Here is a 72,089-nt window from a genome sequence, read left to right as displayed (position 1 = left end):
GAATATACGAAACAGGGAATTTGTACCACGCTTATATGGCACTGGCGAGATACCATACTAAGAGGAAGAATTGGGATCAGGTCATTTTGGCTGCTAAAGTGTGCATGGAGTATCCCGTCACGCGTTCGGAGGCTCAGCATATGTTGGCAATGGCTGATCAGGCTGAAATTCGATTTCCTTAGTTATGCTTATTTTTCATTTTTGTTTATCAAACTTAAATTGGCTTTGCGGTTTTATTAGTCTTAATTGTAATTAAAATGTGGTATTTTAATACACTCGTGGGGCCTTGATTATGTCTTTTTCAGGGCACCAGAAGCAAAAAATATATTTGGAGTCATTCTCGTTTTTTCTTTAAACCAATGGTGTCAAATGTACAGACTCGTTTCTTTTTAATTCCGATATTTAAATCTGAGTCATAAAAGATATTCGGTAATTATTTATTAAATGAGCTCCAGAAAGACAGGCACTATTTATCATACGCATGTTTATCGCATTCTTATCTGAAAAACTACCAAAATATCTGGGGTGCCGTCCGTCCTCGAACCTGTCGGTTTGGACAGAGGTGACGGAAAACGCCCTGACGGCTTAACTACATTCCCCTTTGAGCAGGAAAAATCCCTTATATGGGATTCTACCTGCTGTGACAAATCTGGTAGAGATATTTGGACAAACAGATAAGTTGGTTATCAATCAGTGATAGGGAGCTTAATGGTGGGCTAAGAGTTGTAGTTTTATTTGATAGTGGCATCAGTTCAGTCGATTTATAGCATCTGTGCTTTCTATTATTAAATCAAATATTTTTAGAATTAGTGTTGATTACTCGTTTGTTTAAGTCGATAAATATTTTCGGATTGATTGAGATTCAAACAAGTGAGTTTGGTTATAGGCTTCCTTTTTCAAGTGAATGATTAAAGAATAATTTGTTTTATAAGACGTGTCTTTTTTTCAATTTGAGCATTAAAGAGAATCGCGTTGTAGTTACAGATTTTTGGAATGCTGTATTTTGCAGTTAACCACCACTACTACACCAATTCAGTAAGATGTTGGATGTTTAATATCCGATTGTCTTTTTAGTTCCGAGTCTGTTTATTTGGTGTGACACATATCATAACCCTCACCAATAAAGTACCTTTTTAATTACTAAAAATATATCTTGTTACTTTATATGGACGTCATTGAAGATCAGTCAGATTTTCCATTTCTTTTTAGAGTAATGTAATTGTCTCCTTTTGTATCAATGCGCCCCATTTTAACAAATTTTGAAAGTAGGCTTTGAATTCTGTTAAAAGTTTCATTAAAAGTTGTCACTTTACACATCACTGGAATGGCTCTAAATCTTAAAAAACAAGCAGGTGGTCTAAAAAACGCACATTTTTACAAAAATGTCCCCATTTATGACTTTGGACTATTAAAGTTTAAGGCAGGATCCCCCAAACTTTTTAGAGCTGACACCTCTAAATATTTTTCACAAACTTCCGCTCCTAAAGAACATTTTCTATTTATATTATTACTTAACCAAAAGTTTGTTAATCGAAAAAAATAAAAAATCTAAAAATAAACACAATAAAGTTTAAATTTATAAAAGTATACAGTAACACGAGAATGAAAATATGGATATTGCAGAGTTGGACTGCTTGCTCAGCGACTAACATCTCTGTGTTTATTATTATTTGTCTTATCACAAGAGCCATAGTACTTTATAGCCCTTCATAGCCAGAAAACACATTTTATTTAAGTAAAGACCACTTAATGTTAATTAATCGAGGACAGAGGAAATGATCTTTGCTCTTTTTTCTTGCGTGTGAGTCCCTTCTAGATAAATCCGGTTTCGCAGTGGGTATTTATTCTGTGTTTATGTAATGAGTAATTTTTGATTAATGTTTACCGAGAAACTGGGACAGAATAAAGATCATAGAGAGTATCCGATTGGCTTTAGTGACTAATTAAACACGCTTCCACAGTCAAGTATTTTACTGTTATTAACTGTTATATTTACTCTAAGTAGATCATTAGTTTTATTAACGACTTTGTCGGTCATCTGTTCTTTCTATTGCATCTTCATTCTCCTGAATTATCAAACTGGAGTTTCAAGTGGAAAAAAATTAATCTTATAAAAGGCCCGGTCTTTATAATGAAAACGACATTTTCGCGGAGATTCACATAAAAGCTTCGATAAGAATGAAGTTATAAAAATTTCTAAAAAATCATCTCCATGGTAGGAAAAATGATTTGGCTCTTCAAATGTTTCGATCGGATATTCCCCGCAGGATTTTCCCATCTTGATTTTCTTTTCTGCAGCCAAAAGATAGCTATCCAGAATTTAGATCCAAATTTAATGATTTCCGCCGCATTTGATTTAAGTGATCTGTCTATCGACATATTGAATTCATTTTTAACAGGAACTGCTTTTTGAGACGGCTATTCTAGATAGTCCTTTTGACTTCTTCAACGCCTCTCCATCGCCGTAATTCACGGAAACTGCTTCGCAATCCGTGAGGCTGGGAAGGCGCCCTAAACTGCGTAGTCTTCAACAATCTTTCTCCGTTTTCTAACTGTCCATAAATTAACTTATTTCTTAAAAAATTTGAAAAATATAAATTTACTTGTGTCATTTTGTTATTATTAGGTGGGGGCACGGCCATATGTAGCCGAACAGATAATTTATGGCAGGTTTTTATGATTTACAAAAGTAATAAAAAAACCTCCAAAGAGGTACAAAAATAAAATAACCAGATAACCCCTACACACGGAAATCTTTAGTAAAAGGCGAAAGATTTATGCGCTTTGCATAGGAATCAGATTATCCCGATGTGTAACTCGCTATTGTGTAATTATCATTTTAAAGTAGATTTATAATATATATAATATTGCTTTAAATTGTTGAAATTAACATTATAAAATTGATTATAAATTATTTTCTTATTAATTGAGCTTTATTAATATAAATAAATAATAGAATATTAATGGACGATTATTAAAATGATAGAAGATTAAAAAACAGACGGATTTTGAAAACATTACTAAATCGGGTAATAATCTACAAAGTTTTTAAAGCAAAGGATTTGGATAGAACTGATATCGCTCTTTATGTGTCCTACAGAATTAATGGACTAACACTTTCAAGCAGAAAATTATGGAAGAAGTTGGCAAAGAATACATATTGCTGATATATAGTTCTCGTTTTCAGAACTTGTCTCAGAACGACTCTTCTACACACAAATACACCCAAACCACATTCCCATTTAATCGTTCAACTGTGGGGTATAGTCCGATCTGTATTCAGTCCGAGCTGGTTGTGAATCAACTTTCCCAACAACTTAATTACTCTAAGGTGTTTAAGACTACTCCTTGAACTGTTTTTGCAGTGTCGTAGATTGAGACAGTCATTTGATGAATGTAGTTTGTTTAGGGTATCTATCCTTTTCATCTTATCATATATTCACGACAATCCAAAACTCTCGGAACAGCACACTACCAATACTCGTCAAATATATTGACTAGAAGTTCATACATTTCATCCCAAATTTTAATAGGTAATAATAATTGGACAGCAAATATAAATCTCATTCGTTGTTGTAATTAATGAACTCATTCGAAAATTAAATTACAAAACAGTAAATCAAAAAGTACAAATTAATACAGACTGATAGGAGAAAGAGTCATTTGAGTGTAAGAAAACAACAAAGAAGTGACGACGTGGTAACACGTTTCAGCCACTCCAAAGCAGTCAAGATTAGTCAAAACCACGTGCCAAAATAGATTCCAAACTTTATTAAGTATAAATCCGCGGGAACAAATGACCAAATGAGTCCCTTCTTCCGCATTAACTAGACCACGCCCTAGGATGGAAAAATAGTACATGCGTGAGATGGAATAATCCGTAAGTCAAAGTACACTGAAGTTTGTTCTTGGTTCCCGAGAGTGAAATCCCCAAATGAGTAATTATAAATTGAATTCACTATTTTCAATGTTAAATTCATATTTTAAACGATTCACTCCCATCTTTTTATTCAACTTTTTATTTTATGATAATTCAGGTCTATCCGAGAAAGATTAAATTTGTAATCACCTTTTTTAAAATAAAGTTTACTATATTTCGGGAATGTTTTTACAGTCTAACTCTGTTGATTCAGCAATTTTATGCACACCATCCCGGTTTTCTTCATCGTATGTCTCCGCTACAGTATTTTTTCAATATTTTTGTAGCCCTAAATTCCTCGTTTCGAGATCGTATGAAATCTGTGAGATCGTATGATTGAATCTTTCAACAATCCCTTGACTCTGTGGATTGTACTTCTGACAGAGTTTTTGATATGGTATTCTTGAACTCTGGAGAATTTGTTTTATTTCTTTGTCAGACAAAGTTATTATGTATCCCATAGCTCCAATTGACGTGTTCAAACAACATTCCTGTTCTATAAGTTGGTCGGTAGCAGAGGAGTATTCTTCATCAGAAACCTCCATTTCATGCTTATGTTCAATTAACATACTTTCGAGAATTTGTTTCAGCACAACATATTGGATATAAGCTCTTGTTGCTTTTCAATGGCTATTTAATTTTTAAAGCATTTTGAAACAACTCCATCCCACATCAAAACCACCGGAATAGTTTCCATCTGTGCTTCATAGAGTATCGAAAGTTCATTTGCTAGTAGATCATATTTGTGGAATTTTTTGACTTTGACTTGTCTGAGGCGGTCTTATGATTTAAGCTCACCTCGTCAGCACCTGCGTGTATCAAATTACGATTGGAATCAACTTAATTTGTTCTTACAAAAAAAGTGTTTGGTATTTTGAAGTACTTCTCGATTTTTTTAGAAATTCTCAGACACGGAATATCATTTTCAATACCAAGATGAGTTGTCCAAAAAAAAGATGATTTAAAAATCCCCGCACGAAGTGAATTGACACCTCGGGCTAGAATTAGATAAAGGAAAATGCAAACTTTTAAATATCAACGATCCTCAGGCAAATTTTTTTGATTTGAGAAAATCAATAACCGATCTCATCCCTGGACTTTCATACCGCCTTCTTCCTCATGAAAAGCAGTATGCATATGCCGAAACTGCTATATACGCTCCGCTGCCTGCTATGCTACTCTCATCCTGACATGTTATCCTCCATGGAAACTTCCCTGAAATCGTACATGGAAGCAGTTCTGAACATCGCTTTCGGCGAAATCGCTTGGACCCAAGGAAAACTTTCCATCAAGTTCGGAGGGATCCGAAAGACCTGGCGCCGCATGCCCATTTTTCAGTTTCCAGAAGCCGTCAGTTTGTCGGAGAGGTTCTACCTCCCTTCATTGAATTCTGTCTGGATTTACCGGCTAATGACCTGCAAACATTTTGGACGCCTTTAAAATTTGGAAAAAATGAATTTAAATCATGTTGTGGGCGGCTAGAGAAGTTCAAATTACGAAATCGTCTCGAGCTAAGAACTGGAAATTGGAAATTATGACACTAGAAATTATTTTACCTACACCCATTTTGATAATGCATGGATGAAACGTGAAATGTTTAATAAATAATTTTGAACTTGTGAAGAAAAATCAAAAATTCTACTTACAATAAACAAACATTAATGACAAAACTAATGGCTAATGGCCATTTCATCTAATTATTGTCACGTTAAAATTTATTGAATTTCTCTTTTTGCCTCATATAAACTTTTTCGGTCTTGGAATTAATAGATCATGGAATTAAATGCTTTAAAAGCGAATTTATCAATTTGAAAATAAATGATAGTATCGAAAAGGTTGAGGCAGGGGAAAATTGTCAGAATGCAATTAATCCAATCACCCTTAAAACTGCGGGGAGATTTACAGTATTTGTTTGGAATAAATTAACTCATACGACCATTGAAAATTGTTTTCGTCATGCTTAATGGATAAAATGTGAAGCAATCAGAATCAAAAGTAAATCTAAGTATTACGGAAATAAGTAAGAAAATTCAAATTGATGATTAAATGTCTTATAGTAAATTTGTTGATTATGGATATCATGAATTTTTAGAAAAATCTAAACAAACACGTACATTATAATCAAACAAAGTTTAATGGTGATGCAATTCCAGCCATCTTTAGGTATTCTCTCAATATTTTTTTTGTTATAAACAATCTGTGACACCCTTTCACTCTCGAAGACATAATTGACATCCTCAATCATTTTTAGTAATAAATTATTGACATAAAATAAGTGAAATTTCGTGGCAACACGCATGCGGTACTTTCCGCAAGAGGGTGCGTGCTTTAGCCCCCCCGGAGTTTCCCCTCTGCCTATTCCTAACTTAATTTGTTTTCATTTGGTAAAATAAACAAAATAAGTGAAATATAGATCAAACGTCATAAACCTGTTCTACTAGCCAAGATGACACATCAGAAATTACGAAATGGCTTTACTAAAAATATTGACCTCATAGAACATCGAAACTCTCATCCAAGTTTTACACATTTACGACTAGCCCACCAACTTTGTGTACAAACTCATATCCAAGACACTTCTGAAACATTGTATCATTAAAACACCGAAAGTCACTCTTAAATAAAATATCAGTTCTTAAGTGTTGACGAGAAATTTATTAGCAATCCCAAAAAAACATTCAACAAATCGATTCATCACGTGATTGCATTTTTGTTCATTTTTGGAAGAGAGTGCACGATTATGCCTTGTTTTTGACATTAAGAATGAATCTTTGTTTTATTCATGTCAACAACCTGTCAAATTAGTGACCCAACATTCTTATCTTTGGTTTAATAGCCTATTTAAGTAATCGTCGTTGATAGACTAAATGGTGTTCTCTTCAGATAAATTTATTTCATTTCTAAATAAATTTAATAATCAAAAAAATTAGAAAGGACGACGATTTGTAAAAGAACATGTAACACCGGAAGTCACTCTTAGATAAAATAGCAGCTCTGAACTGTTTGTTTGACGAGAATTTTATTAGTAATCAATAAAAAGTCCTTCATAGCTCGAGAGACATTCACAAAACATGTTTCTTCAAGTCAGTCTTATGGAATTTGTATTTTCTTGTGAACTTAACTTAAATTTCGACTTTAGTGATTTTTAATGTGTCTAAATTGGACAAGTGATCGTCTACTAATGTTGACATTCTATCAAATTAAATTATTTTGTTAACTATTTTGCTAAGAACAATTCACAAGGGACTTTAAGTCGGAAAGATACTGAGAAACTTACGCTCGATTAAATTAATTAACTTGAAATGCCAGTTTCACATAAGTGTTAGTAGATGAATCATAATGAGACATGCAAGAAATATTTAGTCAGCTTAAGTTGTTCATTTATAGCAAAGAAAGCTGCATATTTTTTACTAACCACGATGATTTCTTGTATGAAGATTCGTGTATATTTCTATTCGCTGACGCTAAAGAGATAATTTATTTTTGAATGCAGCAACTTTTTTGTAGCATTTGAGTATATTAACATACAGTATGGTCCAAAAATAGTACACCCCTTGTTTTTCTGACGAAAAAATCCATTTTCGGTACTAATAATTAATTATCTGAACTTTTTTTTTTGCAATTTAGTTTTTTTTAAGTCTGAGTTGTTAATTTTTAATTTTTTTAAGACCAAAATTCAATTTATTTAACATTTATTAACAAAAACGTAAAAAACTGCCGGCTCATAAATAGTACACCCTTAACAAATTCAACATCTGTTGTGCTTTAAAATTACCTAATAAAGTTTTATTTAATATACAAAAATATTTTTATTTTTAGTTTATGTTCTTTTATTTTTTTAAAGTAATTATTTAATTAAATAATTATCTTATTATCAGATTTTTTTTATTTATGACGTCAAATGTTTCGATTTTTCTTTTTAAATAGCTCCACATGTTTTCAATTGGATTTAAATCTGGCAAATTTTTTTTTTCTGTCAAAAAACTTTTAGTCTTCTTTGCAGTATGCTTCGGATCGTTATCTTGTTGGAAATTCGGATTTTCTGAATGATCGTTGATAAAGGGCATCATTTTTTTCTCAAGTATATTAATGTACATGTCTGCATTCATGATTCCATTTATGGTATAAAGTTCACCAGGTCCTTGGAAGCTCATAAATCCACATATCTTTATATTTCCGCCGCCATGTTTCATTGTAGATACTATGCATTTTGGATTTAGTGCACCGCCATTTTTGCGCCACATATGCTTAATTCCATTTGATCTGAACAAATTGATTTTGGTCTCATTTGACCACAGAATTCTATTCCAAAAATCCATATTTTTGCCTACATATTTTTTTGCAAATTGTAAACGGTTTCTTTTGTACCTTTTTGACAATAACGGTTTCCTTCGAAGTATCAGCCATATAAATTGCATTCATGTAGTCTCCTTTTTATTGTAGATTTTTATATTTTAATAACAGAATAAGATTCCAATTGTTTTGCAATTGCAGATGAAGAGATTCTTGGATTTTTTTCAGCAGAACGTCTGATTAGACGGATAGATCTGATAGATAACTTCTTCGGTCTCCCTCTTTCTCGATTTAAAATGCCGTTTATTCCGTTTTTCGGTATTTTTGTACAATCTTAGCAACGGTGTTCTTGCTAATCTCAAGTTTTTTGGCAATTTTTTTGTATCCATAGTTGTCCTCGTGTATGGAAATAATACGATTTTTAATATCTGAAGAGAGATCAACATTACGAAAGTTCATGTTAATTATTTTGACAATAAGATAATTATTTAGTTAAATAATTACTTTAAAAAAATAAAAAAACATAAACTAAAAATAAAAATATTTTTGTATATTAAATAAAACTTTATTAGGTAATTTTAAAGCACAACAGATGTTGAATTTGTTAAGGGTGTACTATTTATGGACCATTAAAAATTCATTAATTTTTTAAAATATATGTATAATTAAATTCATTTCGATTTTCTATAAAGTGAAAAATTCATTAAACTCTAAAACAGATATAATTCACAAAAAAATAATTAAATAAATGTATTATTTTAGCAGATATAAGACTTTTTCGACAAAAAAACAAGGGGTGTACTATTTTTGGACCATACTGTATGTACCTTGAATCATATTTCATACAAAAATCTTTAGCAATATTAAAGAAATCTATTCAATTTGTGATCATTTTTAATTCTTCACAAAAAAATCTTCTTTCAATGCACAATCATAAAAATACCTCACTAGTACAATGAGTTGACTACAATTAGAGATATCAGTTGATTCGTTCAACCGAAGAGATTAAGGAAAAGATTTGTTTAGTATATTTAAGTACATTAAATGCAAATCTGACAATATTGATGTGGTTTTTCGTTTTGTTTTGCTAAAAGTAAACATGACTGTTCACAAATATAAGTTGATCCAAAAAGCACTGAGCATCATAGCACCAAAGTAACGCAGTTTTAAGTTTTTCCTCCAACAGGTATTTAAAAGACTTACTTCTGACAGTTTTGGTCTTTAGAATAAAATACTTATTTATTTTTTATAATAATTTATGTCTACTGTTATTTTTAATTAAATTTAAATAAATTATTTTTTCTAAAGCGGCAAAAAAATTAACTTTTCATTATGCAGTCAAAATTGGAAGATTTTTATCAAATAAAAAAACAGCTCCGTTCAGATAGACTAATACCAAAAGACTTAAAATCTGATCAAAAAAGAATTAAACTCTCAGATGATGCTTTTGAATTTGATTCCCTTCCACAGGAAATAAAATTCTCAATGCTGGCCACATTCGACAGTAATTATAAAACGTGACAATTTCAGGCATTATTTTGGGTGAATTTTCACTCACATCCTGCATTAATAACAAAATGGTCACCCATATGCAAAAACACGGTCAAAAATTGTTATTTTCTCCTGAACAGTTTGTTGTGGGGTCATTTAATCGAGGAGAGATTAAAAACAGCGCCATTTTCTACCGAAAACTCACTCTTTTGTGGAAAATGAAAGATAAAATAAAAATAATCCAAGAAATGTTGTGCAAAGTATTCCCATCAACTAAAAATAGAACATTTCCGCCCACATCTCCACAAACGACCGAGATATAGCAAATATCGGACTTTTTCTGCACATATTCTCAATCGGGTGGAGTGAGGAAGCCCTGACTCTGTTGGGGAACTCTCTTCTCTCTGACGGTGTGATATTTCACCACCTACATAAAATACTCGCCAAAATAGAACGTATTTGGCACTCAATTTAATCCCAGTCGACTTTGACCAGTCCTTGGACGAACAAATTAAACTAAGACTTTTACTGTCTTGTTTGTTTTTTGGACAAACCGAGTCAATTATTCGAAAGTCCTTCTGGTTTGGTCTAATCAGTCAAAAACTGAGTACAAGTAAACAAGCTCGTCTTCTTTACCTTATATTTGGACCTGTCTATAAATGTAGGTTTATTTTGATCAGTTTAGCTAATATTTTGTGGTATGAAATGGTCGAAAGTACTGCTGAAAATGTCGGCCAAGCAGGCGAACATTTTTCCCTTCTCGCCCGAGTCCTCAAATGTCTTTCCGAGCACAGAACTGTGCCTCAAATCAACGATCTTGTCCAAGAATTGATAGGTATTGGCACATTCTCCAAATTAGTTTTCCTTTCGAATGGCTTCCAGAAAACGTGGCCTGCCTGCTTAATTTTGCAGGAAATTCCATAACCCGAAACAAGTTGGAGAGTGATTTGCTGGAAGGCCTGGTCATTGAAGTGGCACAGACAGTTGCTGCCTTTTTCTTTGTATGTTTGGGACATTATTTAAGATTTCACGTCGTTTTGGTTATCCAATCACGTGGGTTTTTGAATTTGTCCGCGATTTGGCAGTGGTCGCGGAAAGAGCAGGGCGAATGGATATAAGACAGCACTTCTTTGCGGGAATATGCGATGTTCTAGTACAGACTGCAATCGACGCACGAGAATACAACATGAGTAGTTATATTAGTCTAATTAAGATCGACACTTTGGCCAGGCTGTGGACGGGATAAGGGGGTTCCTCAGGGAGTTGATGGGAATGGCATATCCCGTTGTCGAACGTTCATAACTGTTCATGCAAAGTTCAAAAAAGTTATTTTTTTCAGTTCGACGTGCGTTTTTTAGTCTTTTAAGAGCGATAGCTGCTAGTCATTTTCCCTGTAGTATGTCTTCTATGTGACTGGCAAGTTTTTGTATTCCTTAATTTTTCCTGGTATTATTTTTACATCGCCTTACTCTGTTTTCTTGGCGTTAAAAATTTTATTGCAAATATAAAATCAAATAGCCAATCATCATGTTTTATTTTTTCTAGAAAAGAACATTATTTTTCAATTCAAATTGTTTTATTTGGATAATTTGATTTTGACGCGTTCCGTTAAGAGTTCCGTTCGTAGTTAACTCGAAATGAAGAAATATAATTACAAAAAGCGGAATAAAACTCATTAAAATCTAAATATATTGTCGCGAGCGCAGCGCGCGACCGAGCGCTAGACGCGACTTTGACACCTAACAAGCCTATCATCAACAAATATATTTATTAAATTATTTAAAATTTTAACATGATTTAAAATTAAAATTGAAATAACTTAAGTTTTCCATTGAATCCCATAAAATAATTTATAAGTAGACCTTAATAGAAAAAGTAAAATCAATGAATACTGAACGCTAATTTGGTTTAGGTTGTGAGGGGGGTAATAATTGACAGATCTCATTGCTATTTTTTCGTTTTAATCTCTAAAATTAGGTCTTCTAATCAAAAATGAACTGTGCAGACAGGCTTGCTCCTTCAGAAGATTCTTGTTTTGACATTTTTAAAATTATGAAGCATTTAGATTTTTTCTCATTATTCTAAAATATCAATTATACATTTTAAAATATTATTTTTATTTATGAAATCGGTTTTAAAGCTCATTCTGCTTTGGCATCGATTTTAATTTGTTATCGAATATATTTAATCCCAAATACAAGCCTGGGTATTTGTCAATTTATAGATTTTTTGATTGATCGGATCTAGAAATTGAGTGGTCGTTCGCTGCGCTCGCGACATATATAATTAAAAAAATTTATTATCGAAAGCTTTTACGAATTTATAACAAAAAGAGTTGGAACCCTAAAATTACCCATTGCAACGTAAAATAATCCACGTTAACGAATTTTTTACGAACGCAGTCAAACCTCTATTGCTTGCCACATTTTTTCAAAAAATTGAAAATTTCTAAAAAAATACTTGATAGTGATCTTCTTTTCGCACGCAAAAAGCGCCTATTCAATTTAATATATTCAACTATTGGTACAAAAGTTATGACATGGCTGGAACTTCATGGCGGATTTATGGACAAAAATTCTTTTTAAAAGCAAAAAACGTCGCCATTCTACATGGAATTACCGATTTCAAGGCTAGCAAAAACTTTAAATTTGAGTACTTAGTGTAAAATCTCTCGAATCGGTCATTTTTTGAATAAAATACACATTTCCTACAGAAATTATCGAATCTGGCACATTAACAAAAAATTAAATTTTTCAGTTTTATAAGAAAATAGTTTAAAAAGTCGATTAAAAAACCCTCTCGAATTCGCCACATTTACAAAAAAATAATTTTGTATGTTTTCATAAGAAAAAACTATGAATTTTTACCCATACTAACATTAAAATATATTAAACACCCAAATTACAAGGAAATAATAATCAAAAGTATTTTTTAAAAATTATTTTAGTTAAAAAATTCAGATTGGGATCAGATAGTCGAAAAAATTATAATGAGGATAAAGAACTGTCGACAAAAAACCATTGATTTGAACTTAAATAAACTTATGGGAATGAAAACTGTTAATGTTTTGTATCTATTTTTAAAACTAACTCCAACATTAATACGAATAAGTGATTTTTACAATTTTTGACTATTAATTTGAGTTTGATAAATTCATTGTTGCTGGTTTCTCAATTAAATTCACGAAATATTATGATATGGGCAACCATGTCGTTATGGGCAGCCTGTCTATTTACGTGTATTTGTGGCAACTGTATAAAAAATATTGAATGTTGTATATAGCAATTGATATATGGAAGAACGTAGATAAATCAATAATTTTAATTAAAAATTGCAATTGAATTATCTCTTTAAAAATGGTCTAACCAAAAGTGTATTAATTTCAACACCGTGTTTTCCGACACTTGATTATGTCTGGGTTTAAACGTTACGTCATAAATATTACAGAATACAATCAAATTAACGAAGAGTTAATCTGGGTATTCCCGAAGGTTATGAATGCCCGAGGTCGACGACTGTTAGCCTAAAAATCTTCCCATTTTTGTCAAAAATGATAAGTAAAGACTTTTTTGAATGGGAAAATTGAAATCATAGTAATTCATCCGGACGTCTGGCAGAGATGTAGGCTTGTTCACTACATTTGATGTCTCACAGAGGCGTCAACAAAATTGAATTTCTCTGTCACCGACATTACTTTGTCGTGAAAAGTGAGGTCATAAGAAAATTCATTTCAGAGTGCGATGTATATGAGTTTTTGTTTCACCTAAAGTTAATCTGTTTTATTACTGAATTAGAACTTGAATGAAACTAATTACTTTATCGTTTCTGGTCCGAATGTGTTAGATAAAATTGACCTTATTGATCTGAAAAGTTTTAAAAACTTTAATTAAAAGTAAAAAATGTCCTTGGACGAACAAATTAAACTAAGACTTTTACTGTCTTGTTTGTTTTTTGGACAAACCGAGTCAATTATTCGAAAGTCCTTCTGGTTTGGTCTAATCAGTCAAAAACTGAGTACAAGTAAACAAGCTCGTCTTCTTTACCTTATATTTGGACCTGTCTATAAATGTAGGTTTATTTTGATCAGTTTAGCTAATATTTTGTGGTATGAAATGGTCGAAAGTACTGCTGAAAATGTCGGCCAAGCAGGCGAACATTTTTCCCTTCTCGCCCGAGTCCTCAAATGTCTTTCCGAGCACAGAACTGTGCCTCAAATCAACGATCTTGTCCAAGAATTGATAGGTATTGGCACATTCTCCAAAATTAGTTTTCCCTTTCGAATGGCTTCCAGAAAACGTGGCCTGCCTGCTTAATTTTGCAGGAAATTCCATAACCCGAAACAAGTTGGAGAGTGATTTGCTGGAAGGCCTGGTCATTGAAGTGGCACAGACAGTTGCTGCCTTTTTCTTTGTATGTTTGGGACATTATTTAAGATTTCACGTCGTTTTGGTTATCCAATCACGTGGGTTTTTGAATTTGTCCGCGATTTGGCAGTGGTCGCGGAAAGAGCAGGGCGAATGGATATAAGACAGCACTTCTTTGCGGGAATATGCGATGTTCTAGTACAGACTGCAATCGACGCACGAGAATACAACATGAGTAGTTATATTAGTCTAATTAAGATCGACACTTTGGCCAGGCTGTGGACGGGATAAGGGGGTTCCTCAGGGAGTTGATGGGAATGGCATATCCCGTTGTCGAACGTTCATAACTGTTCATGCAAAGTTCAAAAAAGTTTATTTTTTCAGTTCGACGTGCGTTTTTTAGTCTTTTAAGAGCGATAGCTGCTAGTCATTTTCCCTGTAGTATGTCTTCTATGTGACTGGCAAGTTTTTGTATTCCTTAATTTTTCCTGGTATTATTTTTACATCGCCTTACTCTGTTTTCTTGGCGTTAAAAATTTTTATTGCAAATATAAAATCAAATAGCCAATCATCATGTTTTATTTTTTCTAGAAAAGAACATTATTTTTCAATTCAAATTGTTTTATTTGGATAATTTGATTTTGACGCGTTCCGTTAAGAGTTCCGTTCGTAGTTAACTCGAAATGAAGAAATATAATTACAAAAAGCGGAATAAAACTCATTAAAATCTAAATATATTGTCGCGAGCGCAGCGCGCGACCGAGCGCTAGACGCGACTTTGACACCTAACAAGCCTATCATCAACAAATATATTTATTAAATTATTTAAAATTTTAACATGATTTAAAATTAAAATTGAAATAACTTAAGTTTTCCATTGAATCCATAAAATAATTTATAAGTAGACCTTAATAGAAAAAGTAAAATCAATGAATACTGAACGCTAATTGGTTTAGGTTGTGAGGGGGGTAATAATTTGACAGATCTCATTGCTATTTTTTCGTTTTAATCTCTAAAATTAGGTCTTCTAATCAAAAATGAACTGTGCAGACAGGCTTGCTCCTTCAGAAGATTCTTGTTTTGACATTTTTATAAATTATGAAGCATTTAGATTTTTTCTCATTATTCTAAAATATCAATTATACATTTTAAAATATTATTTTTATTTATGAAATCGGTTTTAAAGCTCATTCTGCTTTGGCATCGATTTTAATTTTTGTTATCGAATATATTTAATCCCAAATACAAGCCTGGGTATTTGTCAATTTATAGATTTTTTGATTGATCGGATCTAGAAATTGAGTGGTCGTTCGCTGCGCTCGCGACATATATAATTAACAAAATTTATTATCGAAAGCTTTTACGAATTTATAAACAAAAAGAGTTGGAACCCTAAAATTACCCATTGCAACGTAAAATAATCCACGCTAACGAATTTTTTACGAACACAAGTCAAACCTCTATTGCTTGCCACATTTTTTCAAAAAATTGAAAATTTCTACAAAAATATTTGATAGTGATCCTCTTTTCGCACGCAAAAAGCGCCTATTCAATCTAACATATTCAACTATTGGTACAAAAGTTATGACATGGCTGGAACTTCGTGGCGGATTTATGGACAACAATTCTTTTTAAAAGCAAAAAACGTCGCCATTCTACATGGAATTACCGATTTCACAGCTAGCAAAAACTTTAAATTTGAGTACGTACTGTAAAATCTCTCGAATCGGTCATTTTTTGAATAAAAATACACATTTCCTACAGAAATTATCGAATCTGGCACATTAACAAAAAATTAAATTTTTCAGTTTTATAAGAAAATAGTTTAAAAAGTCGATTAAAAAATCCTCTCGAATTCGCCACATTTACAAAAAAATAATTTTGTATGTTTTCATAAGAAAATAACTATGAATTTTTTACCCATACTAACATTAAAATATATTAAACACCCAAATTACAAGGAAATAATAATCAAAAGTATTTTTTAAAAATTATTTTAGTTAAAAAATTCAGATTGGGATCAGATAGTCGAAAAAATATTAATGAGGATAAAGAACTGTCGACAAAAAACCATTGATTTGAACTTAAATAAACTTATGGGAATGAAAACTGTTAATGTTTTGTATCTATTTTTAAAACTAACTCCAACATTAATACGAATAAGTGATTTTTACAATTTTTGACTATTAATTTGAGTTTGATAAATTCATTGTTGCTGGTTTCTCAATTAAATTCACGAAATATTATGATATGGGCAACCATGTCGTTATGGGCAGCCTGTCTATTTACGTGTATTTGTGGCAACTGTATAAAAAATATTGAATGTTGTATATAGCAATTGATATATGGAAGAACGTAGATAAATCAATATTTTAATTAAAAATTGCAATTGAATTATCTCTTTAAAAATGGTCTAACCAAAAGTGTATTAATTTCAACACCGTGTTTTCCGACACTTGATTATGTCTGGGTTTAAACGTTACGTCATAAATATTACAGAATACAATCAAATTAACGAAGAGTTAATCTGGGTATTCCCGAAGGTTATGAATGCCCGAGGTCGACGACTGTTAGCCTAAAAATCTTCCCATTTTTGTCAAAAATGATAAGTAAAGACTTTATTTGAATGGGAAAATTGAAATCATAGTAATTCATCCGGACTGTCTGGCAGAGATGTAGGCTTGTTCACTACATTTGATGTCTCACAGAGGCGTCAACAAAATTGAATTTCTCTGTCACCGACATTACTTTGTCGTGAAAAGTGAGGTCATAAGAAAATTCATTTCAGAGTGCGATGTATATGAGTTTTTGTTTCACCTAAAGTTAATCTGTTTTATTACTGAATTAGAACTTGAATGAAACTAATTACTTTATCGTTTCTGGTCCGAATGTGTTAGATAAAATTGACCTTATTGATCTGAAAAGTTTTAAAAACTTTAATTAAAAGTAAAAAATGTATTCTATAAGTTATTGACGTTTATAGTCGATTTTATGATTATAATTATCTCAGTTTTGCTTTTGTAGGCCAAAGTTGAATTTAATATTCGGTTTATTCCTACAATATAACGATGCACTCGTTTTCCAATGTGCGTGCATTGTAATAAATGCAATTATGCCATAGAGTAGGGTCGGCAAAGCGGGCTTGCGAGCCTTTGATGGCTCTTTGAGTCTTAAGTAGGCTCTTCAATTTTATTGTTTTTATAACTGTTTATTTGTTTTTATATATGATTTTTGTAAAAATATTTAAAAGTTTACATATTTACTCTTAAATTTTGCTTATACGATATAGCATGTATTTCAAACTTTGGTTAAAATTGGCTTTTTCATTTTTAATTTTTTTGTTAATTTTTTCTTTATTAATAATTATTTTGTTAATAAAAAAATGTTTACATATTTAACATGAATTTTTGGTGGTACATTATATGTGCCTAGAAATAAAACAAAAAAAATCTATAATGCCCGACATTTTCAATCAAAATGGACTGTATCTTGCATTCACATCTAATTCAGAACAACCTGTGAAGAACTTTTTAACGATTTTTCAAATAAGGCAGAAATCGTGAATAAGATAATGACAGTAAAGTCTCTCGAATCCGCCAATTATAACTAATAAATTCTCTTATCCGCCATTTTTTTATAATGAATCCGCCATGTGTCCTAATTTTAAATAATTTTTGAATTAAATTTATTTATAAATAATCAATTTATTAACACGTTACATCTGTCTTTGTTGTTGTATTAATGAAACGTAACTGTACCAGACCTAAGAACAATCAAAAATTTAGATTTTGAAGTTTATTCAAACAAATGATGAATTATCTTTACTAACAAGATAGAAAAATTTTACTTGTTTAAAATCTCCTGCACATAAGGTGAATTTCATGAAATTTACATTGAATTAAAACATATTGAGATGTTATTTCTACCACCTAATACAACATCTTTTTTACAGCCCATGGATCAGGGTATAATTAAATCGTATAAATGTAACTTCAATTCTCTAAAATTTTTTAATATAATTAAAAAAATTGAAGCTGGGACAAACCCCTATGTTTCATACAAACAACTAAGCATAAAAGATTCAATATTATTCACATATTAATTATGCTTGGAACAAAATAGAAAGTTCCTTAATTTTAAATTGTTTCACTCATGCAAAATTGACTCAAAACAATGAAAATATTAATTATGAAAATCCCTTAATTGAAAATTATGATCATATTCTGGAAAAAATAGATATTATTGATCCATTAGAAGAGAGTCTTTATATTAAGATTGAATATAACGAAAGTGAAGAACTTGAATTAAATAATTCAGAAAAAAATAGAACAAGAAATTAGCGAAGAACCGTGTGAACAAAGTCAGAAAGTTGTTACTATTAACGAGGCTTTTATCGCTTTAAACAAATTAAAAGAGTTTTTATTTATTTTTTTTATTTATTAAAGACCAAAGACGGGTAAGCCAGTTAATTATAATAATCCCCGTGATCGCCGATCCAAACGAGGGAGATCCTACTGAAAGGTTCGATCCTGCCCGCATGATCGGCCTGAGACGACGATGTCCCAGGGTCTGAGATCTAGAAGTCCTTTTTCGGTAGGCATTAAGTGCCTCCTGAGCGTTGCCATATCCGGTTGGAATTTTCCAACTGACATGGTGGACCCCATAACGCCACGCTAAGACCGGAAGGAAGGTAAGAGATCCCCATTTCCAACTGTGTCGTGCCAGAATTACTTGTTGCCTCACGGGCAGGGGAACGATAAGGAGAATTGACCCCAGGATGAAAACTGGCCTCAGTTCTGTAATCAAGAAGAATTTTTTTAACAAAACAAGTTCGAGTGTTAATTAAGTGAATTTATGATGCTAATTCTTTGATTGAGAGGACGCGCGAATAGATAGGCAGTTTCCGCGCAATATCGCGAGCGAAATGCGCTGAAAAACCCAGCTAGACTCACGTCTCTCGTGACTTTTCCTCGAGATCATCAAACCGATTTCTGAAAGGAACTCCAGGGCTTTCGGGCCGATTATCCCACTCGTCTCGAAAGCCAGGGGGACGAAAAGGCAGGTGTTCTCCGATGAGGCGTACTTTGCGATTTTTTTCGCTTCGGCATCTGCGGAAGCTGAGCCAGGGCGGGACGCGGAGTCGATGAGAGATGACGAGTAAAACGAGTCGACACAGGTCACGTCCCAAACGAGAGCGAGTCCCCGCTTGAACGGGAATAGCGTGGATCCATCGGGACGTTTTCCGTCACCACGGTCTAACCCAACCAGCTCCAGGACCGAAGGGAATCCGGCGGCGGTGAGCGCGCGCTCAACAATATCGTTCAAGGTGGCATGTCTGGGTATACGGCCGGCACTGAGGCGACAAGAGAGGGGGTGTAGCCCTCTCCTGTCAATGGCTTTTCCGCATTTGCACTGATGTGACTGGCACATCTCGATCCCAAGGCGTAGACACAAACCAATGAGGACGGATTCGTTGTCCAGGAACATTCCAGCAGAGGAAATCGGCAAAGCGTCAAGCCAATCGGCCGAGTGGGGTTGACAGGCACAATTAATGCTTGCAAAAAAATTATTTTCGTAGAAGAATTTTTTAATATAGAAAATCTTGAGTATATTGAAAACATTGGATCTTCAATCTCGAAAAAGAAAAAGTCGAAACTTACTGATTATTTTGGTTTTAATTAATTTTTTTGGCTTAATAATTTAAATTTTTAATGGATTAAAAAATCCATAAGTCTCTCAAATCCGCCAGATTTTTCCGATCCTCGAAATTTGCGGATTCGAAAGACTTTAGTGTAACTTTATCTGCAAAAATAGTAGCCTACAGGACTTTTAAGGTGTCTTCGAATGTGTCTGTTCAACAAGTTTCTGACATGAAATTGGCTAATTCATTTGCAGTAGATGAATCATGTGATATAAATGACATTGTTAATGTCATACTTAGGTGTTTTTGTTTGTTCGTTATGTGTGTCGAGGTTTCCTGAGGCAATAAGTTTTGGCATTATTGGCTTTAAAGTGTCAAATTCGTGGTGAATATCTTGTTGGCGCAGTCGTAAAATATTTTGAAACGAATTTTATTTCTCTTAATAAAATCGTTGCTGCACGCATACTGGGATCGAGAAAGGGATTTATAACGCTAATTAAAAAGAGAATTGACCACGAAGTGATTACTCTACATTTTATTATCCACCAATAAGCACTATCTGCGCAAACGTTTGACATTTTCAAAATGAACGTTTAAATATTAAAATGTTTAAGGATTTTAGAAAATAAAAGGTAACTCTATCATTCGTTATAAACCCTCTATGTGCTAAGTCAGCACTTTAAATTTATTGCCACTTGAAATTAAAGCAGTTGAGTTCGAAATGCAGCTAATGGACTTGACATGTAAGGAATTATGGGTATCAAAGTTAATTCGCCTTTCAGAAGAACTTGAAACCTTGGAACATAAAATGATTCAGTAAAATTAAAAGTGATATTGATTTTATACTAAAGAAAATTGAAGATTTGATTTTCAAAAAGTGGAATTTTCTTTCAGATTCTTTTTATAAATGTCTGCTAATTAAATATCTGAATTGTAAAAAAATATCTTCAAGAATATTACAAGTTCTAATTAAAAAAATTGACAATATTTGGGTCCACTTATATGTGTGAACAAAGTTTTTCGTACATGAATTATATAAAATCGAAATTAAGAAACAAAATTACAGATTCGAATCTGAAGTTTAACCTCAGGTTAACATTAACGAGTTACGACTCAGAGATTAGAAACTACCAAAGAAATGAGGCTAATTAATTTTATTTTTTAATGAATTCTTAATTATTTTTTAAATGAATGTCTATTTAATTTTATGAGTTTGAATTTTTGATTTGGACAAGTGTAGAAGTAGCCTCTTCAATTTTTCGAAATTTCCAAAATTATTCAAAATTGGCACTTTACCAAAAGTATTTACCGACCCTGCCATAGGGGATAAAGTTGTAAATTAATTTTTTAATCTTATTAAAGTTGGGATTGTAAAGGATTACTGGACGAATCTAGCTTTATGTTGAATAAATTTGAATCCAAGTATTCGGTACTTGCAAAGTTGTCAAAATTTTGTCAAATTTTTATAATTTATACTTTCAATGTTTTAAATTCATTTTGGTGTGTGAAGCATTGAATATTTAGGAACTATTAATGTTCGATGCATAATGTTTGAATAATATTGCATCTTTTAAGTTTAATTTTTTGTATGCAATATACTGACTTATTCCAGCTTCAATATTCTAAATAATATTTAAAAATTTAAGAGAATTAAAATTTCATTTTTACGATTTAATTTTACCCTGATCCAGTGGTTGCAAAAACGACGTTGTATTCCGTGGTAGAAATATTATTTAAATTTGGTTTAATTCAATCAAAACCTAATGTAAATGTTATAAAATTCACCTTGTATGCAAGGCATTTATCTACAACAAGAAAAATTAGAGAAATGGTGGATTCGAGTTCGAAAATTCAATCAAGAATTTGCAAAACTCTAGAAGGATCAAACGAACAACTAAATATTGCCGCTTTTAGGAGATCTTGCGAAAAAATAGGGAGATTAAATACCAAATGACACACCCGCCGCATCTCTAAAGATATTGTGAAGAACGTTAGGGAAAAATGACGACCTTCCTTAGAGAAGCTGGAATCACCTGATTAGTTATTTTGTGTTTTTAGACGGTGGTCTTTGTTGAATAATAATAATTTTAATAAAAAATTAATTCTAATTAGAAATTTTATAACAATGCAATCCAAAATACCGGAAATATTTTAACCAAAAATAACAAAATACTTTTAAAATGGAAAACCGTTAAAACAAGAATTATTAGTAAGAACAAGAGCCATTAGTAAAAATAAGAGCGATTATTTTTAACCGATTCAAAATATAATACAGCGTCCCTTGATCCTTATCGACTGTTCTTCTATAGCTCCCTCAATTTGGGAAATCGGTGAATTTTCAGAAGCACAATCGGCTTCACCAACGATTGCATTGACAGAGTGCAAATTTGTTGGCATATTTCCAGCATCTGTAGGGTCGCAAACAGCTTTTCTAGTGGGTCCGCCCAACCCCAGATCCAATTGTCTCTCGCTTGCATTTAAATCTCCATCAGGAGAGCCCTAGGATTTACTTCTCTTAATTCGACAGAAAAAGACATGCACAATACGACGACAAAAATCGGTCAGGAAATATATAAATGCAAATAATAACGAAGGACGAAATTGAATTTTTTAGAAAATTGAAACAATTCAATAGAAATTTTTTAATTGTAATTTTGATCAATCAAAGTATAAATAGAAGCTATGTCCATTCTATGGACGGTGACAGGGTATAACAAGAAAGACTAAATACAGAAAATTTAGTAGCATTTAAGACCACGAAAATTTCAGGATTGCTTTAACTTTATACCAAACCATTTATATTGGCTGGAAAAAATCCTTAGACCGGTGGTTCTTAACATTAAGGTGTTTGCGGAATCTTTAAAGAAAGAGCGGATTTTGTGGTATACAGCGATACAAATAAAAAACGGAACACTCATTTTCTCGATTTTTTTCTATTGAATGATTGATTTATTTTAATAAAAAATCGAATTTCAAGCTATAATCTTAACTTTTGCCTTTTATAAAAATCCAAACGTCAAAGATTTTAATATGTATTTAAACCAAATTTTTTTCAAACAAAATAAAAAAGAGAACAATGGTAGTTCAAAATTTAGTATGACCCCCCTGAGCATTAATTGCGTCTAAAATTCTGTTCCGCATTGTTCCAACAAGGGATGTCGCATATTCTATTGAAAGATCATTCCAAATATTTTTTAATTCCTCAAATAGGTCACTCTTTTTTTTAATTCAGTCCCTTTTATTTTATGTTTCATGAAGGCCCACACGTGCTCGATTGGATTCAAATCGGGACTTTGAGGAGGCCATTGTAATAACTCAATTCGGTGCTCATTAAAAAAAATCTTTAGCCACCTTGCATGTGTGCTTTGTATCATTATCTTGCTGATAAATTGGAGATCGGATTCCGGTTTTCTCCAAAAAAGGCAACAAATACGAATGTAGTCCGCCAAGATACTTACATATAAGTTCCCATTCATAATTCCCTTTATCCAAACAAGTTCCGAAAAACATTCCGATGTAAATGCGCCCCAAACCATTACGTTCCCTTTTCCAAACTGACTGTTGTAGTAACATTTTCGCTTAAAAGCCTTTGTCCCCTTTTTCTCCAGACAAATTTTCTTCCATCGGGATTAAATAGATTGAATTTCGATTCATCACTAAAGATAACTCGATTCCAGAACACATTCGGCAACATGTTCCACTTAATGCACTGAGAAAGTCTAGTCTTTTTGTGTTTTTTCGACAGATATGGCCTTTTCGTAGGCTGAAACGTCGATATGTTCAGTCTTTTCAAATAGTTCCTCACTGTCTGTGATGTGACAGCAGTTCCCGTTTCAGAACGTAAAATTTCCGAACATTTTACAAAATTGAAATCAACGTCAGTTTTTGTTCACGTTGAATTATTCCGAGATCATCAGAGTTAAGTTTAAATCTTCGTCCTGAGCCTTTTTTTCTCTGGAAGGAATCATTCATGGTGAAGTTTCGAATGACTCTCGAGATGGCACTCAGAGATCTTCCGGTCAAATTTCTTATTTCCCGATATGACTTTCCGACTTTATAATACGTAATAATTTCTGCTTTTTCTTGTAATGTAAGTTGTAAAACCATGTAACAAGAATCAACACGTGTAATAAAATAAAAAATGGTTTAAAAAACTCTTTTGTTCTCTTTTTTATTTTGTTTTGTTCTCTTTTTTATTTTGTTTGGACAAAACTGGATTTAATTACGGTCCGAAATATAAGTTGTTTTTATTTTTTTAAAGGCTAAAGTTATGTTTGTCTTCTAAAAATTCTATTTTTGTTAAAATAAATCAATCATTCAATAGAAAAAAATCGAGAAAATGAGTGTTCCGTTTTTTATTTGTATCGCTGTATTTCTAGCACCCGTAAAGTCACAAACAAGTTTTCAGTGGCTTCCTCGGTCCCAAGCCCAATTTTCCTGCGCCCGATAATTTATTTATATTTAAAAAATACATACTGTGTATTTTGGTAACATAATTTATTGTGTATGTTCTATTTGATATTACTGATACTGTTTTTGACTAATAAAGACTTTTAAAATTGAAAACCGTTAAAACAAGAATTATTAGTAAGAACAAGAGCCATTAGTAAAAATAAGAGCGATTATTTTTAACCGATTTAAATTATAATACAGAGTCCCTTGAATTTTATCAACTGTTCTTCTATAGCTCCCTCAATTCGGGAAACAGGTGAATTTTCAGAAAGAAAATTAGTTTCATTAACGATTGCATTGACAGATTGCGGAGCCGATTGTCCTGCGCTTGCATTTAAATCTTCAACAGGAAAGCCCATAGGATTGACTTCTCTCGATACGATAGGAACAAACATCAGGAAATTTAATATAAATGCAAATAATAACTGAAATTGATTTTTTTAGAAAATTGAAACAATTCAATAGAAATTTTTTATTTTGAATTTTAATCAATTAAACTAAAAATAGAAACTATGAAAGAATATCACATAGATATAAACAAAACAAAAACGCGATATTTAATTAAAGGGTATAACAAGAAAGACTAAATACAGAAAATGTAGTAGCATTAAGACCACGAAAATTTCAGGATTGCTTTAACTTTAAGCCAAACCATTTATATTGGCTGGAAAAAATCTTTAGACCAGTGGTTCTTAACATTAAGGTGTTTGCGGAATCTCTTAAAGAGCGGATTTTGTGGTATATTTCTAGCACCCGTAAAGTCACAAACAAGTTTTCCAGTGTCTTCCTCCGGTCCCAAGCCCAATTTTCCTGCGCCCGATAATTCATTTATATTTAAAAAATACATACTGTGTATTTTGGTAACATAATTTATTGTGTATGTTCTATTTGATATTACTGATACTGTTTTTGACTAATAAAGACTTAATTTGAAAACCGTTAAAACAAAAATTATTAGTAAGAACAAGAGCCATGAGTAAAAATAAAAGCGATTATTTTTAACCGATTCAAATTATAATACAGCGTCCCTTGAGCTGTATGAACTGTTCTTCTATAGCTCCCTCATTCGGGAAACCGGTGAATTTTCAGAAGGAAAATTAGTTTCACCAACGATTGCATTGACAGATTGCGGAGCCAATTGTCCTGAGCTTGCATTTAAATCTCCAACAGGAAAGCCCATAGGATTTACTTCTCTTGATACGATAGAAACAAACGTCAGGAAATATAATATAAATGCCAGTAGTAACGAAGGACAAAATTGATTTTTTAGAAAATTGAAACAATTCAATAGAAATTTTTTATTTTGAATTTTAATCAATTAAACTAAAAATAGAAACTATGAAAGAATATCACATAAATATAAACAAAACAAAAACGCGATATTTAATTAAAGGGTATAACAAGAAAGACTAAATACAGAAAATTTAGTAGCATTTAAGACCACGAAAATTTCAGGATTGCTTTAACTTTAAGGCAAACTATTTATATTGACTGGAAAAAATCCTTAGCCCACTGGTTTTTACATTAAGGTGTTTGCGGAATCTTTTAAAGAGCGGATTTTGTGGTATATTTCTAGCACCCGTAAAGTCACAAACAAGTTTTCCAGTGGCTTCCTCCGGTCCCAAGCCCAATTTTCCTGCGCCCGATAATTCATTTATATTTAAAATACATACTGTGTATTTTGGTAACATAATTTATTGTGTATGTTCTATTTGATATTACTGATACTGTTTTTGACTAATAAAGACTTTTAAAATTGAAAACCGTTAAAACAAGAATTATTAGTAAGAACAAGAGCCATTAGTTAAAAATAAGAGCGATTATTTTTAACCGATTTAAATTATAATACAGTGTCCCTTGGACGTTACCAACTGTTCTTCTATAGCTCTCTCAATTCGGGAAACCGGTGAATTTTCAGAAGGAAAATTAGTTTCACCAACGATTGCATTGACAGATTGCGAAGCCAATTGTCCTGCGCTTGCATTTAAATCTCCAACAGGAAAGCCCATAGGATTTACTTCTCTTGATACGATAGAAACAAACGTCAGGAAATATAATAAATGCCAGTATAACGAAGTACAAAATTGATTTTTTTAGAAAATTGAAACAATTCAATAAAATTTTTTATTTGGAATTTTAATCAATCAAACTAAAAATAGAAGCTCTAAAACAGTGCTTCCCGATTAGTTTTGAGTTCGGAATCCAAAAATTTTAAAGCTAACCTGGCACCCCAGTTTTTAAATCTAACAGAGAATTTTATTAAAAAAATCATTTAAAAAATTATTTAGGTTTCTTGAGATTTTTCTTGTCTTTTAATCTTAATTAATTCTTTTAAACGCGGTTTTTTGTTTGCTAGTGCAATTCTGAGATCGTTTTCAGGACTAAGAGAGTTTCTGTTTTTATTTTTTATATATAGTAGAGATGACAATCCAGATTCACATAGTCAAGTTGTTGCAAATGGTATCAGAACTTACAGTGCTTTCTTTGCAAGTTTCGGTAACCCTGCTTGCAAACCGCACCAAAAAACCTCCAAAGAATTTAGTCGTATTTTCAGTGATTTAGATGTTTGCAATTCAATCAAATCGTCTTTAACCTCGTTTCTATCATCCATCTTTAATTCTATCCCGGATAGAATTATTTGACAAAGGAATCTGCTGCAATTTTCGTGAGGCGTCTCGGAAATAGTCTCGGCAATAGTATGCGGCTTCTTCGATTTTGCAACTTCATATGCTACTTGGAATGATGCTAAAAGTAGCGCATGCTAAAGGAAAATCCATGCTTCGGAAGCGTTCCTTTAATATCATATCTAACCATTTTAGCCCTTCTGACCTTTTATTTTTTCTGCGGAACCCTTCCAATTAAATTATTATAACCAAAAAAAATTTAATGTGAACATTGAGGCAATTTTTATCATACCATAGTTGTGTAATGGTTGAAGTTATTGTTGACAACTGTCAATATTGAAAACCCCATAATTAAGTCGTTGGAAAAGGTAAAAGTGTGCGTATAGGTCTTTTCGAGACATCTGGATATTTTGAGATGTATGTTCTCCAAAAATTAAAAAGGTCATCTTTATAAATCTGTTTTGAATTGTATTCTAATGTCAAATCAATAAGATGTTAATATTCAATTGATGTTAGATTTGCTAGTATTATCTCAACATTGAATGAATTTTGAACTCAACTGTCTTCAAATTTATCTGAAATGTTATTTTTATCAACGGAAGCCAATCAATCAAGTTTTTATTGTAATCATAGAGAGAGAGTGACAGGAATTAAGAACGGATGGCAAGGCAACCGAACTCTTCTGAGCGTGCGTCCCATTCATCTGCCGTGAGCCAGAGTTAAGTCAACAGTGACACTGAATATAGATAGAGGATTCACAGGTTTTGGAGCCCGGTCTTCTAAACGCGGGAGTCCACGAAGTATGACGGGATTGCCCCCACCTCGCAACACAGGTCAGTATCGGGTGTTCGGGTTAGTCAACCATGGGTTCACTGATTAAAGAGGAATATACATAGTTTCGACCGATCAATGCCCGGTATTTTAACGAGGGAGTCCACGGAACATGACGGTGATGGGGCTAACCACCTCCCAACCCAAATCAATATCTGTAGTCCCACTTAGTCAACGACGGAAAGACTGATGGTGATAGATATGATATTGACGTTCGGACTGCTCAAAACCATATGCCAATATTGGGTGCACCACGTCCAATATTGGGTGCTTTATAAGGCAGGGACGCACGATGGTTGCCAATATTGGGTGCTTTATTAATCGTAGGTCAATATCAGGTCCAGGTTGTTATGGCGTGAGTATGCCGTTGATATAAAAACAGTTTGATATTTTCTTTAACGCGATAATGTAAATTTATTAAGTTTCGCGTAAATGGAAACTAAATATTCAATTTTCTGTCAACAAAGATTGTTTTCCAAATTTATGTAAATTGAAAATTTTGATTCTTGAGAAACATAAAACGATGCAATACCCTTTCACGTGACAACCATTGTACTTCAGTACTTCAGTATGAAAAAGTAATGATGTATAATTGCATCCCAATTCATTCCACAATATTTTAAATAAACGAGATTGAGATGTCTTTTTCAACATAATTAATAGTTCAGACTCAGACCCTCCCTATATTCCTCTGTTTTACAAAAGTATAGGGTTAACAAAAGCATTGTATAACTTGATACGTAAGGCTGTTACAAACTTGACTTTCGCCATTTTTCGTCTGTTTTGTTAACCTACTGCTGATTTTGTCACAAGCCCAGAATAAAACCGAGTCGAAGGTAAAACTATGAGAACTGAAATCAATGTCAATTTATTTAAGCACTTTCGCGATACCATGAAAAAGCTTGTGCAACACTGGAATAATAAGAATTATTAGTTTGGTCTATTTTCCTCTATCTTGGGCGACGTTCCGTAATATTTCGAGATCTTTCCCGTGTGGTCATTGAAGGAATGATCGAAGAATCAGTTTTAGATTACGAAGAAATAGACGGTGACCCCCCAATCGAACAAATCGGACTATCTACAATAATAGAAGAGACCGAAGCCGACTTTGAGACTGAATTACCCCCCATGAAAGTACACCAATGAATGACCCCCAAGGAGTACCCCTTCAACCCAGAAGTAGGCGAATACGCAGATATTGCCCGCCACGGAATAATCGAAGTGGCCGGTTGATGTCCGTGAATCACAACTAGGGGATGATCTCTGCGGAAACAAAGTGATCACATTCTCAGCCTGTCGTCTACCCCCAGGAGAGGACCAAAGAGTGCTCAAGTAAGGCAGAACGTATAATATAGCTACCTAATGTTCACTCTGGACAAGTATGTGGGGAATGAAAACTATAATTATTGTGGCCCTACAATAAGTGCGTTAATAATAATAAGTTTCCTCATTTGGAGCACGCACTCTGTACTTTATTTTTTAAGTCATTATTAAAAAGAGTAAATGCCTATAGAAACGATATTCGATTAGTTGTTACTAACATTACGAAAATTCGAGACCACTGTAGATTGCAGACGAGGAAACATCTAAGCCTCAGGTATGCTAGGACCATCACTCTTTGTTTACTCACAGAGAAAGCCTGGTATTTCGGAAGAATTAAAAACGACCCCTGTGAGCCTGCTATTTATTTTTTCAATTAGAGTCTGGTTGTTTAAAAATGATACTGAAATCATAATCATTGAAATCGTAAAATATTTCAAAAAACAAACTATTGATCCACTACGCTTTGAAAAAAAAGATAAATAAAATCAAAAATGCCAAAAATCAATGTTAAACTAATTTTAAAAAGTCCCGGATAGTGAACGTTTACTCCCATGTGGTTGTTGTATTTTCGGAATCATTAAGATGGTTTTTGTACGGATAGCTTTTATGTCCATCATCTATAATGAAACTTGTCTTGGCTAATGTGGGTACCTTAAAAAAAGATGGATGATGATGTCAGCAATTCCGTTTTGCGAACTACCAAGACGCTTTTTCGGATTTTTGACAAACAACTAGAATATAAAATCGACATCACTTTTTTCAGAATATCTATTGTTTTACAATTCATTATTTCGGAAAAGTGGAGTTCGAGTAAAAAATAATCAGGTTCTTTATTAAGTATTGCTTTTATAACAGCATTGTAGTTTTGACCAAGAAATGGAAACTACAAAATAAAAGGTAAAATTAAAAACTCTTCGTTTCTTCTAGCCTCATTCATTGTAATTCGGTGTTTTCCCGCTCTTCTTCCTTGATGGCATATAATTTCCCATCTTTTTTGTATTTATGCAAAGATACCTAAATAAATTATTATTGTATGTATTCCATACATTTCCGAAATTTCCCCGCTCAAGCAATCTGATGTATTTAAAGTTCTCAATATACATATTTCTAAAAGTAGTTAATGTTTTATGCTATAATTTCTACTGATACTGAAATTTGTTTTTGACCAACGTCTTTCAAAAAAAGTTGATTTTTTTTGTATAAGAATATAAAACTGTCTCCCGAAACTGATGAATTCAAACAATTATTTGAGCAATTTCCTTTCCCGCAAATGCCACCCTGTAATTATTAAAATAAGTTTTTAACCATTTGAATATTCCGATTATTTCGGATCGTCCTATTTATACTAAATCTTCAATGTTATCTGACTAATTATTTTGACAAAAATTATTAATTATTCCTTTACAATCAGTACACAATTGCTCCTCTACCATTATGATAGTAAATTTTTTTTTAAAACAATAAGGACGTGAAAAGATAGCTAGTAAATTAATTTTGAAAACAATAAAATAAATTAAACTCAGAAAGTTAATATACAAAAAATGTGAAATTCGGGTTTCTCGTGGCGTGATACACTCATTTACTCTTTTTAATCTTCCCAAAAATACTAGGCGTCCACAGGAGGCTAGAGTACGCCGAAGTTGATCTCTATAGAACTATATTAGTTTAAATTGTCCGTATCAGAAAGTCCCTATGCTTCGGCGTTATAGACGAGATTATGTACTGAGTTCTTTGTGCTTTAAACCATTTTCCTTTAGGCTGCACTGTTTGCAGCTGTTTTTTGCATAATCATGTCTTGTTCGTGAGATCCAAGTTTCTTAACTTTTCTCAAGTCTTGGTCCATCTCAGACTTTTATCTGATTCCGCAAACAGTTTGATCCGCTGAATTGAAAAAGATATTCTCGTCTTAAAAGCATATCAAACAAAGAAATAATCCAACTCTATCCATAATGTGTGAACCATCTCAATACCGTTTTTGTAGCCAATATACAAATCAAAAACACCAACTTTGACCAATTAACAAATAAATACTAATAAGCAAGTTTAATAGAAACGACCATTAGAAATGAAAAAAACAATCAAAAATCTTCGTAATCGTCACTGTCAGGATCACGGTTGAAATTAGTCCGACGGATTCCAGATTTTAGTGTCTTGGCAGGTTTGGAAACGAGAGCGGGAGGACGGGAAGTGTCCCCCTCATAATTAATCACTTCCGCACAGCCCAGTCTCCATTCCAACATCTCCGTTGAAAAGTCATCAGTCCCACCGAGACTGTCAAACCCGAGAATGTGCTCCTTCGCCATTCCGTCAACCACGGGGACCATTGTCGGTAAAATACGAATTTTAAGGCGGGAAACAAGGAAAGGAGACTTTTCGACATCCACCTTGCCAAAGAATGTCTCCACATGTTTGGCTGCCAGAATAGTCAAATGTTTATCCAGAATTTTACACCGGAAAGTGGAATCGCGGAAAAAATGAAAGACAGCTCGTTCACTTTTTTTGAGTACATCAAAAAATTCCTTTTCGGTTGTCAGCTTTAAATATATTCAAAGAGGGACTTGATTTAGAGTTCCGTGTCCGTTTTGTCGCCACTCCTCTTTCTTTTTTTGTAAATCTTTTAGTTGTTGAAGGCGACGTTGACGGATAGCCTGTAAGTCCTGTTCGTTGAGATTGTCGAGATGTTCAATCTCCTCGTCGATCTGGATAGTGAGGACTATCCCTTACTTTACTCTCGATAACTGTCGTAACTGTCTCTAATCTATTTAAAAGCATATCCCGAGAATTCATGTCGAATAAAAAAGTACCACAAGAACTTTATTTCTACTATTTCTATAGTAATAAAATATTTTAAAAATCTATAAAAAATAAATCAAAAACAGAATTTTTTATTTAAAAATAAAATTAAAGAATTAGTTTTTATGTATCTCAAAACTCCGAATTGCCACAGAATTGTCCCATCCGTCGATTATTTCAATTTTAAAAATCCTGACTTCTTTTTGTAGGTCGATCACAATCCTTTCAAGTCCTTCACTTTTGGGGATTTCTACAAAATGTACTCCTGGGTACCCGAATGATAAATTCTGTCCATTTTTCGAATGTCAGTGCCACTGGTTGAGTACACTTGCAGTTCTTTGACTAAAATATATTTGAGGGGACTATACTGCCCCAGCCTTCTAGGATTATACGTGGAATGTAGTCGTTTTTTGGAGTTGATAAAACAATATTTTGGGGGAATAGACCAGAGGATAACCAATATGTGTCCCCTCGTCTAAAATACATTTTCAAGATTCACTTGTCGAGGATATTTCCCGGTCTGTGATTCAAGTCATACGACGTGGATAACACAACTTGCATTGCTAGGAAACAGGCGTTATTTTTATTGTTGTTATGTACCCACAAGAAACTGTTATTTTTTAAATTTAGGAGGGAAAATTGTGATTTTCTTTATAATAAAAAATTTTTTATTTTATTTAGTTTTTTTCAATTAGAAAAATTTTAATTTATGTTTTACTAAATTAAATATTTACCTATTAATTAAATAATAATTTAATTTAATCATTTTTGAATTAGAAAAATATTAATATTATGTTTTATTTAATTAAACATTTAATTATTAATTAAATAAAATAATTAATTAGTAATCCCTTGTGGTGCCTATTTAGTGACTAAATGAGTAACATCTACATAAAGGAGCCACCTACATCCGCCAAAGTAAAAATATAAAAAAAACAACTCAGGTTCGACTGAAAACTACCGTGGGTGACATTGACATTGAATTATGGACTAAAGAAGCCCCAAAGACCACTCGCAACTTTATCCACCTCTGCATGCTCTCCTACTACGACGAGACAATATTCCACCGTGTTGTACCCAACTTTATCGTCCAAGGAGGAGACCCAACAGGAACCGGCTTCGGCGGAGAGTCTTCATACGGAAAACCCTTCCGAGTAGTCCCCTTCGTTTATTTCAGGACGAATTTCACAGCAGATTGCGATTCACTCGTCGGGGACTGGTCGGAATGGCCAACAACGGACCCAACCAGAACGAAAGCCAATTCTTCTTCACATTGGCAGCCACCCCTGAACTAGACAAGAAAAACACCATTTTTGGAACAGTTTTTTATCATATCTACACACAGGTGGCGGGGGATACACTTTTTAATATGATTAAACTCGGAGAGGGACAAGTCAATAAAAAAACAGAAAGACCAGAAATCCTCCACAGAATTAAGTCCACTGAGGTCTGTTTATTCCATCAATGTAGATTGTCCTCAATCCCTTTAAGGATATCGTCATTGATAAGCCAGTCCTTCCGAATATGCCAGTGGAAGAACCGATAAACCAGACAAGGGGAGTCCGGTAGTCAGTTGGGAATATTTTATTAGGAATTACTCGCTTTTGTCCTTTGGAGATGACGCTGTGGAGGACGGAGAGTGTCCTCCGCCGATTTTTATTCCTAAAGTGGTGGAGAGGGTTATTTCCCCTCCGGTTGAGTCACCTGTGGATATTCTGGTGGAAGAACCCGAGGAACCGAAGAGGAAGGCACTGACCACTGTGTATGGCTGTTTGGGGTTATTTTTAGGGATATTTTGCAGGAGGAGATAAATAAGCTGAGGGGAGAACTCATTTTGCTGTCGGAGAAGGAAGCAGGGCGGCAGAAAGTGGAGGTGCCAGTCAAGCCTCCTTCCACGACGATTGCAGATTTGGACGAGGATTTTGCCGTGTTTTCAAAGATGAAGAAACTGCCGGAGGAAATCAAGTTGAGGAGGGCGATGGTGGATAAGATTCGGGAAGAGTTTGGACGTAACTTTGCCAAATTGGATTCTCTGGTGGAGTACTCGGACGATGAGGGGGAGTGTGATGTGCCGTGGTTGAGATGGTGATGGATTGTAGGCTCCACCACCGGCTTTGTTATAATTCGGAGGAAGAGGTTAAAGTGGCTAATCCTGTCGAACAGTTGGAGAAAATGGAGTACCCTATCGATGATCCCCGAAATACAATCAACAAGAGGAGGAGATTGGAGAATTGATTATTTTTTACTTTTTTGTCAGTGCATTGCATTTATTTTTGTTGTCTAAGACTGGGTGTTCGTCTCGTACATCAGTTGTATGTCTAATAATTAAAATCTGTCTATCAATTAGTCTTAAAAAGTTTGTATTGGCCAAGTTGGAGATTAACAATGCTTACCACTCGCCTTTTTCTAATTGTTGGTTTGATAATGGATTATGATAAGGATAAATGTTGTCAACCTTTAAATCATTGTTATCTTTAATATTGGGTCAATATTAGTTTTTTTACATTTTTATCATTAAATCAATATATTGAGAGATTTGTTAATCATATTTACCCTATCATATATTTGAAATGTGGAAACTTGGATTAAATCTTGAATTCTTTATATACAATGACTTGAAATGGAGTTTTTATTTTTTATAATAATTTTTTACTCTTTTATTTGAATTTAATCAAATGTACATTTATAGAGCCTTTCTCCAAAAATTAAACAAGTCATTCACTTATCAGCTTATTTTTGGGAAGGCACCCCATTTCCCGACAGGAGCATTACTTCCAGTTCTCAATCATGTGGTTTAATAAATAAACTTTGATTTTTGTACTTTATTTTATGACGTCACTAGTCTATATTCATTTTACAACCTGTCGGATAAATTCTGGTTGATCTTTTTAAACGAAAATGTACATGACTAAACAAAATGTGTTTTTATTATGGAACAAGAGAAATATCTAACCGCAAGTCTCAATCACTCAGAATTGGACATTTTATCATTTTATGCGGTCTTTTGTAGACGAAAATTGAGACGAATTTTTTTTCTCAGTTTTTGTCATTCACTCATAGACTCGACCAAATATTGTTTTATAATACATTAATAAACGAAATCAAAAACTGAATTTCAATACCTAAATACAATTTACTGTCAAAATGTTGATGAAACTACTGTACTTGTATTTCATATCGACAAAACAAGTCATGAAAAATACTTATCAAAAAATCGACAAAATATTATTTGGACTAAAAAAATGTGTTTGCTAAATCAAAAAAGTGTCGATTACAACACAAATTTATTTGGATAGTTACTAGGAAACTCAAAAATAGCATTAATAATTATAGCCTGACATATAATTATATATAGTAAAGTACACTTTGAGGGAAGTGGTAAACCTCTATATATTCAGATATATAAACAGTTTTATTCAAATTGACTAAATTAAATGTACCATTTAGGTAATACGAGGTCATTTGTTTAAACAATGGTGTACTTTAGTGGACGAGGTACTATTAAAATGATTGAACAGAAAGTATATTTTCCAGTTCAAAGAATTGTCAAATTTATACAAAATAAGAATCAAGTTGTACTATGATTGATGTGCGTAATGCAAGAGGTCATTAAAAGATAAGAGACCACAACCCTTACCCTTCATTTATGGACTTAAGTTGTGAATCGAGTCAAGTTTTGTTATTTGCGATCTAAAAAATCAAAGCGAATTGCGTGACAGTTGCCGGTCGATAGGAGAATAAAGACGCTAAAATTCCGAGATTGAATTTTTATTTTGGTTTGTGTCGGTGAGGTGTGTGTCGTGTTTTTTGTAAGTCAATATATTTAATGGGTTTGTCGATATATTGTCACACAATACTGAATGCTTTTTTGTTCGAAAAATATATATTTCATTAGCAGGAAACTTAAATGGCGCTATCAGCACTTTGTTTAAGACATAGCCTAATTCTATCTTTATCGGTAGACGTCTAATGGTCGCATTTATCACGCGTTTGTCGGTTTTGCATAAATTTGTATTGCATGCTCGTTCTTGTTTTTTGTTCTGTATTTTGCGAACACTCTCTTGGTTATTAAGCGCTAATTGTATATCGATAATTCTCATGCCCACTGGCACTATCTATGTAGGTCGGCTGACAAGTCCTATGAAATGAATTCCAGCCAAATGATAAGAGAAGATACGATCGATTCCTCCGAATTTGAAGTAAGTAAATGCCCCAGTGGTTAGACACTTTGGTTCAGCAGGCGCAAACAATGCTATTAGTTACTTGGCTACAACTCTAGGGAGTCCAACTCGGCGAACACGTCGAACACCATAAACGGAGAAGTAAACCCAAAGGACACCAGTTCCAGTATTTGTGTGCCATATGTGGAGATAAAGCACTCGGCTACAATTTTAATGCAGTCACCTGTGAATCCTGCAAAGCCTTTTTCAGACGCAATGCTCTCAGAAAGAAGGTAGTCCTCCATAATATATCCCTTAGAACACTCGTTGTGCCTTCAACGGGGAGTGTGCCCTCACTCCTTTCACCCGCAAGTTCTGTCCCGCCTGTCGACTCAACAAATGTTTCAGCGTTGGAATGAAAAAGCAGTGGATTCTCAGTAAGCCGTGTTTATAATCCCCCAGCTGATGACCAACTAAAGAAAAGACGTGTAAAAATTGAACATAAAAGAAAAAATTCGCGAGAAGCAAATCAGGAAATTTCCAATTCTGTTTTGATCAGTCCACATAACTACGAATCGACATGTTCGGTGCCATTTCCCTACAACTACTGTCAAATAACCGAACAAATGTACCCGCCTATGCAAAGACATCATTCTTTTCCCGCCGAAATGCATCGAAATATCCGGAAAAACACGTTTGATATGACTTACTTTACTGGAATGGACTACACATATCCACAGGGAAAGGAACACAAGGACAGCGGATTCTACGACTGTGTGTTCAGAGAGGATTTTGAGTACCCCAAGTCATTTGAGGACTTTTCGAATCACCTTGTGGTCAAATTCGCCCCTCAATTACCCGTCATGTCCTCCACAGGGGAAATACTGGAGAATGCTCCCAAAATGTGTCTTTCGGAAGAGGCAGTTCAGATGCTGGAAAATATAAATTACATTTTTTACAGGTTAGTTATGAATCTGATTTGTAGAGTGTTTGCTAACACTGATTCGATGAGTTGTCGAGTCAGACAATTCTTTCAATTTCTGCGACATTTTGACGAATATAGGAATCTGGACATGGAAGACAGACTCAATCTGTTCAAAGTAGTGTTTGTTGGTGATCCCAGTCTTCGATAATTGTACTGCTGACGATTCGTTTGAGCATAATGTCCCAAGCATGTGGTTTATATCACAACGATTCCAATTCGTTTGATTCTGCCATGTCCACAAATTCATTCCAGTTTGAAGGAATCGAGGATATTGTCCAGCACTGTGATGTCTCCAAAGAATTACACGAACACTCAGCTGGGGACCTCAAAGCTCTCCAATTGCTAATTTTAATCGCTGTGTTTTCCCCCGAACGAGTGAGTCTGAACAACATGGTTAGTCGATTGGGTTATATTGCAGACTATCATAACCAAAACACAAGAACACTACGGATATCTCCTCTCTCTTTACCTCCAGTCGACCTATACTCCCTTCCAAGCGCGTGCTATGTTCATAAATCTGATAAACGACCTCCAAGTCATCAGATACCGAGCCTTCCACGGAATCAGTGTCCTCGAGGCGACCAACAATTCCGGGCTTTTCTATTTGTTCCAGGAACTTTCGGAGGCCAATCTTTCGACCAATTAAAGTGAATATATTTTTGAGTCTACAAAATAATTTTTGAATATAACAAAGTCTTATACTAACAAATACAAACATTGATTTTTTATTATACATATCAGTGACAAATAAACAATGACGACTCAATCAACCACATTTTTCCATAAATTTAAAGTCCAGGTGTCAATCCCTACTGATAGTCGTCATCCCTTCTTAGCGGTTTACTAAATTGTCTGAATATTAAGTGTAGATTTTAAACATGGAGAAAAATTTATAAAACATGTTTTTTTTATTGATTTTAAATTATTTATAAAATAATTATTTGATCAATAAAATGTAGGACTATCGTAATTAATGTTGACACCATTTTTGGTCCTGTCTTGCCTTGTGGGGTGTGAAGTGACCAAACTAACATTAAAAACCTTCCAACAATTCATTCAAAAAAACGAAGCAGTTTTAGTCAATTTTTGTAAGCAGTGTCCTCTGAAGAATAGATGTCCCCTGGGGGGAACAATCCAAGCGTTTTTTGCCGATTTATCAAAAAATATCTGAACTTTCTGACCAGCTGGAAGTCAAATTTGCCACCGTGGATTGCTCAAAAGAGGAAAAACTAGCGAATGACAAAAACGTGAGAATGTACCCAACTCTCATCCTTTTCGTCCAGAACGACACATTCAAATTCGAAGGTACCCCAGTCTGAAAACCCAGGAATACGTGACTCTGAGGAAATAATCAAATTCCTCAAAAAGAGGACAGGAAAAGGACTCATTTTCATCACCAGCCACTCCCAGTTGTCAAAATTGACCGACAAATCATTCGTCATTGCCCACGTGCCTGAATAAATCACGTGTTTAGGACACCTCATTGAGCTATCAGAACGCAAGCAGACACAGCGATTTGGTCTTTGCCTATGTTCTAGAATATTCTCTACTGGAGACACTCAATTCTTCCAGGAAAAGTCATCTCTACATTTACAGACATGTACTTTTATAGGAATAACGGACAGACTGACAAAAGGAGTGTGGGCTACCCAGAGGGGGCAGAAAATACAAGCATGGCCATTCTGGACTTTATTGAGTACAACAAAATGGCCAGTGTGGTCGAATTGAGTCCCCAAAACTCTAATAATGTATTAAAAGAGCATTCCGATAGGAAAACTGTGATTGTTTTGATTGAGGAAAGTCCTGGGGAGGATTTGTTGGCAATGCTGAATGAGGCAGTCGAGGATTTTGTGGGGAAGATTCAAATTGCGGTCATGTCGGCCAAGGATACGAGACTGGGACTCATCCTCGACTTTTTCGGGCCAGTGGAACTGCCTACTTTCAGAGGAGTCCACCTTGGAGACAAGACGTTGAAATTCAGGCCGGAAAAGGAGGATCTGACCAAGGAGAATGTCCTCGACTTTTTGATTAGGTTGGACAGTGACCAGCTCGAGGTTGGGGGTTGTGTTGAGTGGACAGCCCACCTACAAAAAGGAGCCTCTCCACAAGGACTGGGACAAATTTCCTACCAAAGTGCTGACTTTGGAAAACTTTGAGGAAATTGTCTTTGATGAAAATAAGAGCGTTTTTGTATTTATTTGTAAGTGTTTTATAAACTGAGTGCAGATGCCCCGTGGTGTGGACACAGCAGGAAACTGAACGTGACTTGGGACAGACTGGGAGCCAAACTCGAGTGGGTGCCCGACCTGGTCATCGCCAAGACGGATGGGACTAAAAATGAATACAAACTGGACATTGAAGCATTCCCGACCACCTTGTTCTATCCGAAAGGACCAAACAAGGGATATGAGTCTTATAAGGCGTATTCAGGAGATAGGTCGTTGCAGGATTTAGTTAGCTTTGTCAGTTCGATGGGCATTCCGGTAAGATAGCCCGATTACCCATAGGTCACCCAATCGGATGAACTTAATACTAATTGGCCTTTAAATAAATACAATAATTATTTATGGAATTAATTGAAGTTTAATATTAATTAAAAAATATATTAATTATATTTGATTTGCACATGATGGTGTGGTGTGTTATATATAGTGTAGTTCGGGACTATTAGAAGGAGTGTGTTGTGGAGGACCAGCACCCGCATGTCCTGTAATGTCCCACTGATTATATTCTCCAGCCAACAGATATGACCTTGTGGTTATCGGATCTGGTCCTGGTGGATATGTGGCTGCTATAAAGGCTGCACAACTTGGTCTAAAAGTAGGAGTATTCCTAATTGTAGACAGCCTGTGTGGAGAAGGAGAAGACATATGGAGGGACGTGTCTCAATGTGGGCTGCATTCCCTCCAAAGCACTCCTCCACTCTTCCCACATCTACAAACAAGCACTGGAAGGACACACTGCCCTGGGGATTGAGTGTTAGCCATGTCTGTGAGACAGTAGTCGACAATGTGAGAGTACAGCTGGACAAGTTGATGGCCTACAAGGACACTGTGGTCAGACAAAACACAGAGGGTGTGGCCTATCTGTTCAGAAAGAACAAGGCAAGTCAGTCAGTAACCGGCAGATCACCCCCATCCAGGGATATGGCCGAATTAAGAATGCTGGCCAGGTGTTGGTGACCCACGCCGACCAGTCTCAGACTGTGTTGGACACCAAGAATATCCTCATTGCCACTGGCTCGACCTCCGTGGATATTCCGGGGGTGGAGGTGGACGAGAGGAGTATAATGTCCTCCACAGGGGCACTCTCCCTCACCACTGTCCCCAGGAATATGCTCGTCGTGGGGGCGGGGGTCATCGGGCTTGAACTGGTAGTGGCACTCAGGCAGTTAAGGGCTCGGTGTGGAGTCGACTGGGCTCGAAAGTGCGGGTGGTCGAATTGGCTGGAAATATTGGAGGGACTGATATTGATTTTCAGGTGGCTTCCAGTCTGCAGTCCTCCCTCAAAAAACAAGGAATTGAGTTTAATTTAAACACACGAGTACTTTCCGTGAAAAAACGGAGTCCTTCCGTGATTGAGGTTGATCACCGGGGTCACTTTCAGGTGACTACTACCACCACGAAGGGTACCCCAAAAACGGAGGAATTCGAGTGTGATGCCCTTCTGGTGTCGGTGGGGAGACGACCGTTCACAGAGGGACTGGGATTGTCGGAGGCGGGGATATCAGTGGGGGAGAGGGGATGTGTGGAGGTGGGGGAGCACTACGAGACGTCATTGGCGGGGGTGTATGCCATTGGGGACTGCATTCGAGGACCAATGTTGGCCCACAAGGCAGAGGACGAGGGGATGGCGTGTGTGGAGTGGATAGCCAACCGAACACACAGCCACATCAATGCCATTCCATCAGTCATCTACACTCATCCTGAGGTGGCCTGGGTAGGCCAGTCTGAACAGTCCCTCAAACAAGTGAGTTACCTGTGTTAATGAGAATGGACGGGAATATAAAGTCGGTTCGTTTCCAATGAAGGCCAACAGTCGGGCCAGGACGTGTGGGGAGTTGGAAGGACTGGTGAAGGTGTTGGCCGACAAGGAGACAGACCAGTTGTTGGGAATGCATATTATGTCACATGTGGCGGGGGAACTGATCAACCAGGCTGCCCTTGCTATTGAATATGGGGCATCTGCAGAGGATGTGGCACGCACATGTCATGCCCACCCGGTAGATTGGCTATATATATGTAGACTGTGGCTGAGGCAGTCAGGGAGGCGTGTCACATGGCTGCATTCGGTCAACCAATTAATATGTAATTTTCCTACTTTATTATTAACATAATATTAATTGGTTGTTTTTTATTTGTTGAATAAAATAATAATTTAAGAAACTGTTCTTGTGGTGTTTTGGATGCCTAAACCTACAAAGCGGGAGAAGAATATTTCTGAGTGTTTGACTGCCTCAATCGACTGTCTTCGCTCAGTGGCGAGTGACAGCAATTTCCCCCAGAAAATATGGCTGGAGGGGGGAAAGCACGCCAAACAATTTCGTGGATTGTACAAGAAAGAGACAGTAACAGACCCCTTCGACTTTGCAAAAAGCGAGACTGTAATCCCCACGACCAGACCCCCTTCTCTGACCCCTTCAACCACCCGAAAGCAGACAAAGGGACAATCCTATATATACCAGAATGCACTAAAAACAGCTGATTTGGGAGACAAGGATGTTTTGTTGGACACAATTCGCACTTTTAATGCCTCTGACCTGTCGAAGGTTGTATTGGCTGTGACACCCAGACTGATGTGTGTGCACTGTCCTACTCCCTCTGGACACTCCCCTCCCCTCCCACACAGGACTGTCTCCCACTCCTCTTCCACTCCCTCTCCCTCATCCTCTCACAACCAGCTTATCAGATGGGGTCCCTTCCTTCTGTTGCCCTCCCAGACTGCCCGACTGTATGTGGGTGGGTTATTCCAGACTGTCGACTTGGCTGTGGAGACATTGAATATGCTGAGTGGACATAACATTGGGGAATACGAGGAGTCCATTGTGTCCTCTCTTATTCGAATTGGTGGGGAATATTGCCAGGACTGTTCTTGTATTGAGGATATACAACGAGTGAGTCGACTGGTGAGTGTTTTGGACAATATTTTGTGTGGAGTGACCCAATTCCCCTCAGATGTGTCCCCTCTGTCCCCCCCTCTCACTCGCCTGCTCACAAATGTGCTGACAATGTTGGTGGAGGGGACTGAAAGGGGGGAGGACTATCGGGTGTGTTATGTGGGGATGCTCAAACTGAGTGTCACCCTCACTTCCCACACCAAAGAAGGGACTGATCTCCTTCCAGTGGGACTGTCCTCTGTTTTGTGTCTTCCACACGTGTTTCCGAAGCACTATGAACTGGATTTGTGTGTTTTGGTGGGGATGTGTTTAGATTGTAGGGATTGTCTCTTGTTTATAATTTATTGGGGGATGATCCTTCCCAGGTGCTTAAAATGAGTTTTCCGGGGTGTTTATCCTCGGATAATTTCCGTGAAATATGTTTGGTAGTGTTGGGTGTTATTTTGAGTTGTTTGAGAGACATGCAGAGCAGGGGACCAGTCATATGGACGAGTCGGTCATTTCGGCCTATGCTGCCTTCTTTATTGGCTGTCTTGTACGGAGAGTGGGGTGGCTGGCCAGTCGGGTTAGGGAAGTATTGGATGAGTCGTGTATGGACAGAATGGCTGCTGTTTTGGCTGAGTTTGTGGATGTGATTAGTCTGACTGTTTGCTCTCTGCTCTTATTGTAGGTGTTCTCTGACGATTCTGTCAATGAGGATATTCGGGCTATCATTTCTGTGCTTCAATCCTGCTAATATTGGCCTGATATAATTTTGATTTTTTATAAAAAAAAGTCGAGTTTATTTGATTAGTTTGTCTTTATTGGATATATTGAGTTAATTAAAAATGGTTTTTATTTTTAATAAATGTTTGGCAATAAAAAATTTTAAATATACTTAGGTTTGTTATCCATGGTAGTTAACTCAGAGTTAATAAAAATAGGAGACCAATTCTAAATTGGACCGTCCTTACACCCTCTACCTTCTGGCCAAGAAACTGGGCCCCAACGATTTATTCAGAGCCACAAAATGCCTTCTGGCTGCATTCTACTTTGAACTGGATTCCACCCTCTACTGCAAAATAAACTCATTTCTCGGCCTAATTTACCACTCCCAGAACATGGGAATTCACTTCCTCGAAAAAGCGGTATTTTCCCGCCCTCATGTCCTAGTCCTTCTCCAAATTCCAAGTAACTATTACGTAATCACTCAGAACGTAACCCCCGACAACACAGTCTACGAAGCCGCCTCACTTTTGGCGGGAATCTACAAAGAAAAGGTAATTTCCCGCCACTAATTTAAGCGCGAATTTGAAAAGGCGGAAGAATTGTTGAGAAATATAATCGACGTGACGACAGACAATTATTGGTATGTCCGCCTGATGCACGAACTGGCTGTATTCCCCCCTCCCCACTCAGTACGTCGATTTCGTGCAGGAGGACTTCCAGTCAGCCTTCCAAATCCTCGAACTCATCACCAAATTCTCAGTAAAACAGAATCTGCCCATAATCAGGAAATGTGTCTTCTTCAACCAGTCAATCGTACTTTGTGGGGTAATTTCAGCTATATTTCTGCATGGGCTGTTTCGACCGGGGGATGAGACTGTTGGAGAGTTGTGCCCCCTTCACTGACCACCCCACTATGCACACAATTTATTTAATTCTCTCCATTTATAGTAGACTGACTGTTGGGAAGGTCATTTCTGGTTGTATTCCGTAGGTTAAGGATGCTGGGTTTTGTGTGGTTGAATTACAGAATATTGTCTTCAGGGGGGTGTTTGTGGATGTGGTGGGGGGATATGGACTGATTGAGGGACACTGGCTTGATCCATCCTCCATTTCCGCATGTGCTGCCATTGTATGTCCCCACATATCACCTTAGGCTATTTCTGCCTATCAAATCCATGTGGAATCAGTTATTTTGACGGATAGTCTGATCAGTTCGAGTTTGGTGTCTTTAGAGAGAGGTATTCCCTCAAATTAGGCAGATTCCTCTCCATTTAGGCGTGTGTTGGAACATCATTTGTATTTTTTGAGAGTTGTCTGCAATCTGATGGTCCCCAACAGAGCTGTGGCCATCCTTCAGGTATTCAGTCCAGTCTGATTGGCAGATTGAGAAAATGGTGGCTCTTTTGGGAGAAAACTGCAATTATAACTCACAGAATTATTTGGATGTGCATTTCCTGTTGGTTTGTCCTTCTGGTGATTGGCAGGGACTGTATGCCCTCTCCACTGACCAGTTGGACAGTGCTATTTCCCAGTTTGTGTTCGTAATGGAGGTAAGGGGGGGGTCTTACCTTCAGTCGTCGATTAACCCTTACTTCAAGTCCATGACGACTGCTAATTTAGTGTTTGTGTATTTGCTGTGTGGGAGACATGGGGAGTTCAATTCTCTAATAATGATGGTCAATAATATGTTGAAGGAATACCGTGAGTGGGGTCACTCATTTGTAGGTCGGACAACACGTGGGTAGTCGTCAGAATAATCAAGACTCTCACGCTTGTCCAAGTCAATCAAATGATGGAGGCCAAGTTTGTTTTTAGACTTGATTGTAGAGAGACAATCAGCGAGACACTGTCGATGGCCACTTTTAATAGTTTTGGACGTCTGTCGAATATTTGTATGGCCATTTTGGGCTATGTTTTGTCGGGGATGGGGGAGTATCAGGTGTGTGGTGGGTCACATTCAGGATGCCATAAACGTGTTGAATCAGGCCAGTTCTACCACTTCTAAGTTCAATGACTCGACTTTGCAGTTGTGGTTGCTTGGAATGCATAAAGGTTTATTTTTTGGCTGATTGTGGGCAGATTTGTTGGAGATGAGTGGAGATATTCGAGGATTGCAGCACGTTGTGGCATTGATGGAGAATGCCCTCTCCAATTCTCATGTGGATATACAGAAGGCTACTCAATCGAGTGCAAATACTCTGATTTACTGGCTGGACGGTGCTCTTCCGTGATTATTTGTTTATATTCTTATACTTTTCTCTCATTAAATTGCTTTATTACGTTATATTTGAGGTATTTGAGAGTGAATTTGGATGTCACTTTTGTGTCCCGAGACGATTTAAAATGCCGAAATGACCGCCTCCAAGTCGATTTTTTGATCGGCGGATTCGAGAGGCAATTTAAATAATATTTTATAGTTGAAACATGAACTTGCAATAAGATTAAACATTTCTTTTTATATACAAATGACTGAATACATAAAATTATTTATATTCATAAAAATCAGAAATTTTATGTTTTTTTAATTAATTTTCTTAACATTTCACCAATTTTCATAATATTTTCGTAAATTAGTTTTAATTATCTAATTAAATTGATTTAAAAAAAAATTATCTGCATTTACTTGAGAAGCATTAGTTTTAATAATCTCTAGAGCTCTGAAAGCTTCTGAAAAATTAACTCTTTTCTCATTTGATTTCTCTTCAATAATTGTTTCCTAAGTATAATTATTAAATAAAATCACTAACTGATTAAACTTTTTTGACTGTAATGTATTAGCTTGTTCAGATTATTTTAAAAATTCCATCAGCTCTTCATTTTCAGTATATCCATAATCAACAAATTCACTATAAGATATTGGATCGTCAATTTGAAATTTCTTAATTATTTCTTCATAATTATTTTCGTAGTTCTTAGATTCACTGTTGATTGTGATTGTTTCACATTTTATCCATTGTGGATGACGGAAACATTTTTTGATGGTCGTAGGAGTAACTTTATTCCAAGCGAAGAATGAAAATTTTTAAATGTTAATTAATGTAACTTACAATTAGATAAAAAAATTTTCATAATACTTGAGGAGCGGATTCGAGAATCATTCATAGGAAATTTCAAATTTTTGATTAAAACAAGCGGATTCGAGAGGTTTCATTGTATATTAATCCATTCATGTCTGGAATACTTAATGGACTTGTATATTGTTTTTTATATAATTAAATTCAGGTTTCTTTACTAAAGCACAGAATGATCAAATAGTCTCTACACATTGTTTCTTATATCGTGAAGTATTGGTTCCGAAAACTTACCCGCCTGCTTTGAAATCAGTTATGAATGATGACATAAAAATGATCAATTATATAAAAACTCGATCCAAAAATTCCAGAATTTTTAATTCTTTATGCGATAAGAATTTATTGGTACATATTGAAATACGATAATCGTCACGAGGAAGGGCACTAGCCAAGAATATGATTAGTGAATTTTTTGCGAGAGAACAATGAATTGATTAGCAATTCGATTTGGAAATTAAAATTAGCATATTTAACGGACATATTTTTAATATTGAATGGTTGTCGTAAAGAGAACGCTAGAGAGTATGCTTATCGAGCACAGACATGGGATGAAGGTAGACAACGAGAAGTACGCCTGTGCCTCCAATCAACTTGCGGAGCTGGCATGTCGTGAGGACACTCAGTTGAATAAAATCATTGACGCAGAAATACAAAATGCAGGAAGTCTATGGAAAACTCTTCTTCCAAGTGAAGAAGAGAAATCACTGAAGATCTGGATTTTTAATTTATTATCGGGAATTATTTTGTTTGAATGATGTGAATGTAACCATGTAAGGAAATAATGAGACAATTTTGAGTTCCAGTTAAGTTCTCTAAAAATGAATATTACATATTAAAGTAGACTAGTATTATGTGGACATTATAGCGTGTTTCCTAACACTAGTGGTTTCGCATTTTAATTTATAAGGCATTATTTAAATATTTTGACGTCCATTATTGAAGAATTCCCAAGGGTGAGAATGAAAGTTTTAAAGATGTGTCTGACAGTGAAATTGTATTTTAAAGAGAATCACATCGAATATGGCCCAATCATTGAATGAGCTGCATATGTCAAAAGTATCAATTTTTGATGAAATCTAAATAATTTGAAGGTTTGATCGAGTTTGTCATTATTTTGCTATATTAGGAGATGAATTAATCAAAGAATGTTCACTTAAAAAACGTCAAGCTATTTCAAATCTGCGGAAAAAGTCTGTTGATTAAATTTTTAAATCTTTTTTAGATGAATCATTAGAGATAAGTAGAGCAAAAAAAAGGAAAGGTGCGCTTCCTAAGAAAGAGATCAATAAGTTGTGAATTTTAGTCGAAATATTTTAGACAACCTAAGCAATCCGAGGAAGATTTCTCGTCAGGTAATCTCACGTTACGTTCTGGAAAATAATAAGAAATTGAGTTTATGACAATTTCTTAACTATTAAAAAATTAGTCTTATTATTTGTATTTGCTTGTGACGGTTAGCGTCCCGACGGGGTGACTATTTTTTAGGGAAGGAAAGTTCCTGTTCTGAGATGCCACTTGTGTCGACTCCTTGTTACCTAAGACTGTCAGAAAATATTACCTCTTGTCTAAAGAGCTGGAATTAATTTATCATGCAAGAGTAAAAATATAGCCAATGTATTAACATGAGATGGACGTAACTTAAACATTCCTACAATATCCACGCTCGATTCCTACAGCGTGTTTCCTAAGACTAGTGGTTTCGCATTCTAATTTATAAGGCTGATTTAGATTCTGACGCTACCATAATACAAAGTCTTATACAGTCAATTCTATAGTGAACAATAAAAATAGAACAAGAAATCAAAATAACAATAAACAATATTAAAGTATAATTACAAAGATTATTTAGAGATTTTAATCATGTAATCGTGATTTTTTAAGAATGATTAGTTTGATAATTTTTTGAAATTTTTTTGTATTATTTTTTTGTATTTCGTATATTTTTCCTCTTTATTCATAATCATTCTCAAGAAACCATAATTCATGCGCTTTTGCATATTCACTAGCTTCATATAGTGTCGGAACATGATTTTTTTATCTTCCTCTTTAATATTGGTTTTGCTGTTTTGGTTTTCTCAAAAAGTTCTGTATAAAGTTTTAGGGAAGTAGTCCCAGCTGTATGTAGGGAAGTAGTCCCAGCTGTAGCTATCATATAAGAGCTATCAATTATTGCACTCTGAAATAGCCAGACCTATAACTCAATGATGATCTAGACTGCGCGGCTAGGAAACCCTCGCCAAACGTAAATAGCCTGTCTGGATCTTACTTTATTGCATACAAAGTTGGGCACGAAACTGAAAATTCTAGTTTACGACAAATATGAGCTCCTTTTCTGAACTCCATTGACAACCTCGATATTTTTCTGTCAATGAACGACTGATGATTACAGAAAAATGCAGTATCTAATGATTTGTTGGAAGTTCTGGTAGATACTACAATAAATACTAAATTGTCAACAAACAATGTTGGAAACACAAATGAGTAAGTATTGAAAAAAGTTATAGGCTGGAAGATGTATACGTGCGATATGTTTTCCACCGAATTATTATTGAATAACCTCACAAATATTCTTATTTACAGATATCTTATGATTCATAAGATAACAAAAACAGTTTAAAAAATATATCAATTAAATGTCTAACCAATGAGTTATTCACAATAAAATATGACCTTTAATTAGAATGGTTCCACTTGTTCTATTTTTTGTCACTTTGTGATCCAAAAGACTGGAAATTAACCAAAAGAGTTTTTAAAAAATTGCTTATTTTAAAAGGAAACAAATTTACAAAACTGTATATTTAATACAGAACATGTTTCGAAACATACAAAAAGACTTTTCATTCTAAATGGCGTTGAATTCCCAATGGAGAATTATTTTCGAATTTACCCTACTTGAGATTATTATAATAACATTTCATTAATACCAGTAACTTTAGAGGAAACTCGTTAAGAGAATACTAAATAACTCATTTGATAGCTTGGATCACTTATCTTGGATGTACATTCAAATATTTAAATCACTAGATTACTTTATTTATGCAGTAATTTTCGTTACATTGATGTATACCATTTTCAAGTCAATTTGGCACTTATGAACCCCCAAATTTACATTACAAATTTCAAATGTCATCTGGATAATTCAATTGGTCAATTATAAATTTCAAATGTCATCTGAAAAAATCAATTTGTCAATTATAAATTTCAAATCGTCATCTGAAAAAATCAATTTGTCAATTATAAATTTCAAATGTCATTGGATAATTCGATTTGTCGATTATAAACTTCAAATGTCATCTGCAAAACTCAAATTTACAATTTTGAAATTCAAGTTTGCATTTTATCAAAATATTGTATATACTAATTGTAATCAATTATGGGAAACAGAACAAATTATAGATGCCTTTGAGAGTCCAGGCAGTTTAACAGATCTTTACAAATCCTATTTTTACATTAAAGTTATATGCTATCAAATTTCATTTCTGTCACCAAAAATCAGTCGTCCATTCAAACTTTTTTATCTTACATTACTGACTGTGTAGATTACTGAGAGAACGAAAATGTGCATATTCACAAATGGGTCCGAAACCCTTATGTATACTTTGTTATTCTCATATAAGGATTACGAAAGTGACTAATAAACCAGTTGGCTGTTCATCTTATTAGCTACAAAAAGTGTAGAAATGACTCAGCATGCAGTTGTAGGAGCAATACTAATCACAGCACAAGCATATGATGTGTTTGTTTACTCACAATAGATTGCAACCTCTGCCGATATCATGATTCCAGAAATCTTCTATGCACAAAAGATTTTGCTTAAATGAAAATTTTTGGTGTTTCTAATTGACTACCCTGATTATTTGTTTCAATTTTTTTTGTTCCACTTTTTAGCTCTAATTAGTGTACATGCTCTAGCCACAAAGATAAATACATAATTTTAGAAAATACATGTCGAGCACTAAGATTCGACCCTCTGTAAAATGACCTTCTCGGTTGTAATCTCCATTGGTATCTTAATCTTGAAATGGACAGCTATTAAAAATTCTCTTAATATGTTTTTATTAACATTAATGTGATTGATTATTTATTCTAATATTTCTTTGTTTTTTGCTGTCAACCAAGTCTTCATGGCTATAATCAGGGATAATTCTCAGACTATCCGCCAATAAACATTTTCATTTTTTGTGAAACTACTTATTTAAAAAATGTCATGATATTGGCAAAAACTGTTCAGAGAACACGACTTACGAATGAAAGTTTGTCGGCTTTAATTAAGTCGGGACTAGTTGAGCTTGACATATTAAAAATTGTATTGAAAAAAAGGTGTCAATCATCCGGAAGTAGGTCTGAGCACAATTAAAGATGGTGATTACATACAGTAAACCAAAATAAAAACGAACACTACATTTTCCTAAAATTTCCAAGAAACGAATCAAAAAAAATATCTAAATAGAATTTTAACATATATAAACAATAACTAATATTTTATTTTTGCAAAAAAAATATATTTACCGCCTTTTTACGGCAAAAGTATAATCTGAACCAAAATAAAAAACGAACAAAATTTTATTTTAGTTAGTATGCCCACACGTGTCGCAATACAGACAATATTCGTTCACTCATAGTTCCTACCAATGATTTTGCATAATCCACTCCTATTACTAAAATATTTCAGACGTAAATGCACCACATATCTCACACTTCCTTTTCCAAATTTTACGGTTTCAGTATATTGCGTGAAACAAACTTTCGGATTGTTGTCTTTATACAAATCTTCGTCGTCGTTGTTTACTAAGTTGAATTTTCATTCGTCGCTGAATATAACGTAATTCCAATAGCATATTCCATCTTTGACAGATTTCCATTCTTCGTTCTTTGTGTTTTTTAGTAAGATGTGGTCTTATAGTCGGCGGAATGCTTTGAAACCTCTTTGTTTTAGTGTATTTCTGATTGTTTCAGGTGTTACATTTTTCCCAGTTTTCTTTTTCAGTGCCTTCGCATATTTTACGCAATTAAATTTTGGATCTTCAATCCTTGCCTTATGATTTTTTAAAATCATGTTCATTAGGAGCCGGGGACGACCAAAACCATATTTCTTGAGCATGGAATATTTTGTTTATATTTCGAATGTTTTCGATATGGTAACAAGTGATCTTTTACACCATCTTTTAGTTATACGTTGTATTTCGCGATACGTCTTTCCGCATTTGTAAATACGATAATTGTTCCCTTTTCTTCAAAACTCAATTGTCTGGCCATAATAAGTTATTATAGCGTCCCAAATATTAATAATTTTCTAAAAAAATCATATATTTAATAACATTTACAAATAAAAAATTTTGTTCGTTTTTTATTTTGGTTCAGATTATACTTTTGTTGTAAAAAGGCGGTAAATATATTTTTTGCAAAAATAAAAAATATTAGTTATTGTTTATATATTGTTAAAATTCTATTTAGATATTTTTTTGATTCGTTTCTGGAAATTTTAGGAAAAATGTAGTGTTCGTTTTTTATTTGGTTTACTGTATTTGTTTCTTATATTTCCTTTATGAAAAATTATTATAAAATGCGGCTCCCGAAACGACATGAGTTTTACACTTTGGCTGTAATATGACTAACATTTCGAAATAAATAGTCCTATAAACATTCTAAACTAAGAAAATTTGTTTATAAAAAAATTTTTATTTGATGGTAATTTATGAGTAAAAACATCTTTATTAGTATTCAGTAGGTTATCTCAAACTTGTATATTAAACTAAGTAAATCAAGTTAATAAGGCAGAAAAAGGCAAACTGACTAAATTTGGTTGAGCAAGTCCACTAAATAAAATATTGATAAACAGTCCTCTCTAAGTGTTCAGCTAGCTTTCTGACACTATTTAAGGTCAATGTTAATAACTCTAGACTAAATACTCGAATAATATTTCTACAAAAATGTTTTATTTGCCCTGCCCATATGTATAGTTCAATCTGACAACGAAAAATCAACTTGTCAAAAACATTAACACAGTTAGCAACGGTTCGCTACAGTATAAATATGATTTATTATATGTAATTTTGAGTATTATTAGCAACTCTTTAATTTAATAGGGAGTCACTCGCATTCACCACATAAGGCTTATTAGTGCCTGAAAATGTAAACATAACTATACTGACTCAGGTATGTAGGGAAGTAGTCCCAGCTGTAACTGTCATAAAAGGTCCCTACAATAAAACAAAATATTCCAACCGGATTGATATTTAGTGGACAGTACCCACCTCCTTCCATAATATTTGAATATAATAATTATAATTAGGAGAACTCCAAATAACATGAGGGATGATATTAAAACTACATTTTTAAGACTTAGCAATGTCTCAGAACATGACCCTATGCAGTCCTCCACCAGTGCCGTTTGCTTTGACTCTACTTTATCACCTCATTGTGGCATACCTGGGGGAGGTGCTATTTCTATGACTGTGCTCTCCACTGTCCCGGCCATGTTGTAGGCATAGCAGGAATAATTGACTCTCTTATTATTTCTCGTGATTAAAATGATGATTGAGTGTTCATCTATTGATATTATTCTTTCGGAAAAGTCTAATTCTATGATAGTTTGATTATTCCTCTTCCATTTTATCTAAAAATATATCACCACAAAAAATGTAAAATTTGGTTCGCCACATAAAAATAATTTTAATTACCGATGGTGTAGGAATCCCGCCAGGAGGGTGGCAACTCAATTTCAAAATCCGTGCCCATTCCGTGACATTAACGACGACGTGGCTTAGAGAAATTTGTTTGTTAATGTCTAAGGTAATCAGATAAAACTAACATGATGGAATAATTTCCGATTTTCTGCCCAAATTGTTTTTCCTTTGTTAATTTGATTTCACAGTGACAGGAAAACCCCCCAAAAATACAAAAAAAACGTCGATAAAGTCAATTTTAGCAGTGCATTTAACCAAGTCACACTTTCCCCACATTTTGACTCCATTTTGGGTTGACAAACAAGACTGAGTTGCCCTGCCAAGGTCGAGTTTGTAGAACATGTGGGACTGACAGGAGTGTAGTGAGAGACATAATAAGTACTCTTCAAATCAGAGACAAACATTCGATCATTTTCTAAAAGGATTGATTTATTTAATGGACTGATCATGTCAAGATAATTAATTAAGGACAGGAAAATTATAATTTAAGGCAAAGGACTTGAAACAGAATATTCACAGAGGGGGGGATAATAAACTAGACATTTAATAATGACTAATTAATACATACAGACAAATAATATACATATAATTTGTATGTATTATTCCTATTATTAAATTACGCTCAATGAAGGCATTGTGGTCAATTAATATAATTTTACTCGAGTGCCACTTGAGATTGCTTAAGTGTTCTTCAAAGTGAGCCGATTAGGATTATATATAATGATATATATGATACTACTAAGCCCATACCGAGAATTGTCTGTTTGATTAGTAATATGAATATTACAGCCATTTTTATGCACATTTCTCGGCAGCGTAAAATTCATTTTTATGCAATTGGAAACACCGTTGATTGATTGTGGGTAAAAAGATTATAATCACCGATAATATCACCCGACTAGAGATCAGTCACGAATTAAATTACTCAGGTCATCACACTGTGACCCCATCTGAGTGCTAGTTTGAATGACAGGTTCTATATTTGTTATAAAACAAAATAAAGTTCAATTTTGACTGACTGTTTTAAGATTTGAGTTTTCTCAGTTTAAATTCAGTTGAAGCCGAAGTCTTTAATTTTTGAAGGAAGGTTATTTAAACAGAAAATTCCAATTTTTTTGGTTAAATCAAAACAAGGTTGGATATTTGAAAATAAAGGTTTTTTGGACTAGATTTTCACTCGATCTGGTTATTGTAAAATAAATACACTGAGAAAATTTGGTTTATAATAAAATTGAGTTTGTATATTAATTATTATCGAAAATATGAAGGGTTTGACCCTAGCACCGGAGAAGAGCACCATTTCATGGTTGCGGAGAGGGAGTCGCTATGCGGAGTCGTGTGCATATGCGATGAGTAGTTATGTGATGGATCTCTCGAAAAGAAAAAATCTTTCTTACCTGGGAGCAACCATTAACTGTCGTGGCTCGTACGTAGAGCATATAGCAAATCAGAGAAAGAGGAGTGTGAGGATCCTCAAAAGCTTAACCAGGTTCCATCTGATCCGGAAACGTACATCTACGTATACAAAAAAACGTGTGTGCAGCCAGTCCTCACATATGGCTACGAGGGCTGGTACGGTACGGAGGAGAGTGACTACCTGATCGAACAGTTGGAAAAGACAAGACGTTTCGCTATGAAATTGGCTTACGGAGTACAACTTGACGGAAAGTTAAAAGACTCACAAGAATCCTCTGTGCCCACGATCCGGATGGTCTTGGAGAATTGTCGTCAAACATGACTAGTATTGGGGATACGCATGGAAAGAGACACTTCGGTGCCTTGTTTTTTTATTTCCCCGCTGATGATTTCTTCCTTGTTTTTCTTTTTCTTTTCGCTCAATAAACACTATTCTACTCTTCTATTCTATCGAAAATATATATTTAAATAAATTATTATGTGTTCACAGCTGAGTGTTGTGGAGATCTCACTTTTAGGTTTGTGTCATTTTTTGATTTATAAGATTGGCTCAGTAAACGTCATTTTATATGCAAGGACTGGCATTCACAGTTCCAAAAAATCAGACCCCAAATTGAAGATTTAAAACAAATCGAAGGCTTCGAAAGCTTAGAGAATATCTCAAGTAGTAAGACTGATCTTAGTAACTCAAAGTACTGGAATATTTCCAAATAAACAAATTGTACAAACCTGCCAATCAGAATCCCGACCAAACCACGTTCTTAAACCATGGAAAGACGTCCTGACCAGTTTAGAGAAGAAAAACCTTTTCCTTGGTGACATTTCCTTCCCTACTCCCAGCCACTCCTCATATGTCTATTCAAACATCCACAAAATCCAAATAAAGAACAAAAAGGCAAATCTCCAAAATCGACCTTCAAATTTTGGTTAATCTCAGCCTATAAATCCAGTCCTCGACCCGCCTTCTCTCTAAACACCGACAAAGTGCCCGGAAGTGGAGAGAAAAGGCAAATCAGGGACTCACCTCTCTGGGAATCAACCCCAAAAAAGTCCCTCAGGTCCTTCCAATAAAAGATATATTCAGAATGACTACAAGACTTTGATATCTCTCAAACTAAAGTCATCATGTGAGAAGATCAAAGACATTTTGGCCGAAATATGTACTTCCTTGGCCTCCCTGGAGAAGCCATTGAGTTACTTCTATGATTTCTCTCAGACAGTCCACGGATCTCGGCAGTGAGTTGTCGGAGTCACATAAACAGTGTCCTTCAGACGATTGAGTTTGTCATATCTTCACTTTCTTGTCACATTTCTGTCGGGAAGCTCAGATCGTGGGGATTTGAGGAGCACGTGACATGTCCTCTTGTAAATGTGAGACTTCAAATGGCTCTAATTTTGAGTTTAAGGCCAAATATGTCCCTCAGTTGGTGGATAATGACAGTTTGTTAGAACAAGTGGAGTTCAGAATATTGTTGGGGACGGAATTGTTGCAGGTGGCTGTGTGGGGATATTAAAAGTTGAGGGAGTTCTTTAAAATGCTTGTGGATGAGGGTTTTGAGTGTTTTGGTTGTGTTGTGTGGGTGAAGGACAGTGGTAAAATCGCGGAATATCGAGATCGGGTGGAAGAATGTTTATGTTTGGTGGAATGTCCTGAATTGGCTGAGTTGGTAAGATTGAGGGAGGGCGGGGATTATTTTAATGGTCGGGTGGCTGAGTTTTTGGAGGTTTGCGAGTCTGCGGAAGTCGAGGATAAACGATGTGAGTTGGAGGAGGCTAGAATTGAGGAATTGAAGTCTTCGAAGGTCAGGTTGGAGGCTCAAATGGCGAGATTGGGGTGTTTAAGACAGGAGTTGCACATTTGTGTATTAATGATGCTTATTACTTCAGTTGGAGGAGGAAATTAGTCGAATTTGTAAAACTTGTGTACGAATTACTGAGAGTTTTTAGCTGATTGGTTTATTTTGTGTATGCTTTTATGGTTCCTGGTGATTAAGGGTTTTCTGACTACAAAGCAGTCACCAAAGCCATAAATTGCATTAATAATAAAAGTTATTTTTAAATTATTTCGTATTTAAGTAGGACTGATGTTAACTTAAATGAAAAGATATTAACAGAAACTCGATGTTAAGTATTCTTAAAAATGGATACCGAATAGTACTTTTTAATTTATATCTGATAAATTCATTTGTTAATCTGATGCAATTTTAATTTCTAGATTCAGAACTTTTTGAGACTACTTTGTTCAAAACAAGTTCAATTTTTTTATTAAAAATCCATGCCTAGGATAGGATTAAAATTTGCAATATAGAAACTACAAATTTTTAATTTGTAGCAATATCAAATCGACTTAAACCTTTCATTATGTAAATCAGCGACAATATGGCTCGAATCATCATACTGTTTCAGTTGCATATACAGTCTAACCTCTTTTTGGGGCACCTAGTGCCCCAAAAACAGGGGTTTCCCCAGATAGAGGGGTTTTCTAATATTAACGAAAAAAACTAACGTTTTGTTAATTTAAAACCAAAAGATGTTTATTCTTAATTTCATTTAACAATTTTAGTCTTTACTTGTCGGGAAATGATCCGTTATTTTCGCTCCGAATTGGTACTTTTGAATTAATCGATCCATTGTCAAATTAATCGATCCAAAACGACCTTGTCGGGAAATGAATGTTTATCACTATTATCGGGTTCTCTGAAGCCCTCAGAAACTTCACATCCATCAAAATTACATCCATCAAAACAACAGAAACACGTTATTATTAGTTATTATAAAATAAAATGCAAAAATTATAACTAAAAAATATGTAAAATATTAAATGCCCCATAACGGGGTTTATCTTATAAAGAATAAACAGAAAAACTCCTAATAGAAATTCAAATTGCCCCAAAACCCGAGGGTGCCCCAAAATCCGAGGGTGTCTCACGTCCGGGGTCGCCCCAATAAGGGGTTGCACTGTATTGCACTCACTTACGATTTGACAATTGATGTTTTGCTTAGTTACAACTAATCTCCTGCAAAGCATTATGCCCACAATAGTTATGAGCGAATATTTTATAGTTTTTGTGACATATTTTAGATGTAATTTTTTTCTGGGGAGGATTTCTGACATACTCTCTTGGCCTTGCTGAATGCAGCATTCATCAGAAAAAATGACGTGGTTCCGGTCAATTTGATTCCAAGTAATTTATGCACCAAGATTAACGGTTATCAATATGAAATCGCTTCAATTTTGGTTTTTTGATAGAAATACGACTGAAAAGATTATTTTTTCGTAAAATTCTTTTTCTGATTATTACACTGACTTTTTCTGTGAAAACGAGAAAACGTTTATTAAGTTTCGATAATTTTGTATTTCTACCTTTTACCACATGTCAGAGTATTGATATTCATTTAAAAATCTCTGCTTAGTCTTTTGGATGGCACATCGAGAGATTCTAAAATCTTTGGATATTTATTTGAACATGAGAAATCCTCAATTTCAATTTTTCGATAAAATAATGTGGCTTTGACTTGATACACGAAGCATTTTTTTTTATACGTTAAAATTTTTAAAACAATAAGGACGTGAAAAGATAGCTAAGCTAATTACTGGCGTCACGAGACACCCGGCCAGCCTCGCGAATGGCGAAGCCGTTCCCTCGGATCACAAGCCGTTCCCTCGGATTTAATTTTGTTGTTAAAGTATTTTTATTTCAAATATCCATAGGGTATTGGATCCATACAAAAAGGAATGCCCCAAAAATCATATCACGGAAAAACCGGCCGTGTTTTTAACGTTACAAAACGAGGAATTGGAGTTATCGTCAATAAACGTGTCAAGTTGCCAAAAATAATTTTAGGAACCGTGTCTTGGCAAAAAGAATTTGTGTGCGGACTGAGCACGTGAACCCTTCAAAATGTCAAGAAAATTTCAAAAAGAATGTTTGGGATGCGGATGCTTACAGACTGTCACTCAAAAAGGGAGAAAAGCCCGAAAAATCATTTAAAACTCAGCCTGTTGGACCCAAAAGTTCATTTTTTGTGGACGCCGTGGAGAACGAGATGGTCATAATGCCCTAATTCCCTACGAATTAATTATTTAATTATTCTCATTATTATTTTCTTGTGATCTTAATTATTTAATTTAGTTAGCAATACTGTCGAAACCCTGGGATCGATTGGGAAGGAGTCGTTGCGCTTCCTCATGTGTATTGGACGTCTCAAGACCCTGAGAACACACAATCCTCTTGAGACGAGATGGCTTCTCCAGAACGTGTCCCAAGCAATAGTGAGGGGAAACTGGATCGTCATCAGTTCTTCTGCTTTACATACATTAATTTAGTAATTAAAATGTCCGGTTAGCAATACTTTATGTCAGGATAAAAACGAAGCTGGATCTAGGCTTATTATGGGGTCTAATGTTTTCAATTTTTGAACGATACAATCAACAGAAGAATGCGAGATTTATTCGAAAACATTTTAAAAAATCAATTTGTTTTATGGTTATATTATTAGGTCACAACTGAGATAAAAAGTGATGTCTATAAAGAAAATTCATTTTCAACCAATGTAACAAATTTCTCTAGATACGTGTTTATCTGCGATAAATTTATATAGAAAATATTAAAGAAGAATTTTTTGAATTATTCGTTTCATTTCATCTTATAATTTCATTATGTCTTCTGGTATAATCACTGTTCACCATTCTGCTACATCTTGTAGTCATGTGATCAACAGATTTTTTAGCTTGATTACAATGATTGCACATTCCTCCATTATCGTTGAAAAATATATTTCGATCCTGAATAATACAATACATTGGTTCTGATCTCGGACTGTTGTTTCCATTCACTAGCCATTCCGTAGACATATTGATGTCAACATTCTGATCCTCACAACATTTGAAAAGTACGGAATGCAACATCTTCGATTTAATAATCTTCATTAGATTCTTTTGTTGATTCTCCTTGATTATGTTTATATTCAATTCTGAAGGATCTTCAATATTGTATTTGAAGGTAAGAAATCTTGCGATAGTGGCCATATGTGTTTTCTTTATTTTCAAGACCCGCAAGATTCCAGACTTTCTGAGACACATTGTAGACTTTCTTTCAAGATCAGTCAAAAATTGGTATAACATGCATTCACTTTTATGGACAATTGAATTAAGTCCTCTTCCAAAATTAGATCTGCTTATATATAATCTTTCCTTATTTGCAGGTTTCAGATGAACATGTAAATTAGATAGAATCCTTCGAACTTCGGTATCAATGGCTTGAAACTCGTGTGGCTCAATGTCAATTAGTCCAATATAGTAATTGTAAAGTGATAGAGAATATTCATTAATCGCCTTGAATAAATTCACTGCATTTAGCTTCGTGTTCACTAAGCTTTCAATTCTCTTCTTTACATTTTCTGCAATTTTTTTCATAACTTCACGCTTCAATACATTGCTTCCTTTATCCTCCAGGACTCCCAGATATCGATATCCATCAGATCGGTCAAGGCTTCTAGTTTCTTGTGAATTTATAAAAAAAGGCATGTTCAGTTTTAATTTTTGTTCACTGTATTAGTCAGCAATCGGTTCATATTAAAATTGGACACTAGCTTTGGAGAACGTCGTTTTGACTAATTTTTTTTAAATTGCTTGGCAGGAGCCTAAATGTTTCCTGCAGATTGCTACAGTTCTTCGAAACGATGAGACGATTTTTTTGATTAGCTCATTATGTTAGCAGAATCGAAGTCAATTGTATTCAAATAAACTTGCCAAATGTTATGGATAATATTTTTAGATTAATTAAGAGTTGATTAAAGAGAATATTAGTATGTTAGTTAAAGAGAACTTTCGATTGAAAAAGTTCGACCTAGAAATGAAACATAATTAAATACTTTTTAAGCTTCCATCTGACCGCAAAGTGGGAATTCGTGAATTTCTCCTATCCAATTTATAAAAGGAAATACCTTCGAAATATAAAAATACCGAAAATAACAGCGACAAATGCCAAACTAGCAAAGAAGATGCCAACGTCTGATCCGACATTATTGACATGAATTGCTATAACATGAGAAGACTCAAATAGTACAAGCTTCCACATTAGGCTTTAGAGTAGCTAAAATATAATGCTAGCATATTACTTGTGAAAGTATTCCTGGGGGTAATTATGGCTGGTGTTGTTGTGGTAGCTATAAAATTTTAATAAAAATTAGAACCATCATGAACACAGACCGGAACGTGTTTTCTTCTGCAAGAATTAGTCACCCATTTCTTGTCAGGTTGAACGCTAACGCAGGAGATCTGATAATCTTTCTCAATTGGTTCTCCAGACATCCAGTTGGGAGTATCCTAAATATTGTCAAAAATTGTTTGAACTGAAGGGCTGCTACCTATCCAGTTCATTGTGGTGTCATTCCAAATTATTCTGTAATTCATGTAGAAAGACTTGTCAATCATGTCTAATATTATATTTTGAATATACATTTAGTTATTTCCTCAATTATAGACTGATTAGTAGTTTGAACAAGATTTTGTCCATAATATGAACACAATCGTACGGCTTCGTAGAAAGTTTTGAGATAAGCAAACAAGAAATATGTTTTTGAGTCATATGTGAATGAGAAAGCGTTATTTGTTGGTTCTATAAACTATTTCACATGAAGAAACCATAAAAATTATTCGAGCAATTAATTGAGGATTGTATATCACCTTTTCCGCGACAAACAAATGAAGAATTCCTGCAAACATCGTTTTCCCACATGCCAGTTCCAAAATTCATATACACACAACTTCGATTGGAATCCAAAATAGGATATCCAATATTCCAGTTGGTGTAATTCTAGAAAATTCAATAAAAATAACTTTTTCGGACCCATCTCCAGGAATAAACACATTTTTTACGTGCATTTCGACTAAATTCATTCTAATATTCAATTCCACAATCTCTGTTAACATATAAATCTCACAAATTACCAGAAATTGCACAATTTTCTGCATCATTGCGAGGAACAAATACGACTTCCCCACGTCTAGAACAAACAGTTTTAGCAACTGACAGAGTCGTGTTGAAGTCGAATAAACGGAATGTCCATCCGTTATATTCCCTTATTTGAGCAAAGTAAACTAATTGTTAGTCACTTCTACACCATACTATGAGATATCTGTAAATCACATGCCGTTTCATTTGCACCCGACACAACTTTGTCTTAGAAATTAAAGGAGCTAAAATAACCTGTTTCACAAATGATGTGCTTTTCTGTATTGCAATCTCTTGTTTGGAACTCACCGTTATCAGTACTTCTTATTACACATATTTCACTTTGAGGCTGATTAGGACGCCATGGAAGATACGACTAATCAAATGTATTGTTCAAATACCGCCAAATCTCCTTTACTTGTCACAAACTCGCCCGCTTCTTGGGTGATTCCAACGTATACCCATTTAATTTTATCACCTTTTATTTAAAAGTAAAGATTATACCTTGTATTGCACAATTTTCTAGTCCATAGTCTGGAATGAATACATACCCGTCATGATCATTTTTGCAGATTTTTATAGAAGTTTCGTAGTTTCGAAATACAGAATAAATATAGTACGAGTGTCCCCCGAATGTCAACAAATGATCGTAATTTACTATTTTAATATTTAAAGTTGCATTACGATTTATAAGTTTGCCTGAAGTCAGGTTGACGCCCAGTGAAGAAATTTCATCTTAAAATGACCCAAACCTTATTTACCAAGTTCACAAATAAGATTGGCATCTCTCCACTGATACGCAAGTAACCACTGACCACTAATATGCATCATTTCGGCAGTGGCATCGTATTCGTAGTAAGAAATCCCTTCTGCAAAGTTTGTATAACTCTAGACTCTTGTTATCGTCATTTACCGCTTCTAGGCCAGTGTGATAACTATAATATTTGGATCCTCCGTAATGTCTATATATTCCGAGAAGATAATCCTTTCTGATGACACCTAAAATATAAATGAATTGCTTACTTGCAATTACGTCATTTTCTGTAGCACTTGATATATCGACTGTGTAGTATCCATCGAAACTACATGTGTCTTCGTGATTCGGGATGTATATCTGCTTTTTAAAAAAGTAGTATGCATGGCCGTCATAATTATAGATGTTCTCATATTCAGTTCCTATCATAAACTGCAGTATTGTACCGTATATATACCCACAGAAAAGTATCCCTATAAATGAAACAAAATTAAAACCGAGAATTAAATTAAAGAACTGCATTGTTATTGTATATTACTCAATATTATATATTCAATTTTTATAGGTTTTAATTTTTCAATGTCACTGTTTTGGCTTGTTTAGACGCTTTGTTTGTGTTTCTAAATATGCAGCTGCGGTGGGTAATTTTTTTAAAATTATAATTAAACAATAACTCATGTCAGTTACTCTTGAATGATTTCGTGTCAATCTATTCAAGAGAGATCACCAAATATGTTCTCAAACATGTTTCGATCAAAATTATCTACCGACATTTAAAGCTCTTCTGATAAGTGTTTCGAAGATCTTTTTTACCCAATGTGGACATTTTATACACAAAAGACTAATCACCAACAATAATATTAAAGAAATGGAAAGTCTGTTCCACATCCATAACCGCAACCTCAGTAGAACACTCATTGCACCTCACACGGTAGTAAAGCTCACCTGTCTTGGGCCATTTCAACAACTCGTTGGGAAGAATTTTACAGTTAGAAACAAACAGAGCCTGAACTGTGAATGGTAAATTGAATGTCTAAAATTGGTTAATCAAATACACCTTTGGCAGTCTCTGGTAAGCAAAGAGAAGCAGCCGGGGCAATAGAGGGTCCCCCCAGTGGGAGGAAGAGGAGACTTGTTGTCGTGGGGGCCTGGGAATAAATAATTTCTGCGTTTTTTGTCGACCCACTCTTGGTTTTTTGTGTCGATTTGTTCAGAGTAAAAAATGTCTTGATTGGGAATTGAAATCCCTGATTCAAGCAGGGACTTGTCGACGTCACTTTCTAGTTTTGAAAATTTTTTTTTGCTGAGGACTTGATTTTCTCTAGAAATTGAAAGTTATAATTTTGTGAACAATATATTCGATTCGGAGTTAGAACTATCACAAGAGTCGCACATTGAATTGTTATTGTTGATGACTTATATATATTTTTAAATTATATTTAATAAATGTATAAAATGTTTCGTCGATTTAGTGTACGATGTGGACAGTTCCGCATTTTAGACACATCCCTCCAAGTACTTAGACATCCCAAGCTAACATAAATAGACCAAAAAACTCAACAAAATAATAATTGTAAATATATTAACTTTACTTTAAAGAAAAACAAGTTCACAAACCGACGCCGAAAGAACAAGAAAACTACGGAGTAAAGCCAATCCTTCTATTTTAGCCAACTTGGAGGTCTGTGGCAATCTCCGGACAGTCGGCCTCACATTATTCGGAATTTTTTATAAAATCAACGAAAAGGAAAAAAAAGGTTAAAAAACAACCCCAACCAATCAGAGGCTCTGAAATGTCGGTACCGCAGTTTAGGAAAAATGTCTTTGGGCGGGGATTACGAGTTGGTTAACCACAAAAACGTGAAAATGACGAACAAGGACTTTGTAGGTCATTGGATTGTTCTCTACTTTGGTTTCTGTCAATGTCCCGACATTTGTCACGAAGAACTCGAAAAGCTGGTGGAGGCTTTGGAAATTGTCGGTTTTTGTTTTTTTTAAGAATTTTTAAGACAAATCTTCCAGCCGACTGATGAAACTCCGCAGAACTAATTTAAAGAGACCAGTGGTGTGGCCCGTCTTCGTTTCGATAGACCCGGAGAGGGATTCGGTGGAGGTGGTCAAGGACTATGTGGAAGGTAAAGGACTTTGAGAGAGACAGACTTTTCTCGACACATGATTGGACTGACGGGGACAGTGGAACAGGTTGAGAAGGCGGCGAAGGCTTTCCGGGTGTATTACAGTAAGGGACCGGTGGACGAGGATGGGGATTATATTGTGGATCATTCGATTGTGATGTACTTGGTGGATCCGGATGGCAATTTTGTTGATTTCTACGGAAGGGAACGTAATTCGAAGGAGTTGGCTAATGGAATTCTTCATCACATGGAGGAGTATGACCAGATTGGCGATGATTAGTTTATTTACTTTGTTTTGGCCATTCCAATTCTCATTTCACACCATTCTATAAGCTTTTTAAGAATTACAACTCTGGGCTGGCTTGTTTGTCATTAAAGTTTTCTAAATTGTGATGTTGTTAGTCAGGTCAGCTAATCAGATTAATAATTCTAACCCTAATAATAAGATTGTTGGCGGTCTTCCTCGAAGGAGCTGGTGCTTGTGATTTCGCTTGCAGGAGCAGGAGGATCTATTCTCAAAATATGCCAGAATAGTCGCCATCCTATTCCCCAAGCATTCAGATTTTCATGTACGTATAAATTATGATTCAAGTCACTTTCGGATTGCGTACCTTCTATAGGAATTTTATTGTTTTTGTTGAAATGCATTTAAATTCTCAGTAAATTTTTCATTCCCATGTTTGAGAATTTTATTCCGACTGTTGTTTCTCTGTCTTACTAGTGTCGTCATGTGCCTTGCGGGATGTTTAGACTACGCATAGCTGTTTCATTATAATTTTTCCTACCTCTGAAATTTTCGTGAATGCTGCGCATTTCAACTTCTGCGTTCGAGTTAAGGAAAACGAGGGAAAACACGTTTTATGTTTATCTTGCCAAACTTAAAAAATGAGTCAGATCATCTTAGTGACATTCGAGAATCCTTTATCGATGATAACTAGCGAATGCTTGTTCATACTCTGACTCAATAGGATAGTCTGTGATCTTACACGTTTTCATCGAGTTCATTTTTACTTTTGATTGTGTTTAATGTAGAAACAAAAAATATTATGAATATTAATCAGTAAATAAAGCTTTCGGCAAAATGATTTTTTTATTTTCCAGGAATGATTACTACATAATGACCTCATAATGCTAGAGACAGTATAAAAGTTCGTTTCAAAATTATTTTTAGGTTAACCAAATAATTATTATTTATAAATTCAAAAATTAATAATTTTGATTATTGGAAAATCCAAAGAAATAAGATAACCACGTTACTACACATAATTCGTTTTGTTGTTGTGCATTGTTTTATATTTTTAATCCAATTATATTCTCTTGTATGAATGGTTAAAATTTATATTAAAATTGATTAAATATATTGTTGACTTACAGAATTTTTTATAATATTTGATATTCTGTAATTGAATTTGTTTTATTTCACAATAATTTAATCTTTTTTACATTTTAACTATCTAATACTTTTTTGATTTTTCTTCCCGACTGATCGAATTTCCCGTGGATATATTGTCACGAATAACTGATTTTTCTTATGAAAGAACTGGTGGCCAAAAATGATTTATCAGTGACTCTTGCCGAATAAAGTCAATATTTTTATATTCAGAGTTATTTAATCAATTTATTTTATATCTGTTAGCTAAAACATGAAAAATTGCCGCCTCATAAATAGTACACCATTTAAAAAGTGAGTATTTGGTGTGCCCTCCTTTATTTTTGATGACTGCTTTTAGTCTCGAGGTCATTGAATCCACCAATTTGATACATATTTCCTTTGGAATTTTTTTCCATTTTTCAATAATTAAATTTTCTAGATTTTTTTTATTTGTGACGTCAAATGTCTCAATTTTTCTTTTTAAATAACACCACAGGTGTTCAATTGGATTTAAATCTGGCGACATGCTCGGCCAGTTCATTTGCAAGATTTTTTTCAGTCAAAAAACTTTTAGTCTTCTTTGCAGTATGCTTCGGATCGTTATCTTGTTGGAAAATCGGATTTTCTGAATGATCGTTGATAAAGGGAATCATTTCTTTTTCTCAAGTATATTAATGTACATCAGTGATTCTCAACCTTTTTTTTGGTGTACCAAAAAAAACGTCAGTGTACCAAACCAAGTTATTTCGTGTACCAAAGAAACAAAGACTTATTTAATTTTCCGATTCAAGAAAGTCCAAAATAGTTGGTAAAAGGTTTACAAATCTTTGTAAAGCAGTGTCTTTGGACAACCAGCGAACTTATAGAATATAAAAAAACAAAAATAAACTTCAGTATGATACAAGAGTCTTAAATAATCTTCATTCCTATCTATACAAAATTTCCTAAAGATCCTATCAGATTTTGGACTTTTTTTAATTCGATTGATTGTTTTTATGACGAGATTCAGAACTTGATTTAAAAAAGCGGAAATTTTTTTGAAACAAGATGATGACGGTGTAATACGCAATGAATATGAATTAATTAAACCGTTGGAAAGAAAAGCCAGGCTGGAGAGTCTCCTTTAGGTAAAGATCCAGGTCTTCTTCGGAAACCCAGAAAGGAATTCCCTTTAAAATTACTGTTGAGGGTTGCAAACAACATTCCGAGATTTTATGGCCATCATGACCAAATGGCTTGTTATTGTTCAGGTCGTTCACAGAAGAATCCCTGTCACTTCGGTTATTGAATTCTAGGGTAAAATGCCCCGATTTCTTTGCAGTTATACGAGCCTTCTGTGCAGTCAAAGATTTTGTCAAAATATTGAAACATTTGATCCGTCCAAGCGCAGGGTTTTTTATCTCCAGAGAGAGGACGGGCGATTCACCATACACTTTTCTGTATCAAATATTCGCTATCATCTTTTCGATACATAAATTGATTCAACTATCAGATTGAACTATCATTAAATTTGATTCCAATATTGAGATATCTGGTATGGAAGTTTGTGGATGGCCTAACAAATACAATTCTGATACTTTTTCAAATCATTCAAGTGATGATTAAATTAGTGAAGACAAACAAAAAATGAAATTTTTTTCAGAACTCACAGCTCTATTGTTGTTTATTTTGTCCAGAGCTTTCTTTGTTTCTAAAATATTGTTTGAAAGGAAACGTACCATAATCAATTTCTGATCACTGTCCACTAGTGTCTTACTGTAGCTCGGAAAGTCTGTTAGTAGTGCCTTGTACTTTTTTGCATATAATTTAGTTTATTTAATTCTATATAGGAGTGGTATTCCCAGATTTGTTTTTTTCTGTGGCTGCTCCATTTCAGTTTATGTCTTGCTCAGTGATGGAGGGCAGTATTGCATAAAAATATTTTAAGTGTATTAAAATTCTGTAAGGAATTCGATTGTTTAATTTTTGTGTATTGCAAATCTCATGCAGTGGACAATTCGATGGGTGTAGAATCAGGCGAAAATTATCGTTGATTTTGTCTGATACATCTTTTAATTTCGTTTTATATAAGCACGTCATGAATACATTGTACGATTTAAATTCCGCACATACATTTATTCTTGTATTATTCGACTTTAATCGTCTTACTTTTAACGAGGCAATAGTGAAAGATTCCGAAGAAAAGCATAAAAAGACATGTGTCCAATAGAGCCAATAAGATAATTTCTTGTGGTCTTTAACCAAACAGAGACTCACGATTTAGACCAGTTTGTTCTTTTAGTTTGTTATGCCACGTCATCAAAAGAAAATGATTAATGGCTTGTTAAAAATTCTTGTAGTACTCATTAGGAAAATCAGAGACATGTCTCGGAAGAATAACCTTTGTGGGGTGATGTACATATCTAGTCTTTCACATATCTCTAACTCGTGACAGATTAATAATTCTGATTTTTATAGTGCATCTTTTTCGTTATAGACATATTTATTAAATTAAATTAAAAATTCATATTTATTAAATTAAAATCATTACACAAATGGTTAACCTATTTTTAAAGGTAAGCCTAATAAATATAATTAGAAAGAAAAAAGTAAGCAATTGGCTAAGGGAATTGTCGAGGGCCTGAGGGTCAGCTCAACGATGCCGCGCTGCGTATTGAGTGGCAGTTTCCGCGGAGCACAGCAACCGAGATTCGCTGGAACAGCCAGCTCGTCTCCCTCCGGTCGTTTGTTTTTGTGGAGATTTTTCTACCAATGGCGGCGAGGAGTTGAGTCGCAGCCTTTCCGACGATTCCAGAGGTTTCGAAGGCGAGGGGGGCAAACTCAAAAGCGTCCGAAATACACCGGTATTTCGTCATCTTTGTCTCTTCAGCACAGCGCACTGGCGGAACCCGGGTTTGCGACAGTCCTGGGAAGCATTGTCGCCGAAAAAGAGTCGACACACGTGGCATCCCAAACCAGGGACTTGCCTTCCCTAAAAGGAAAGGTCGTCATCCCGTCGGGACGCTTGCCGTCGCTCCGGGAAAGGCCGACTGGCTCTAGGGTGGAAGGGAAACCAGCCGACTCTAGAGCCCTCCTCACAACGTCATTCAGATGAGTGTGACGGGGAATTCTCCCGGCACTCTTCTTACACGACAACGTGCTGCAAGCCGTTTGACGAAATTGAGGACCCGCACCGGCAAGGGTGGGGCTGGCAGATGTCCAAACCCAATCGTAAGCTGATCCCAATCCGCAAGGATTCGTCGTCCAGTAGTAACCCCGTACTAGGAGTGGGGAGAGCTTTGAGCCAGTCACCCGTGTGTGCGGCTGACAGGCGCAGTTAAGGGTGGCCAGCTGGAGAGTTGGTCCGACTTGGAGCGAAGTTTTCGTAATGTGTTCGAGCAGAGAGAATTTCGTCCCAACCCCTTTGAACTGAAGGGATCGTGGGAAAATCAAGGTCGAGTGAGCACCACGTACGGCATGCAGATGAGAATTCCGAGAGCTCATTAAGTTCGAGAGAGGGAAGTAGAACTGAGCAACGGAATTCCTGAAAGCCGACATGGATGAGAGATAGCAGGGTAGGGCCAGGTCCGCACAAGAGCGGATCCCGATCCCCCCGAAGCGAGTTGGTAAACTGGCACGGGTAAAACCGTCACCAGTGAACCTCAAATTGAGGTGGAATGTTAGCGATTGGTGGACAAGATTATCGATTCTGGATAATGAGTCTGTGGCAGCGAAACACGGGGAGGAACGGAGAATATAGGTCAGTCTGGGGACGAAAAGAAAGTTTTTCAACAAGAAAAACGCAAGATGCGAGCCAAGCCCACGGATCGATCAGTGAGTAGTTTAATTTCGTCCCATTTAGACGATAAGGCATTTTCTATGCCTTCAGCGGAAATTGGAGAGCCCAAGATAACTAGATCGCTGGTGGGCGTTAGCCTTAACCCAACGATCAGGCTGCTGAGAGAGGAGAATGTGTTGCGGAGAGCGGCGGGGGCAAGAGAAGAAATGTTTACGAGTTCGCATTTTTCGCCGTTAAGAGATAGTCCGATCTTGGAGAAACCGGAAGTGATTCTCTTAACGTCTTCCATAACGACCTCTGTAGGTCCACCGATCGTCACGTCGTCCAGGTACCAGAAGTTAACAGTGGAAGAAAGGTTCCGTGCAATGTGGTCAACGGAGAGGGCAAACAGCAATGGGCCCAGTGGGTCACCCTGCTGAATGCCGCATTCTGACATGATGATCTGATCATGGATCAGAAGGCAGCTTGGGGCAGAGTATGCCAGCTTTACAATTGGGAAGAGAACGGGGCAACGTGCCGAAACCACTTCGAGCAGATGGTCCCGGCGGACGCAGTTGAATGCGTTGCTGACGTCCAGCTTCACGATGAACTTGCAGTCTTCTGGCTTTGACTGGACAAGTTGGCGAGTGCCGTGCGCGAGAATTTCGCAGGCACCTTGGACGCCGACACCGTACTGGAAAGGGAGAAACTCCAGACTCAGGGGGGGAACCACCCTGCGGGACATTATCTTGGCCGAGAGTCTCCTGAAAACGTTACCGACCGCAATGGGCCTCACGCCGCCATCGGCTTCGACAGGGCAATGAGGCCAGCAGAGAAAAGAAGATCTCTGGCGACGGTTGGAATCTCGCCCGAGACAATGTGCGAACAAAGACGAGTGACAGAAGATAGCAGGTCTTTTCCGGATTCGTGGGTCAATGGGCTCAGGAGATCGCGTAGGTGGATGGGCTTTACACCGTCTAGCCCAGAGGTTTCCAAATGGGGAGGCGCGCCTCCCTAGGGAGGCGTTGACTCGTGTCAAGGGAGGCGCGAAAAGTATTTCAGAAACATTTTTTAGAAAATTATATCTATGTAAAAAACGTGACTATATTCCGATAATAAGAGTTATTAATTTAAAAATTATATTTTTTCAAAAATTTATTTAATTTATTAGACAATTAAATAATTTTAACACATGAATAATGTAAGAACGGAATATGAAATTTTGTCGAATAAAGCAATGAAAGTTTTGTTGCCATTTGCTACTTCATATTTATGCGAAACTGGATTTTCTGCACTAGCTGCAATTAAATCTAAATATCGAACTCGTTTAGTAGTGACTAATGAGCTAAGAGTAGCACTCTCTGCGATGACACCAAGATTTGAAAAACTTTGCGCCAAGATGGAAAAAAAATTATCTCATTAACTTTTTGTTTTAAAAAATTGTTTTTGATAAAATAATAATTGTATTATATTATGGAATATAAAGGGAGGCGCAAGATTGTACTTTTTCTCTAAGGGAGGCGCGTAAAAAAAAGCTTGGAAACCTCTGGTCTAGCCTAATAAATTATAACACGTTGATACATGTAGTTGACTTAGTTTGTTGGTATTTTATGTGTACTTTTCTACATTCTTATTTAATTTGATTTGTAAGGAATAAATCTTTATGAACTTTCATTTCCTGATTACAGAATTTGAAATTTTATCATTTTCATCATTTTTTTGATTTTATTCCTTAAAAGTCAATCTCTTATTATTTTGACATTTTTATAATGATTTTTTTTTATATCTTTTTGAATTTTTTTACTCCATCTTTATTCTGATTTATCTATTAACAAGAAATCTATTAAAAATAATGAAGAATCAAAAAAGAATCAAATAAAACTAAAATCAATCAATTCCAGACATCCAGAAAAATTAAGTCTTTGATTTGTCTTTTTTTGGCGTCTCTACTTTCTGGTTATATCGTGATCCACGAAAATCACTAAAAATGCTTGTTGTCGAGAAAGCACACAACCTTGATTGATTTGTCTCTCGTATTTTTTTAATGTACTCCAGATGTTAATAACACTGGGCGTATTTTATATTGATAATACTTTAATTCGTGTATTAGCTTTACATCTCCCGAAAATCCCGCAGAATTGTTTGAAAAAACTTTGATTTTTTCGACTCCATTTGTATCTACAAGATTAAAAAAGTTAATACGTTTTAAAGAATTTTGTTTGACCGAACAATTTCTCATAAACGTGCATGTTCTCTGTGAACCCAATAATTGAGTTGTTCGTAATTTGGAATATTTTGTTTTACCGAACAATTTCTCATAAACGTGCAAGTTCCCTGTGAACCCAATTGCCACATATGATCGAAATAGGAGGTAAAATTAAATTTTCCAAATTATCAGCAACTTTCTTAATGTTTTCTTTTAGCTGATTTCTTGTTGTTGCTCTCGGACGAATTTTATTTAAATCATTTTTAATTTTTGCAAATAAAGTTCGATGGGATTTAATTGTGGGGAGTAACTCGGCAAAATTCAACGTGTATATTTAGATTTCGAAATAAATTTTTTATGTTATTACAATGATGTATCGGTGCGTTGTCCATTATTAATAAAATGTTAGTAGGAAAAATATTACAACCGTGAGCTTCACGTATAAATGTTTCAAAATTTTCTGCATTGTATCCACCATCAATTATTCTATAGAACTCCAAACTGAGTGATGACATTATTCCACAAAAGGATACGTTTTGGCCTTTAGAACTTTGTTGAAATAATAAGGGTTCAGTATTAGGTAAAGAATGGCCATAATTAATGGATGTATGTAAGTTGAATCCACTTTCATCCAAAAAAGTAATTCTTTTATTAAAGAATGTTGATAACTTTGTTGCGTAATATTTAATAGAGTCTTTATGAATTTGTGTGAGAATAACTTTTGAACGTTTTTTCAAACGTTTTCTAGTTAAATCTGATTCTTTAAACAATCTATTGATTTTTGATCTGCTTATGGATATACTGTTGTTTTGATTTGTAAAAAGCTTTTCTCTAACACCTAATTGTGTCAAATAATTATCCTCATTAATAATATTTGTAATTTTTTCAATTATTTCACGGTTATCTTATTTCTTGGGCCTTTAGACCGTACATAAGCATAGAAATCAACTTTTTCATTTTCATCCAAAAATTTACAAATTTTGTAAATTGCAGAAGGTGATATATCAACTATTTTGGAAATTTCTTTAACAGGAAT

General features: G+C 34.9%; 2 protein-coding genes and 2 pseudogenes across 2 annotated transcripts; 1 reads left to right on the top strand and 3 right to left on the bottom strand.

The window, feature by feature from the left end:
* Positions 1–2,699: 2,699 nt before the first annotated feature.
* On the bottom strand, positions 2,700–2,804 carry LOC115231252 (annotated as a pseudogene).
* Positions 2,805–31,016: 28,212 nt separating this feature from the next.
* On the bottom strand, positions 31,017–31,725 carry LOC115231251 (thioredoxin domain-containing protein 9-like). The gene is made up of 2 exons (XM_036500004.1): positions 31,663–31,725; positions 31,017–31,472 (listed from the first exon to the last, which is right to left on the bottom strand). The coding sequence occupies exons 1-2, from the start codon at positions 31,723–31,725 to the stop codon at positions 31,017–31,019; spliced, it is 519 nt and encodes a 172-aa protein (XP_036355897.1).
* Positions 31,726–38,549: 6,824 nt separating this feature from the next.
* Positions 38,550–46,974, top strand: LOC115231250 (annotated as a pseudogene).
* Positions 46,975–58,515: 11,541 nt separating this feature from the next.
* On the bottom strand, positions 58,516–59,400 carry LOC115231249. Its single transcript, XM_029801312.1, has one exon. The coding sequence runs from the start codon at positions 59,398–59,400 to the stop codon at positions 58,516–58,518; it is 885 nt and encodes a 294-aa protein (XP_029657172.1).
* Positions 59,401–72,089: the final 12,689 nt, after the last annotated feature.

Source organism: Octopus sinensis, unplaced genomic scaffold, assembly GCF_006345805.1.
Source record: "Octopus sinensis unplaced genomic scaffold, ASM634580v1 Contig17961, whole genome shotgun sequence".
NCBI lineage: Eukaryota > Metazoa > Mollusca > Cephalopoda > Octopoda > Octopodidae > Octopus > Octopus sinensis.
This window is presented reverse-complemented; position numbering and strand designations above follow the sequence as displayed.

Bases quoted from the DNA above. Each gene is read 5' to 3' on its own strand.
- LOC115231251 (XM_036500004.1), bottom strand. From the start codon at position 31,725: ATGAATTCTCGGGATATGCTTTTAAATAGATTAGAGACAGTTACGACA. The intron at 31,473-31,662 runs GTAAGGGATAGT...ATATATTTAAAG, and splicing joins CGACAGTTATCGAGAGTAAA to CTGACAACCGAAAAGGAATT.
- LOC115231249 (XM_029801312.1), bottom strand. From the start codon at position 59,400: ATGCCTTTTTTTATAAATTCACAAGAAACTAGAAGCCTTGACCGATCT.